We start from the raw sequence: 70,651 nt of genomic DNA on the forward strand, positions 1-70,651 counted from the left end.
TTAGTAATGGCAGTTCTTTAACAGCAGCAGCACCCACTCTATTAAAAATACCCAGTGTACTGCGGTAAACTAGGGACATCTAGAACCACACACACACTGTCTGAAAACGCTCATCCCAAGCAGGGTTATGGTGAACTGGAGCCTAACTTGGCAACACAGGCCGCAAGGCTGGAGGAAGAGGGGACACACCCAGGATGGGACGCCAGTCCATCACAAGGCACCCCAAGCAGGACTTGAACCCCAGACCTGCCAGGTGAGCAGGCCTCAGCCAAACTTGCTGCACCACCGCCCCCCCCCCATCTAGAACCAAGAAAGCATTAATTTGTGTAACTATAACATATTACCTCTTAAAAAAATTCAAATTTCAAAATGCATCTAAAAATGAAACATAGGACAAAGTATTTTACTGCACATATTCTGATTCATTGTTGCAAGAGGTCTTATTATTTATGGGTAAGACAAATGGAAATGTGAAAGAGCACAATGGCCATCTTTGGTCAGTGTCCATCTTTTGTCGCGTTGTACATCAGTGCTCAGTCATGCAGTCATGCACAATTCAATCAGTCAGTCTGTTAGTCAATCGAAGTCAGTCAGCCAATCAAAGTTAGTCAGTCAAAGTCAGCCAATCAAAATTAATCAGTCAGTCAAAGTCAGTGAGGCAGGCAATCTGTCAGTCAATCAGTTAGTCACAGTGTCTGTAAGTTTATAGCACAATTATGCTTCACTAACCTTATTCTTTACTACAATCAATATCATATCCATCAAGTCTTTCTTCTGTTCTCCAGGAAGGAGAAGCTACCGTCCTCTTCTGTTAACACAAAGCGATGGCCATAGAAGGCGCTTGGCCATCGGCCAAGTCTCTCTCTCTTTCTCACACACACACACACACTTGAGCTCTAGTCCATTCAATGCCTGGACCATTGAGTCAGTATAGTTAAACTCACAGTGTCTGTCTGCAGTTACACAGCTGTGAACAATGTGGTTCTCGTAACGTTTTTTCAGAATGCGATTTTAACCTATGTTCGGCCGGAGGACCAATCCGCGGTAAGATGATCACGACACTTTCACGTGAATACATGATTAATTTCGTGGAACATAGGCGGCGAGAGGGAGTGTGTCGCTTTTTTTTTTTTTTTTCCTCTGTCCAGCATTCGCCGCTAAACTGGGACGTGTGTATCGTGTAAGTGTGCGATAATGTGGAACTACCTCTTCGTTACTATTGTTTCAGAACGTTCGGCTAAATTTGCTCACGTGAGGAATCGGCTTCTGTCAGTTCAGGACTAAGGCGACACATGACATGGCTCGGCTGCACGCGCACATGTTCGGCACAAACTTCTCGCTTGTCTTGTGTCTCTAATGTCGTCGCAGGTCATGTCCTCGACTTTTGGGAAGCCTCGGACCTGGGCCGCTGTCTCGGACCGGGGGCCAACAGAGTGTAATGTCGTACTGTTAGGAGTGCGTGGTTCGGGGAAGTCAGGTGAGCTGCGGTCTGGCTGAGTGGCACCGATCCGAACCGACCTCAAGTCCGTCTTTCTCTAATTTCTAATGTCAGTAAGTAAGTAAATAAACAAACGAAAAATCCTCTTACTGCGCCGTTTGGACATCAGTTTTGTTCGAGCCTCTTAGACTTAGTCTTATGTGTAATAAAATCTTTGGTCAGAGCGGATCGTTCTGTCACTGCAGAGGTCCCGCCTCATGTCTCACATACACAACACCGCAGAAGACTTGCACAAAAGGGGTTCGCACACACAGAAAATGACAAAGTCTCACACACAGAGCACTGAAAAATTGTACAAACTGACACACACAAATCACACAGAACCCTGAGAAAGACTTGCACAAACTTGGGCGCACACACGCAAAACCCCACACAAAGTCTCTCTTGCAGACAGAGGAAATCGCGCACACAGTCTCACAGACACACACAACACCGAGAAAGACATGCACAAAGACACACACCTGCTGTGACCTCAGAGTGACTACACTCGGTATAAACAGGATGTATGTATGTCTTTCCCTCCAGCTCTCACTGTCAAGTTCCTCACAAAGAGATTCATCAGTGAATATGATCCCACCATGGGTAAGCCGCCAGCCGCTGAAACCTTCGAGACCTTCATCTCAGGGATAAAACCTTCACAGCTTGTAGCCTGAACTCAAAAAACAGGTTCTTGTTAAAAGTATGCGAAGCCCTTATGTCCCTTAGTTTTACCACAAAATGGTTATTTAATGAAAATGAGTGTTTCTCATGTGACGACATAGGTGTGTAATGACCAATTCCATATGTTTCTTTAGAAGAAATTGTGTGTAGTAGAAAAACTGAAGTAGTGCAGGTGTAAAAAAATTAGTGAATCCCTAGTTGCATTGGTTAAAACAAGTAGGTAAGTATTTACACGCTTGATTCTAATCATTTATTCATATTATAAGTGTTGGATTTATTTTATGCAAGAATGACCATCCCTGTCATTTTCATATACTTTCAGGCAGCACTGCAATTTCCTCAGTTATTAAAACACTTTTAATTCTATCTGATGTTTCCTCTTCTCCTTTTTCAACCTTTGTAATTTTCATCTTCTTTAAGCAATAAAACACCAATCTAAGGTGTTAGTTAACTTCCTAAATGACCTCAAATCTTTTTTTTTAATGGAGAAACTTTATCTCTGTTAAGCGGTGCCACTTTGTATTCCTGTTGACATGCCAATCTGACATTACGATCCCCATCCGAACGACCCTCTCTGGGGGAGGCAAGAGCCCACAGAAATCTTTGATTTTTCAATAAGGGTGCAGCGGCCCAGGAACCACTTCCTGGGACCCGCGTCGGTCGGACGGGGCGCCCACAGAGATGAGGAGCAGATGTCTCACTTACATCCCAGCACTTCCTCAGGCACACAAAGGCTATTCACTGACTTGGCTCACCTCGGGTCTAAATGATTAGGATCATTTTTACATGTTGGAAAGTGTAACGGAAACCTGAAAGGCAGCCTTTTTGTGGAAGAGATTACGATGGAAAGAAAGGGAATGAAACAATGCAGAGAATGACCTTATCAAGCTGCAGTTCTCTAAGGTCTTAATTCAGGTGTACAAATGATGCTCTGACTGAATAGATTAAATCCTGTTAACTATGCTTTGTTACTAAAACAAGACCAGCTAATAGCGTTAATGTTTTTAAAGACGCTGTTAATGCTTCGTTTTTATATTTAGAGGATACGTATTCTTCTGAAGAGACTGTGGATCAGCAACCTGTTCTTTTAAAAGTTATGGACACTGCCGACCAGGTATGGAAAGCAGACACCTGTCAGCAAAGTGATGTCTCTTCTGCATGTGCTTGTTGATTGTCCATCAAGTCCGTTTTGACTTTTACAGTTTTTGACACGACTACAGACGCTGCATTCATGTCATGTATTGTGTCCCAGTGCCAGTACAGCTGAGGAAGCAACAAAATGACATTAAAAGGTTTCTTCCTAGTTACTGAGCAAAGAAAACTCAACCTACATTGTTGAGTTATCTAGTCTCACACTATGAGGCCTATATTATGTGTGGACTTCTGCTGTGTCAGCCTTCATGTGATTAATTAAGGTGTTCTTTGGCATACAGAAAAAAATGGTTGTTGCCTGCATTTCTTTAAACATACCCTAAGATTCCTGTTTCTGCAAAAAATAATACAACTCTTGCAGGTTGCATGTTTTAAAACCCAGTTTGCAAAGCAGCTCAAAACACTACTATTTTGGACTCACTCCTCCCTCATCTCCCATGTGCTCCATAAACATGTACTATATTATCTTGTTAAAAATAATTTAAAAAAAAAAAAGTATATGCAACTACTCATGTAATATATACACTTGTCCAAAATGTAAATCTCAGTGCTTCACTGACACAAACACTTGCTACTTGTTCCAGTATGTTAAATTTATGCATAATGAATGATTTGTGCACACAGATGTGGCTTCAGTGAAGGACTTTGAGCATAACCACCTCAGCAGCACTTTTTCATCTATGGTGCAGGAGGGACCTGTGAACTGCGAGCGCTACCTGACGTGGGCCAATGCCTTCCTCGTGGTCTACAGCATCGATGACCGGCGCAGCTTCGAGGGCTGCCAACAGTACCTGGAAGTTGTGACTGCGCACACTAAATCTCTTCAGCTGGAGACTCCCATCATTGTGCTGGGAAACAAGGTCGACATGGAGCGATACAGGTCTGCCTGGAGCCTATGACACCTAGAAACACTAAATCACTGACCTTCATACATACTGCACAAATAGGATTTACAATGACATACATAGCATACGGACATAGCGCACATATTTTAATAAGGCAGGACTGGCAAAGAATTTGATGAATGTAAGAACGCTAATAAAAGATGTAGAAAGATCTGGACTTCTCCTATGGGTTATTTGAACTAGTTTATGCCTTTTAAGGGTTCTAGAATGCACAGTTCTTGATGCAGCATAGCACACCTGTTTGACCTTGTTTTATGAGCATTTGCAGACCTTTGGAACCCTCATAAATCAGCATTAACAGATAAACTGATTTGTATATCATCTCTGGGCAAGATAAATATTTCACGTGCACAGCTGGAATTTCTTTAAACAAACCTTAAGCTTTTTGTTGGCAAAGAATTTAATTCTTGCATGTCGCATATTTTAAGATGCAGTTTGCAGTTTTATAAAGTGGTTCTGTTCTGACGACGTGCCTGAATGCAACGCTATATAATGGGGCTTTGTTTTTTCACTATTTTCACACATTATTCATGTTAAAATAAGACTAATTCTAGAATAATAATATACAGTACAGTATTTTCATACTGCTGTTATTTTCATTTTAAAATCAGTTTTATTTCTAAATCTCTTTCCTGCACCACCAAAACAGTTACTTTAAACAAACACTGAAAACAGTTGCTAGTCATTGCAAAAAAAGTAACATAAATAGAATCACAAAGTGTTCTGCAATTAAAAATGTTTTTGTAGATAAAACAGTCTCTGAAATACACTTTGAGTCAATAAAAAATATGGTGCGTTGCAGCAGCATGACAAGCCATTGTACTGCAGATTTAGCGGTTGTCATTAGATGCTTTGACCAAATGTCGTTTACTCGAAAATAAAGATGATAGAATGTTGTCGGTCGAGAAGGATCTTTACTTGAGCTAAGAAATTTGATCTACCCAAGTTTCAACATAAATGGCCAATGATGCAACTCCACATGGGTGCTATTGTAGCAAACAGGTCTATCGCTGACTCCATGTGGGTGCTGCCGCAGTTAATGGGCCAATAAATAAGGGCATGTGGGTGTCAAGATTGTTTGTTTATTTTAAGCATAGATGTGTGTGTGTGTGTGTGTGTGTGTGTGTGTGTGTGTGATTTGTGTAGCTTGCAGAGAAGCTTTCAGCAGTTTAAAAAGGAACATTTCTTCCTTGTTTCTTCCCGAACAGGCAGGTTAGCAAGTCCGATGGGGTTACGCTGGCGTCCCGCTATGGCGGCTTATTCTTCGAAGTGTCTGCCTGCCGGGATTTTGTGTCAGTGCAGCAGGTATTCCACGAGGCTGTGCGGGAGGTGCGGAGGGTGGCAGAGAGGAGTCTGGCAGCACATACCCTCTTCATCAGTGAAGACAGACCCCCAGCCAGTCTGGCTACTGGCCTCAGAGAGCTGCCCTCACCTACCACCGCCAAAGTAGTCTCAGTCAAGTCCTCACGGGCACAGAGCAAGCGCCGGGCACCGACCCTGACCTTATTGAAGGGCTTCAGAATCTTCTGACCCAAGGACCCACCATGGGTTCAGGGCTGTAATATTAGCCCATGCATTCATTGAGCAATGGACTGTCTGTGAGGAACTGGGCAAGAGGATCTCGGGATATAGACACCAAAATAGAGCATGATCTGTGCACTTCGGAATATTACAGTGAATGAAATATCCTGGATTTATAGCTGCTTTGGAAATAGATTGTACAGCATTTATTAGAGTAATCCTTGAACTGGCCAATACAATGAGCAGCATGTCAATGCATGTAGTATATATCTCAAAAGGAACACTTGTGTCCTCCTGAATCAAAAGGGATCTGCATTGCAGACCGTGCTGTGCGACAGCTTTCACATTGCATATGCTGAAGGTTGTCACTATTTGGTCAGCAACTACAGTAGTGGACATTTGTGCTCTGAAGGCCAGCAGGACCTTGTGAGCTATGTAATGCTGACTCATTGCAGTCAGGCCTCTGAATTAGTTTATGCAGACAAAAACTGCTTCTAAAGATGATTAGCAACACAGTAGGTGTTGTGCACATCCCCTGCAGTTTGAAGATGCTTCCGCTGCGTGACCCTTATGGCCTGGGCTCGAACATTCTGGGGGATTTTACCCTGAGCGTGCCTTTTACCTGGCAGTCCTCATCCTGTTTCTTTGCGAAGACTGACGACCTGTACAGCCTGTGGAGGAACACTTCATTCTGTCAGATTCTGTTTTTCTGTCCTTATGAGCTGTGGACTAATGCTCACCTGTTGGTCATAGTGCCCAAGAACAGCCTTCTAGCATTTTCAAAGACAGCAGCAGGAGCATGGCAGAGGTCCAGAAGGAAATAAGCAACATGGAGGACAAAGGTCTCTGCTGATCTAAATGTGCTTTGGTACCTTGTTTCAGCTCAAATGTGAAAATTTCAAAGGTGATGTATAATGAGCAGAGAATCTATTCTATGCATTGTAAACCTTTTTTTTTAGTAGTTGGAGACTTTTGCCACGTCAACAGCAAGAAACGGCTACAAAAGGTTTTACTGTGTTATCCCTACAGTGAGTTTCAAAGGTGATGACTTTACAGCAGTTATTTATTAATTTGGCTTATTATTTCCTCAACTTGCAATTATTTGCTCATTTAAAGAGGTGGGTGATCTTTACTAGAGCCGTTCAAGGGAACTCACTTGCTCAAACCTGGACCCTTAGAGTCTAAAGATTGCAACTCCAACCGCTATACTAGATGTTGGTGAAGGTCTGAATCAAGCCCCTCACAGTAGTGTTGGCCAGGCAGAGGCTGAAAACTGATGGTGGAGCAGGAAGACTGTTACCCCAATCTGCCCTAGCACTTTTAATTAGTGTTACAGCCACCAAATTAATAATTACCTCTGTTACATTCTCACAGATAAGTCAAGGTGTACAATTCTAAGTTGCTATATTTTTTCTTTATAGCACAATGAGGTTATCCAGTGCTGCTGTACCTTCAAGAACTGCTCATTTCAGTATTAATGGACACACAGGAAAATGGGCAGGTGCATCAGCTTGGAGATTGATAATGGACTTGTCACAGCACAGTGCTGCTGCAGGTAGCTTGAAGGCCTCACCATGCCTTGGCTCCAAGACTCGATGTAGGTTTTTACACCTACTCGGCTTGTGTTGGTTTCCTCGTAATCCAAAAGCAAGAGCATCATGGTATGCATTTCATTGCTCTGTAGAGTGAATGGGTAGACACTTGTAGGTAGCTTACTGTTGTGTATCTTGCACTGTAAAGTCACCTTCAACAAAGGTGTCAGCTGAACAAAATTAATATTGGCCTCTAATTTAAAAAGCTGACAAATGTTGACATTGTACTGCCGCATCTTGTAAGATAATTCAGTCCACACTTGTCACTATGCAGAATGTGTAACAGGAGGAAATTATTTTTCCAAAACCAGCAGCTGGGCCTATAAATATGAACAGTGCTGTTAAGTCTTTTAATGTTCACAGGACTTTATTTGTGGCGACAAAGACAAATTACTGTCCAATTCTTTGTGGGTGGACTGCACTCAACATAACTTATTAGTTTTCTATTATTCATGCACATATTTTACCTTTAATGTTAGCTCAAATATCAGTCTGTAGTCCATTTGTTGAATAAAGAAGGAATACATTGGTCTTGCAAATTATAAGTACCATCCCCATACTTATTTCTGTGCATCTGTCTGAAGCCAAACCTCTTGTTTGTTTTCTTCCAAAATATTTATTCAGATCAGACAATTTAGCCTTTGATTAGGAGAGCTCCTGGCCTTTGGCAGCTGAGGGGAATTGCTTTATTGGAAGCATATTTTGTTTACGTGAGGCCCACTTATGTTAACAAAAAAAAAAAAAAAAAACCCACTCTGAAACAGTCCATTAATTCAACAAACCCTGTAGCTCCTTAATTTGACCATACAAATCAAAAATACTTAGCTACACATCACCTCTAATTTACAAGCACATTCAAACTAGCTTTTCAGGTGCTTATGTTTCAAATTGTACAGCACTAAAATAGTCTGTATGGACACTGATCATATCTAAAACAAAAAGTGAGGTTGCCAGCACCACAGCTACCATTAATGCAGTTTCCTCCCAACAGTGCTGAGTTGGACTCAGTTGTAATACCTTCCTGAGACCAAGACATAGAGGACTTCATTTGTACATATATCAGTACATGGGTGATTAATAGAAAAGAATTCAAATTTACTCATAACTAATTCTTGCATAACTCAAAGCTTGGGGGGGGGGGGCTTATACTTATATGAAAAAGCACAGTCTGTTCAACTAGTCCTTTCTCCTTATTCCAAAGACCTCCACCTGTTAAGAAAACAGTCCTGACACACGGGGAAATATTAACAACAAAGTTTAGATTTGGTTTGTACAGTTTTGGTTTTATACATTTGATAATACAATACTTTATAGTACATTACCCCTCTCAGACTAACAGGAACATTTTGGAACAGAACTGATAGACTGATTAGCAGTAGAACTGACCAATTTCAGGTGAACCGAAATCAAACATTTATTTACAATTCATTCAAACACCAAAACAGTACCAACTCCACTATATTCTACAAGTGCAAACTGCTCTAAATTAAAGAGAAGCTTAGAAAGCACAGTGAAATTACAAATTAGTAAATGTATATTTAGTCAATACTATCCTTAAGCAAAATTTTCAAATACAGTATAACATCAGCAATAAATAAGAATGCAGAAAGGTACAAATGTAGTGTGCAAAACTTTCATGATTAAAAATAGCGGTAAAATGGTAATACAAATGGAGATACTCAGGGCACAAAAACTACCATACAGTTCATTCTTGTTTTGAAGCTCAGCTAAACTCTGCTTTAAAAACAGAAAAATGATAGTGTCACATAGTATTTTAAAAAGCATAGGCTTTTTTTTTTTTTAATGAAACTAGAAGGTACACTGATTTAACTAAACAGACCTACATGGTCTGTCACAATCAGAATACTTTAATATAGTGTAATTTAAACTACATTGCATTTTATCATCTAGGAATGTCTCCCTTGTTTTTCCAATTCAGCTTCATGTAAATTTAAAAAGATAGCGGGGGGGGGGGGAAGTAGTAGGAATAGGATCCCATTGAGAGAGCATTGCTGTCTCCCTCCTTGTGTCAGAGATGAGTGATTGTTGAGTTCAACACTCCTGTCCTGAAGTTAGATTTGGAGGCCTTTGTGAGTTCTTGCTGTAGAAAAATGAGATGAGGAATGTTAACAGATGTTAATTACCAAAATCTAGTCAGTCACTGCAGTTAAAAGCCACTTTCAGAATTGCAGGAGTTCAGGACACAGCATGTGAAGCAAGAGATTAAACAACAAGCTTTAATACCGTACTGGGTACCAAGTACAGGTGGTCCCCGATTTACGATGGGGTTACATTCCGCAAAACCCATCATAAGTCAAAAATGCATTTAATACACACCTCTGCATGACAGACTGGGAGATGCAGATCGCTGCAGCTGCCCAGCATATCACTTGCCCAGGGCAGCAAAAAAAAAAAAGTATGCTTTCTACTGAATGCCTATCACCAGCTCACCATCACAAAGTAAAAATGTAAGTTGAACCATCGTAGATTAGGGACCACTTGTACTTTAACTGGTTAGTGTCAGTCCAATAATATAGGCAGCAGCACAAAGGCTAAGTTGTTTTGAATAGAGCAATGTTTTAAACAAACGCAACTACATCTTCTTACTCTGAAGATTTGATTTTATATTTACAGGGTAAAATAAACATACCTCCAGTCATTATTAACCGGTTGTTATTGCAGATGATTCTAAATATGATTCTTAGGTTACACCATTCATGTGTGCTCATAGCTGGTATTTATTCATTCAGTATCTTTACATTATACAATTTTTTAGGATTGGTTTTCCCAAAACAACTTTGCAGAAAATTCTGCAAACAGCAGCATACATTCTGGGTAGTGTGCCAGTTCTTATATCACTCATCTTGACTAATGAAATACAAGTATAGCATTATTGCTTATTGTAAAATAAATATATACAATTATATGCTTTACATGCTGTATAAACAATTATATGTGATAGACTGAAAAATATAACACACATTGGTAGAAAAAGGCACTACAGATACCCAGCTGGAAATGTTTAAAGAACACTTTTTAGTATATTTGCTTAATATCATGAAATTCAAAGAAGCAGCAACACACAGCCTGGTCTGATGCTGCCATATATTACTATCAGTGTCAGTACTACAGCTCCCTGTTCTCTTGTAATAACACTTGTCAAAGTTAAGATTTTAGTGTTAGGCATTTACAAAGGTGTGGTTAATTGGTCATGCACTGTACAAATGAATCCTGAGATATTCAAATACCTGTGATGGATAGATGATTCAATGCTGACCAGTTCTTTCTATAACAAAATGCACAATTAGAAATTTACCTGATCAATCCCACAGTTTATACCAGTCAATGAGCTGCAGGTGGAAACTGATTCAGTGACAGTCATGTAAAGCCATTTGTTAACATGCACAAACAGCTTTACTTTAATGCCATATTGAATGTTTTACACAGATTTAATCATTAACACACACCAGTTAAATGCCCTGAATAATCTGACTAGACTGTGTGTTGTGGAAATGAAGTCAATGTTTTTAGAAAACTGGAATTACCGCAAATTCAGAATAGGTGCTGGCGACAGAGTTTATGCTGAAGTTACACTGTGGACTAGCCTTGGTCCTCAACGCACCACTCGGGATGGTTCTGGGGGTCTGTGCAATGTTCTCCTTGTTGCGCTCTAGAAGGCCACCATGGAGAGGCTTGGTGCGCTGTGGTGTCCGCAGAGAGAACCCAGGCTAGAAGACGACAAAGAAATGCCATCATCCACTCTAAGTGCTTTTCAATTTATATTTTTAAAAAAAGTCAAATAAGCCACTAGATCAGCTGTCATTTCTTCACCAACCTTTGCTGAAAGAGGTGGGCGGGACATTGGCGAGTGACAGACAGTTCCTCCAAAAGCAGAGCGCATAGTGCTGTTAGGGGTAGCACCAGAGATACTGGAGGTGAAGTTGAGCTAGGGAAGATGCAGGGACAGTTAGTAGCATGGCAGGCCAAGCTTTCCTGTTAACATCTCCATGAACGAATACAGCGCAAAGTTCTTGAAGTCTGTTGTCAGGAGGTCTAACCATGCTTGTCAAGCATTCACTGTGAAAGGAAATCATGAAAAATATCCATGTGATTTGTGCTAGTATGGTAGTCCCACTGCCATGACAGGTTACTTTATCACCATGGTTAATAAAATTGTTACCTTTCGTGTTTTTCCAGGTGTATTGTTTCCCCCAAGCCTCCGTTTAGATGGGGTTCGGACAGCCGTGCCATACATCATGTCCTCCTCAATCTGCTTGCTTTTCTTCATTTGCTGTTTGAAAAACAAGCACCAAACCATTTCCTATCTCAGCAAGAATGTTACTATACTTGGAAAAAAGTGAAAAAACTTCCTGTTTGTGAAACACAGATGTTTCCTGACCCGCTCCATTCGTTCTCTCTCCTTCTCGGTCCGGTGGAGCTCCCACTGCTCCTCCACAAAGCGCAAGAACTTCTGTCCATTGACAAGGAACTCCCGGCCCTGCTCCTGCTCCCATACATCGATCTGGGCCTTCAGAATCTTTTCCAGCTTCACAGGGTAAGGCAGTAACATCAGCACAGAAAACGCACAAACTAAGGCAAATTATACTACAGAAACAAAATGGAAATATGTGCAAAACCGATGGTCACCTTTGGCAAGTTTTTCTGCAAGTCAGCTCTTTGCTTCTCCTCTTTCAGAAGATTTCCCCCTCTATTGTTGAATCTCGAGGGATCTGTTGCCCTTTTCTGTTTAAAAAAATTTATGCAGTAAAAATAATTAAAAACTGAAAATTTATAGAGTAATTATTCCAGTTCTAAACAGGAGGATTTGCTCATAGCCTTCAAAGAACATACAGAGAAGAACTACATCCATCCATAGCTTCCTTTTTGGAAATGTACACTCACCTCTAGTTCCAGGAAGAGTTGCCAGCTCTCTTCCCATCTATGAACCCCCTCAAAGAGCTCCTTGTGGTCCTCAAAGTGCTGCTTAAGACGCATGACCTCAGCATCATGTAACTTCAAGAGGTCCTCAGTGAAGTTCTCTGTGTAAACAAACAGCTTGTGTCCAACTCATTGCTGCAGAGATCCTGTATGGAACTCCCTTTGCATTCCATTTTTAAGATATATCAAACTACATGTAGAACATCCAATTTACCATCATAGTATGGGGTGAAAGCCTGCCGCTCCATTTTACTCAAGAAACACTTGTCCCACAAGGAGGCCAGCTCAGCTCGGATGGCCTCTATGACACTGCGGAGGTTCTCAAGCTTCAGCTGCTCAAGGCGCTGGACTTCAGCTTCCAGCTGCCAAGAAGAAAAATACCAAAACTATGCAACACTCAGGGATTCAAGATGCCATTTACCAACATTATAATTACTTGTTAAACAGTGGCTTCCAAATTGTTATTTTCTAGAATGCCCAGGAGGGGTGGGCTACCACTGGCCCGTGGACCCCCAGAGGTTTTTCTTTTCTCCCTCAACTTTCAGTTGGGAGTTTTTGTTCCTTTCCCCGGTGGCCAGTAGGTATACTTATAGCTCTATAAGTTCTTCATTATGGTAGCCATTAATCGACTGCCTTCCTTGTTTGTATCTGTTTTTCTTGCCTTATGTCTGTGTTAAAGCGCTCTGTGTCACTGCGTGAGAAGAGCGCTCTATAAAAAAATAATAATAATAATAATAATAATAATAACACTGAGAAAGCTGTGCACACTCATGTAAGAGGGGTAAATACATTAAATCAACTAATTTTTACAACAGTATTTTAGGATTGAAATTCTCTTACCGCTTCCATGTTCTTCTTCTTGGAACTGATCATATGCTCAGAGAGGGCATCTCTTTGTTCCTCGGGAATTTGCAGCCTGTCCCACAGCTCCTGGATTTGCCTGCGGTAAGCATTACAGACCGCCTCGTTCTCTGCCTTGCGGTCTTCCAGCTGAGAGAGGACACAACATGCAGTCCATCAGGTCCAACAACTTGGGGTAATGAAAGTCAGGCAAAAGGTTCTCTGACAGACACTGACCTGGTTAAGGAGCAGTTTCAGCGCTTTGATGTTCTCCTTGGATAGACAGAAAGCGTCCTCGTCCTCACACACCACATCCCTCTCGAAACTAGTGTCAGGCAGCTGTTCTAGCTCCTCCATGCACAGTATGATCTGCTTTTTAATTCCAACAAACTCCTTATGCCTCCGTTCCTACAAGTTTTTTTAAAAAATTCAAAACTTAATCACTGAACTTAAAACACAAAGACCAAAAAAAAGAAAAAAAAAAAGAAAAAAAGATCATGTCCTTGTCAACGGACAAGTTTCAAAATAACCCTTAAAAAAAAAAAAAAATCTGTTTGACTAGTTTCCACTGAAATTTAAAAGACAATGGGACACTTAAAGCTTGATTTATGCAAATGCTAAGGTCCTTTTTTAAGTATTTTCAGGGGTGGAAATACTTCGAACACATGGAATACAGATAAGATAAAAAAAGATGAGAGTTGAGGATGACCTTCTCTGCAGTAAGGCCAGCGATGTGTTTGCGGAAAGTCTCCAGCTCCTCCAGGGTGGGGACAACATTGTAGTCGATGCTGTAGGAACTTGTACACAAAATATCACACAGCTCCTGGTCCTGCTCCTGAAGGGTCTTCAGCTCCTGCATGCGTTGGCTCTTCTGTTTCATCATAACTTCCAGCCGTGTGCGAATGTCCTTCTCCAGCTGCAGCATAGTACTGCCCTCTTCCTCCTGTCAACGCCAGATACACAGATTGAACAAGATCAGCTGAGACGAGGCAAAGGCTGCAACCTTAGAGACATGCATATACACAAGATAAGTGTCTGCTTAGCATTTAAATAATGTAATGGCATCAATACTTCTGCTTTATGTAGTGCTTCCAAACAACTAGCTCTGCTTATCTATAGAGGTATCACAAACTTCTTGAACTGCCAACATTTTAATCAGCGAGTAGTTCTTTCACCATTATTCAGATATTTCAGACTTTGGACATAAAAGCATTCTACAATGTAGCAGCAATTCCTCTAGGCAAACCAACTACCTCAAATGGGGGCAGATGAAGTTCCCCACACAAGCTGTCCAGCTCTTTGCGACACATCTCAATGCTGCTCATTAGTCGCTTCCTGAGGTTCTCCTCCTCAGCAATCATCATGTCCAGCAAACCCTGTGGGCAGAGCGGGAGTCTCTTAAGCACTGCAGATGAGTCTTCCACCAACCACCGAGAACAGATCTATAAACATCAGCACAATACTCACTTTTATGTGTTTCTTAACCACTTCTGTCCTCTGTAACCGCTGATCCTCTGGGATTCCAATTTCCTCCCAAATGTCCTTTAAGCGACCCAGTGCCTTATTGAGGCATGCCACAGACTCTGAAGCTAGGACTTCACTGCAATGAGACACAAAGTGTTCAACCAACCAATCATTTAGTCCTAAAACTGAACATCATACACAAGGTTAAAACACATCTGTAATCATTACTTTACAAACATATTAAAAGATGGGAAGAATCACTACTAAATATGTAAAAACTAAATATGCCAATTTTTTCCAGTCAAATCTGTCACAAAAGATCTCCCCATTTTTATATTTAAGGTTGTTTAGTCTCTGAAATAAAGAGACAAAGCAGGTCTTTTGTACTGGATCAAACACCCTATTCTTCACCTTTTTTGGAATGCCAGTTATTGACACACACCCAGAAAACAAAAACCGCACCCAGATACACCCAGGCTGAACACAGCAGATAACAGGACATAAATGAAATTTTTAAATATAGTAATATGGGAAGAACAGGAATAAAAGCACGACCCCTCTCTTTCAAAAAAAAAAAATTAAAATGAAATAAATCCCCATGTTATTTATGTTTTTTTGTCTACAACCATGAATCATGATGGGAACCGAAGCAGAATTCTTGCGTGAGCATGGCCAAATCTGATTCTGAAATTATTCTGTTCCTTACAAACAAGCTGACTTTGAACAAAAAGTCATAACCCCAGATCTGATCACCTGTTACTAAAGAGTGTAACTGATTCTCCTGAGGTAACTGAACAGCAATCGGACGCTCACTGCACACGTGTCACGTCGTTCTTCTGAATCAATAATAGACGTTAGAGATGCAGGGTATAATGTCCACTTCATCATCATATGACAATACCAAAACCTACCAAAATATTCTGGATAATTACTATTTAAAGTTATTTACTGTTTTTCAGCCTGTCTATCCGAATCAAATCATGCGAATGAAATTGAATCACGAAACAGGCAGTAAGTAAGTTACTCGATACGATAGGATACGCTAACGCTTCGAAATTTTCTCCATACAAACCTCCTCCTCATGGTGACAGTCCTGGAAATATGTATATGTCAACTTGTTGTTTTATTTTTTCCTGAAAAGAATAAAATAAAAAGACTAACAAGTGAAATACACCCTCGCTTCTCTCCTGTCCTCTGGCAGTTTCTATCGAATTCAAATTGTGCATCTGAACGACGCGCTGTGTGTCATTGGCTGAGGATCATGTGACGTCAGAATTGCGCATGCGTCTGAGCTTTACATGAGGGTAGTTTCCCATGAAAACTTTCGTTCAGAAAGTAAAGGTATTCAGCCGTGGCAGGTGCCAGCATCTTGAAAAATCACCGTTTTGCTTTGGGTGTTCGAAATTATACACATACTATACTCGCTGCATAACACAAATAATTGAATTATGAAAGACGTACACCAAAATCAAAATGCCTTTTCCAACCAGATTAGCAAAGACGTACAATAATGATCATTACGGCAGAGTACTGTGTAAATTTACATTCAAGAAGTATTCCTCTACCAATGAGCTCTAATTTAAGAAGAACTTCGTAAAGAAACGTAACATTCCAATGTAAAACTGAAATATGACTTTGGGGAAGCAAAATGCGATGTTAAAATGTTTACATTTATTCATTTAGCAGACGCTTGATACACAGTCCACACAAATCTATTGTTCTACTACAGCAGCCTCGGAAGTAGGAATTACATTCGACAATGACCATTTTTCAGTTAAAACTGCAAGCACTGTTACCTTCCTTAACAACATATATTTGCTTAGAAGTAAATATTTTCGCTTAGATGTACGTCGCTTTGGATAGTTAATTCTTTTGGTCATATATATTTTAATGGAAACATGCAGCTACAGTCAAACTAGAAACAGAACCCATATGATTCCTTAAACGCATGCTTCACATCAAAACACTTTTAAGTTTTTTTAAATACCAAAACAAACCTTCATACATAATTAAAACAATAAAGAACAAAACTGTAAACAAACATGTATACAGCTCTAATTCCTTATTTGTCAGGGTTTACAAGCATATTACACACAAGTTTTGTAACTCAACAGTGCATCTTGCTTTCTTATTCTCATTACGTTGTAAAGTCTGAACATATTTTTCCAGTAAGTAAAGGGGCAATATTAGGTTTAACATTTGACAATTTTCCTTTGTGAATATGATATTTTCTGAAAATTATACATAGATTTAAAAACTCATATTTTGTTTCGCTTAAACACATCTTAATAATGACAACTCACTATGATGTTTATCTACAACTAGAGCAACGTTCGACTACTCTACGATAAAAATAAATAAATAAATAAAAAAAATAAACCGGAAGTTGAATCGAGGAACCTTCAAGTCAATGCTCAGTTGCTTGTCGGACAGTTGCAGTTTCCGGTTTGTTACGTTTACTTCCTTTCACCGTTAGGTTAAGCGACACTAAAGGAGTTGTTAAAAAGAAGGAATAATAACTTTTTTAACTTTCTCTAAAATCTTGCAAGGACCAGCCATGTCGACACCAAATGCACTCAGCGTCAAGCAGCCGCCGATTCAGTCGACGGCTGGGGCCGTTCCGGTGCGGAACGAAAAGGGTAAGTTAGAGAGTCTTCGGAATCGGATGGCCACGAATATGATGTGGATTGAAGGCCTAGGCACTGCAGCGCTGTCAATCACCATGTTAATTCCAAAAGATATAAGACACAGAATTTGGTTTCCGATCCAGTTTAATCGCCTTTGATTTCTTGCTAAATAACAATGTGACAGTTTAAATAAATGATCTAATTTAATTATTGATTGTTTACTTGTCTCAGGTTTTTGTTACCGTCACGCGTGTTCCTTCTCTGTATAGTTACAACAAGATTATCTGCCGGAGTGGTAGAATTAATGTCTGTGTAACTGTGATTTTACAGAGCTGTTAGTACTACTGGTGAGGAACTACAGCAGCAAAGCTCTTAACATGGCCTTTCTTCTGCAGGTGAGATCTCCATGGAGAAGGTTAAGGTAAAACGATATGTGTCCGGAAAGCGCCCTGACTACGCCCCCATGGAATCGTCAGATGAAGAAGAGGATGACTTCCAGTTTGTAAAGAAGGGCAAGGATGTGGAGCCTGAGGTGGAGCTGGAGGAGGAGGAAGTTTCTGATCCTCGACTGAAACGTCTGATGAATCGAGTCACAGAGGATGTGGAGGAGAGGTACTGCCCCTCTCGGCATCTCTGTTTAGCTCACTATGAAATGCGGAATAGTTTCATCATGTCTTACTGTGCATCGCTCCTTTCCTTAGGCTGGCAAGACACAGACAGATTGCAGAGCCAGAACTTATGGCAGAGAGCAGTGAGGAGTCTGATGAAGGAACCTGGCACCCAGAACATGAAGAGAGCAGTGAGGAAGAGGAGGATGAAGAGGAAGAAGAAGTTGATGATGAGGTAAGCAATGCAAAGATTTTCTCTTTGAGTGCACCATGGTGTATGACCTATGTTTTCACCTTAGTTCATCTTTTTTGTTGTTACAATGCAGGAAATTGAGAGACGCAGAGCGATGATGCGCCAGCGTGCGCAGGAGCGCAAGAATGAGGAGATGGAGATCATGGAGGTGGAGGAGGAGGGGAAGTCGGCCGGGGAATCGGAGTCCGAGTCTGAGTATGAAGAGTACACAGACAGTGAGGATGAGACAGAGCCCCGACTAAAGCCAGTCTTTATCCGCAAGTAAGAAGGACTATCACACAACTAACTCCATTTCATATATTCATTTAGCTTCTCCAAGTGGGTTACAGTGTTAGGTTGGTATGCTAAGCCAATTTAGAATGGTTTAAATATTTGTGGATCTATGTAATATTTTTCCACTGGAGCAGAGTAAATATGTTGTTCACGGGTACTACTGTGGGAGCAAGGATTCGAACAATGCTTATTCGAAGGCAAGGCAGCAGTTGTAACCATTACGTTGTCTCCTACCTCATGTAAGGCTTTAGTGAATTTTTGATGGTGTGAAAGTGGAACTTACGGTACTCAACCATCTCCCAGGAAGGACCGGGTGACTGTGGCGGAACGTGAGGCTGAAGAACAGAAGCAGAAGGAGCTGGAGATAGAGGCAAAGAAGCAGGCAGAGGAGCGCAGGCGTTACACTCTTAAGATTGTGGAGGAGGAAGCCAAGAAGGAATTTGAGGAGAACCGGCGCACACTGGCTGCCTTGGATGCACTAGATACGGATGGAGAAAATGAAGAGGAGGAGTATGAGGCCTGGAAGGTTCGAGAGCTAAAGCGCATTAAGCGGGACCGTGAGGCACGAGAAGCGTAAGTATTAAAATAGTCGTCCCCCACCTTATGAAGGTAATGGATTCCCCAAAAAACCTTTGTAAGGTGAATTCTTATGTCAGACATTACCATTAGTTTCAATGGTAAACATTTTTGTAGGTTTTGTTTTTCTGGATTAAACCACCTATGGGACATTTGTTCCAATGTTTCGCTTCTCTTGCTGGAAACATCGTCAAGACGCCAGCAAGAGAAGTGAAATGTTGGAACCAATGTCCCATACGCGGTTTAATCCAGAAGAACAAAACCTCCAGTCAGTTGACTCTAACCGCGGAAACCTATGGTTTTTGATTTGGTAAACATTTTTATGCATTCCCAAGCCCCAGAATTGACACTTGTTTATCCTAAAATATCAGAATTGCAGTTAAAATCGAGAAAAACACTTCAATAGTTGACATATCACATAACGAGGAAGTTTCTCTTAATTTATTACTCTTAATGCTGTTTTTCTGTCTACCTGTGCTCATTCCGCTTTTTAGTATCTCTTACATATACTTAACATTCAGTGTTTATTGCCAAAAAACAAACAGACTAAAATCAATGAAAACTGCAAATGAATTCAAATACCAAAATAAGCTGACATGTTGTCTCACAGTATCTGGGCTGCATGATGGTGTGTGTGTGTGTGTGTGTGTGTGTGTGTGTGTGTTTATATTGCCCTGCTGTATAAATGGGTGAATCAGTATAAGGAGTTCTGTGTACTGTGTCTATCGCTGTAAATCACCTTGGATAAAAGTGTCAACTAAATACTAATGTCTGTGCATTGCTTTGGAGAAAGTGTCTGCTAAATGTCTCTTGCAGTTCATCTGTCAAGAGGTGCACAAAATCCAAATGTGGTCCTCGTAAATGCAAAGAGATACCTTGTAAGAGGAAGTGGCATATGAAATGAAATACCTTAGTTGAATTCATGTAATTAATTCTTTTATATATCTAAGGGTGTAACTACTTTCTCTGGGAGAGCTGGACAAACATTGGTTTTGTACTTACCCAGGCAATACTGTAGTAATTTAACGTGCAGCTCGCTTCTAGATTTAGTTTGAGGTACTGTGTTATGCCAGGGAAGGCTAAACAGACTTTCAGCTCAAATTATGCCTGACCTACTGTGGTTTTCCTCCAGCATGGAGAAAGAGAAGTCAGAGATCGAGAGATTCCACAATCTCACAGAGGAGGAGCGCAGAGCTGAGCTTCGCAACAATGGCAGGCAGGTCACCAACAAAGCCATCAAGGGCAAATACAAGTTCCTCCAGAAGTACTACCACAGAGGAGCCTTCTTCATGGTGAGCAACTGACCACCTTTGACAGAAATTGTTCTACTGATTGACTTCTGTTTGTCTGATTAATGTACTGTCATTATTTCCCCCCCCCCAATTTAGGATGAAGAGGAGGATGTGTTTAAGAGAGATTTCAGTGCTCCCACCCTGGAGGACCATTTCAACAAGACAATCCTTCCCAAAGTTATGCAGGTCAGCAAGAGCTTGTCTTGCTCAAACACATCTGTGCATAAATGGCATATTTATGTCCACAGTGAACTAAGTAATGGACATAAATATCCAAGAAAGCAAAGCTATAATGGTGTTACCCTGTTGTAGAAACTAACCGGAAATTTACTGTCTTGGTTTTGATTTACAGGTCAAAAACTTTGGTCGTTCCGGGCGAACTAAGTACACACACTTGGTGGACCAGGATACTACGTCCTTTGACTCTGCATGGGCTCAGGAGAGTGCCCAAAACAGCAAGTTCTTTAAACAGAAGGCCGGGGGTGTGAGGGACGTTTTTGAACGTCCCTCTGTCCGCAAGAGGAAAACCTAATGCACTGAAGTGCAGTTGAACTGAAGCTCACTTGCTACCAGCTACCACCCTGGCCTTTGTCCATAACAGACTGGGAGTTCTGTGTATCAGGGAAGGTCATTTGGCCTCCTATGTTGTGACACATTACTTAAAAGTGAGTGACGCCTCAGTTATTTGCTTTTAAGAAAGTTGTTGGTCAAAATCTGGATTTTGTGTACAGTTTAATAAGTTTCTGGTTGGCGTTTCAATGAAAATTTAAAAAATGTTTGGTTTTTCCACATTCACATACTTTTCCTTCAATTTAACATTCTTATTTTTCTTGTTCTGTGGAGCATTTGTAAATAACTTCTTGTATCACCCATGTGTATAGAGAACTCGATAGATTTGATTAAATGAACTACTGGCAATTCCTGTATCAATTGTCAGTCTGTGTTTATGCTTATCGTAGCGGTTTTTGTAGAAATCTTGTTGGTACTCTTTACGGTTGAAATTAAGGGAAAACATGCTATCGTCCATCATGAGATTTTGTTTAGTTTCCAATGAAAAAGCAGGAACGATATTCATGCTATTTTATTTGCAGTAATAAGCATGATTCTTATCAGCTATTTTTCTGTTGGTCCAATTCCCCATCTGCTTATACAGCTCTTCTTTGCAGCTGTTCTTTTACAAAAAAAATGATATAACAGAGGGGTGGAAGGAAACGACTAAAAACCAGTTTCCCTTTTTTCTCACAATTATCTTTGAGCCACACATAAAGAAGAAAGACGAATATACACAAAGTGAGAATGACTAATGGCTAACTTCCAGGTGAATAATATCACAACAGCACTGGCTTTCAACATAAAATTCTGCATTGATTAAACAGCAAAATTCTCAGTTTTTAAAGTTACTGCAAAGCTTACCCATTTAACCTGCACTCTACTTTTTTGCCTTTATTTGTTTAGTTCATGCTTTTCTTCAGTGTAACTTACCTTAAGTTACTTAAGATGTACCCTTTTTATACAGCAGTAATTTTTTTTTTTTTTAGTGATGCAACTCAGAGTAAGCAATTGGCACTAGTGGAAGGTGGGATTCAAACCTGCTATCTCTGAGTCTAAATGCAGCTGCTTTAACTACTACACCTTGCAGCAAGCATATATTGGCTCAGTGATACATGTATGTTCTACTGAACTGATGTAATATTGCCCATGGCTGACCTGCTTTATTCTGCTACCTGGTTTATTCTTGGTAACAAGATACTGTCTCATGAAGTGAGTTTGTCTTGGTTGGATCATTAATTAGGCCCATCTTACTTCCTGTTATAGCAACTTTACTTATGAGATTTTTTTTGCTCATGGTCATTGTTTCTTCTTTCATACCATCAGACTGAAGTACCCTAACTACCTTTTTTTACCATGTGTGATCTGAGAACACATTACTGCTGAAACTCCATACACAGTCTTTCAGCTTGCGCTCAAGAAAGAGGAGCTTGTCTCATTCTGGGTGCCCTTGACTGCGCATGATCTTGAAAACAGGTTAGGGGTGGCTTCATCGGCAGCCTATTAAGAGCACTGCGCAGCATATCTTTCATCGACAGGCTAATATGTGTGCACTCTGACTCCAAATGGATTAAATTTCACTTTCCTTCCGTTCTTACTTACTGTGTATGATACCAGATTAGATTCACACTGAATGAGAGTCTCACACACAGGTTTCTAGGACTATTGCTTAGGTGTTTGCTCACTACTGCTCATTACTGGATTTTGTTGCACTCCTTCGTACTTTGTAATTTGCTGAAAACCTTTGTAAACACCGAAGGGCTGACAATACTGCGACAGATTTCCGGTGAAGAGGCACTAGTCTTTCTTGGATGACTGTGTACATGCTCTCTCTCATAAGTTCTTTACCTGGCAGTCAGCATGTTTACAGCATATTGATCATTTAATACCAGTAATCACTGGGAGATCATGTAAACTCGAAAGTTCAGCATGACTGATTTGTTCTTTAAATAGAGAGAACGAGACTTTGTAAAAGCCTTTGTGTGTGATTTTGTCATTTTCATGCGTTAGACTCTGAGACGCACATCGCTTTGGAGAAAAGCGTCTGCTAAATGAATGAATGTAAATGTAAACTTAAATGTTTGTACAGAAACAAGTGTGTGAGTGTATCTGTGTGTGGGACTAGTCCATTATGGAAAGAAGACTTGGGACCCCAGAGAGTGCTTAGCACGTGAGCCTGGAGCAGAGGTCACCCTGGTCAAGACACAATAAAGGAATACAGGATTATCCTACTGTACTCTCCATACGCTGACCCACATCTAACCTCTACTCCAAATTCCATGGTCAGAGCAGCTCTGGCCAAGTCTCCTGTTTACATGGTCCCATTTGTGGTTTTGAATCAAGATGTTCCATGCTGAGCTGGGGATCCAAGATACCATTTAGCAACAATATCATTATTATTTGTTAACTGGCTTACAATTGTTACTTATCTAGAATGCCCAGGAGGGGTGGGCAACCACTGGTCCTTGGACCCCCAGAGGTTTTCTTCTCCCTCAACTTTCAGTTGGGAGTTTTTGTTCCTTTCCCCGGTGGCCAGTCGGCATACTTATAGCTCTATAAAAGTACTTTATTCTGCTAGCCATTAGTCAACTGTCTTCTGTGTTTATATCTATTTTTTTGTCTTATGCCTGTGTTAAAGCACTCTGTGTCACTGTGTGAGGAGAGCGCTCTATAAAAATAAACTGAATTGAATTGAATTGAGTTTTTGTTCAGTCCCAGAAAACTCATGTTACCTGGACTCAGTTTTGTCATTTTGTTCAAATTAAGGTGATGTGCCACATAATGAACATGTACAAAATGTCTTACGTGTTCTGGGTGTTCTAGTAGTTTAGAAGAAGGTCTGAATGATGGCATTTATGATTGTGAAAATGTGCAGGAATGTAAGCGCAGTATACGTGTTATATATGTATGTTCATGGCTGACTGCATTGGGGCCTTTTTTAACCCCATCTCTCTTTTTTATCGCATCCTCTGAGCTACTTTTTGCACAGAGTATATTTTATACATTTCATGTTCTGAACTTTCATTCTAGAAGCAAATCCCTCTAATCACTGTGGAGCCTGTGTCTTGCATGCAGCGCATGACATAGTTATTGGTACTGATTTCCCCTGACAGTACGAGGCAGTTGCTGGTGACAGTTGATGCGAGTGGCTTCCTGAGCATCAACATCCAGAATCACTGAGTTGCTGGTGATGCCATTATTTCACTTAAGCTGATCAAGAGCTAGGCTCAGTCTTGTTGTCTTCCCCTGTTTGTTGTTAATGTAAAGTTGTCATGTTGTTCAGCTGGGGGAGGGGAGGACCTATAGAGTGACAGATGGGCCAACCCACTAGAACACTAATCCACTAGAAAACTAATCTCCCTGGGGGAGGAGAAACGCTGAAGGAAGGAGGCCAGTCCCTATCTACTGATCTTCCATTTTCTTAGTTGAAGTCACCGTGGGCACACGAAGCCAGTACAAACTTGAAATTCCATCAGTTTACAACTGTCTCAGTCTTTGAAAGGAGAGAGGAGCAATGTTTTCGGCCTCCAGCTCATGTGCATTGGTCAAGGACCTGATGCTTTGGATGGATGTCTGCACCATGCCAGCTAACTGATATTTGCTCAATCCGGTCTGCTCACAGTGCACTTCTGTGACCAAGGTGCGAACACAGTGGAACAAAGATGTCTTCGTCCCAGGTACTCCAGCGCAGTGGAGTATACAACTACTTACTCAACATGGTGGCCTATCAGGTGAGAGAAATAGAGATCGCCGTATTCCTAGTCATCTCATCAGGTGGTCATTCTTAAACTCTAAAACTGACTTAGGAAACATATAAATTGAATGTGGCAGAAATTTAAACTCTTAAAATTTAAACATTTAAGAGAACTTCTCAGTAGAAAGGTAGACCATGTGTAGATTTGTCAGTGCACCATAATAACCAGTGCAAGCAGTCTCCAAAGGTCTTATTAGAATAAATGAATGAGTATCACCGAGGTCAGTGTTGATTAGTATACTACAGTCAGGTTTAGCACGGGGATTTTATACGCAAGTGCTCGTATACAAAGACAGATCATGTAAATAACGTATCTTTCAACATACATACGCTACCAATTGATATAACTAACAAAAGGGCCCTGCTGTGTTGAGTATATTTCAGTTAAGTACTTATTCAACACCTTTCTTTATTAAAAGCCAACAAACATAATTCATTGCTTCTAAACTTTTTATTTTTAAAATACTTCATATATATTTAAATTATATGTAAATAAAATATATAAAATTATATAAAATTATTTTTAAAATATAAAATGAATATTTAAATACATATATATTAAATACATGTATATAAATTATATATAATACCTTGTTTTAAGGTACAGCATTCATTGCCCAACAGTCAGGAGCCTTTTTGTTCACAAGCTCTGTCTTCACTCACCAAACCACTAGGCCTCACATCTGCAGCCCCTTTTTGGTATTACTGTTGATTTAACTTAAATTTCTTGTGTCCCAGGAGTTGACAATGCTGGCATTTTCACTGGGGAGTTATAATGGTCTAATGGTTTAACACTGCAATCCTTTTGTTAGAGTTCACTTCAGTGTAAGCAATCAAATTAGTCCTAAAGTATTTATATGTTAAATGTCTCTAGGGTCTTAAGCGTTCTAGAAGAGTCAAAGAAAGTCTTAGAAACAGTTAAGTAAGTGACATTTTGTAACACAGAGTCAAGTAAGTTCACCCACACTAGGAGGCCATAAGTCTAATGATGAAAGCAAATTAGGTCCCATTGAGACTTGGTTATGAAAAAACTGTGGCCCAAAAAATTTCTGCAGGACAAAGTTGTGACGGACCGCATGTCAACAGCCATTTTTAGATGGAAACAGCGGAATGAGACCTTAGCATATGTCGAATTTCAATGTACATCTCATAGACAACTTTTCTGATCAAATTTTAAATTTCAGTTTTGTAACCCCTGATACTGACAAATGCCTAGTGAATAAAATCATTCACTTTCACCTGTTCGTGTAAATGTATATTTTCTTTTATCTGATGAAAAAAACTGACACTTACTGTATTTACACTATGTCAGCATTTAATATTTAGTACATTATGCTAGAAATTTTGTCATAGAAAATTTTTTGGCAATAGCAATTTGATAGCTTGGTCAAAATCCCATTTTTGAAAAATCAATTCAAATGTTTGGACACTGCTGGTGTTAAAAAAAAATCAAGTGTTTGGGATCTTTTTTTATTACTGTAACAAAGTACAGTAACTGTGGAAACATACTGTATAAAATATATTCATTAATATGATGTCATGAGCAAAGACAAGCATGCCCTTTAACCTCTGACAGTATTATAGTTACCCTTGTCATATCGGGTGGGATTAAGAATAAAAGGATACAGGTTACATCAACTTACTCAAAGTTCTACAACCTACAACCTTTTGGTCAAAAGGCCAACAGATACAGATACTGGTTGCACAACATCTTGAAATGTTCAAAGAAGTATAACCTACGAAAAACTGAAACGTATAACACTTTTACACTCTTACTACGGTGTGAATTGAAAGGCCTCCAAACAGAGGACTAAGCTGTCTGATTGTCCTCATTAACTAATTCTACTAAATTCTTGATCCCACTAGCCCTCATTTATTAACTGCAGAATGTCTATGTGTGCACCGCTGTGGCATTTTATGACAATTGTCTATTGACCTGGCCTATGTTTGGTCCTCAGATGTGCTGTTGTTGTGGTCCAGCTCCCTGCTCTTTCTGCTGTTCCTGTTGCCCGTCCGTCAAGTCGTCTACAACCACACGGCTCATGTACACACTCTTCCACATCCTGGCGTGTACTGTTTCCTGCCTCATGTTATCCAAGACTGTGTCTGACACAGTTAAAGAAAATGTGAGTTTTTCTGCACACTTTAATGGGAATTCTGGCCATTTTTATTGGGATCTAGTTGAAAGTTTTACTAGGGACCATTATGGTTCAATAGCTTGTCCTTGAATATGCTGGATTGGGGTCTTTCCAGAATAACCATAGGGCTATGGAACCCAGCAACAGTTCATCCTTCATTGTGGAAATCTCTGGAACAACACAAACATGCCCATGGCCGATTATGTGTGAGTCACTCTTAATGATCCAGATAATCCGTCTCTGGGACATATGCACTTTTTCAGGCAGGGACAGGTGGCACTAGGGCCTTGGGGAGAACAACTGTGACTGCGTCCTTGGATCCACTGTATACTTCACCCATCCTTGTTGATCAGCAGATGAGATCAGCAGTAACCAAGTAGTATGTGTTTCAGGTGCCTTTTTTTAACCTGTTGTGTGACCGCACCCATGATGGGGACTGTGACGTACTCGTGGGGTACTCCGCAGTCTACAGAGTGTGCTTTGGAACTGCTGGCTTCTACCTGATGATGGCAGTCTTCCTCATCGATGTCAGGTCCAGCCAAGACTTCCGAGCCCTCATCCACAATGGGTCAGTACCCAAAGGCACACTCCTAGCAAGGTTTAACCATCAGCATGTAGCCTTTTCCTCATGGCCAATTTATTCCTGAGAGGGCCCACATTTCATTGCACCCGTTTCAGCTCTCTAGCTGTGAAGGTTGAAGGCACAGGGATTAAGTTCTTAAGAGCTGTTACTGTGATGCAGCACAATATCTTCCCTAAGACTCTTATCTGGGCCTGGTATGGCAGTGTTGGAGGAAGCTGTCAAGGTCCTCTTTAGGGGTTTGTTTCCCTCACCCCAGAGGTAACAGGGAACCCACACACCTTTCTAGCCTCTGTTCCATAAAAATACTCTCATCCACGTGCATACTTGGTCAAATACTCACAAAAAAATACTCCAAAAAAAAAAAAAATTGTAGGAAGGGGATCAGGATTCGTTTATCCATAGTTTTATGCACCTACTTGTGCGATGAACATCGTTGCATAAACTGGAAAGAAAAAAACTAGGTTTACTTCAGAATCACACATCTGCAGTTATGCCTCTCTTTCTCCTAATGTAATGCACAAATTGTATTTTCTCTGAGCTGTACATCTGCTAAATTAATAAATGTAAATGTAAACATAAAATAAATCTGATTTTGATATTCTTGAAATTCAGTTTACTCTCCTCTATACCCATTATTTTGTCCCCTTACCCCAACTACAGGTTTTGGCTTCTGAAGTTTATTGTCCTGGTGGCAATGTGTACTGCTGCCTTCTTCATTCCAACTGATTCATTCTTACATGGTAAGTAATTTACATAGTTATAACATCTTCATGAATATAATATATTACATATTATTATTATGTATTCATTATATCTTATAATATGCAATGTGCAATAACAGACACACAGGTAACGGAATGAAAAACGGCACATTGATATGGTATTCCCATCAAAGGGGCAACTAGCCCTCAAACTCCCAAGCCTTCAGTTTTAGATAAGCCCATCTTAGGGTGTAGTGGTACATGATAACAGTATGATGTTTTGTATAGGGATGAAAGCACCAAGTCTCAGTGTCAAGAACTTGACAACACTTTGAATGGATAATTTTTCACATTCTGTGGATATTGATAGAACTGCAGGAAAACCTGTCTTCAGCAATAATTTGCTTAGATTTGCTCCCTTATAGAAATACTTTGTTATATTCTGATTTTTTTTAAATGGCCGACTTGGTATGATCATATTGGTACAGATGCAGTGCTAAGATACTTCAGATCCAGAGAAGAGAGCTGGTAACAGTGTTTTAGGAAACATCCACCTCTCTGGTTTCTTGTTTCCCCTCCTAGCCTGGCACTACATTGGCGTGGTTGGGGGTTTCGCCTTCATCTTGATTCAGCTTTTCCTTATCACGGCATTCGCTCACACCTGGAATAAGAACTGGTGAGAGGAGGATGGTGTGTGTGTGTGTGTGGTTCTTCAGGATAGGGACTTTGGGGGTGTGTAAGGATATAAGTGTTTCGAAAGTGGGTGAAGCAGTTGGGACTTACGGGTACTGGACAGGGATGGGTATTTGAAGTATTCATCACTACTGTTTAGCTGTTCTAGGTCATTGACAATGTCAGGCTTGTAAAATATGTTAAAGTACTTAATTTTTCCAGCTTTATCAATTAAATACTGATTTTCAAGGAACCATTTGTAAAACACTGGCACCTCTAGACTCTGATAAAAAAGACAGCAATGAAGGCATCCTTAATGTTCTGATCTGAAACGAGATATGTATTTTTGCCACACGATCAGTTCTGTTGGGACGCTAATAAAATAAAACAAAATTATCAAACAATAATTTGTATGTATAATACAAGGGGTTTCAAGGGTCACATTACAGTATTATTGGCTTTATGTTGAGAAGGGTGCTTGAGTCTATGACATGGTTTGGTCCTCAGGTTGACAGGTGCAGCAGAAAACAGGTGCTGGTACCTGGCCATCCTACTGGCTACCCTTTTTTTCTACGGCATCACCACCTCTGCCTTCAGCTTCATGTACAAGTACTACACACACCCTGCCGGCTGCAAGCTCAACAAAGTCCTGCTGTTGATCAACCTCGGCTTGTGTGTTGTCATGTCGTTCATCGCTATCACACCCTGCGTTCAGAGGAGTGAGTGTCTCTGTTTGCACACACACATACATACCCACACACACTGAAACATACTCCCTTATGATCAGACCCAATCACTAACCTCACATAGTAAAGAAAATGTTAAGTTTTGTGCAAGGAAAAAATAGCATACGGTAGCAGTCATTTACAGGCCAGCAGGAAAGAGTTCAATTTCTCAGTCCAAACAAAAGGCTTTTCCTCATTTCTTACCAGTTTAGCTAAATGAAACTGTTAAATCGCACGACCAAATACAAACAAAGAGAAAAAACTGAAAATCAAAGTTACAGTCATAAATTCAAATAGATTAAAGATTTTAAGTCCACATCTACAATTCTATGTGTAAAATGAAAACGTAAACCTGATGAGGTGTTATGTGACATATTTCCTTTTGGTATTCAAGGTGTTTGATACTGAAAACAGCTACTGGTTCAGGTTCAGGTTCGCCCATAGTGTGTGAGTGACACAGAGAAAGTGTGTTTCACTGATGTATGGATGAATGACCCATTGTAAGTAGTGTATCTAGCAGTGTAAGTCACCACAGTGAATAAGGTGTGTGAGCTGATAACACTACATAGAGTTCACTGGAAGTCACTTTGGAGAAAAGCATCTGCTAAGTGAATAAATGTAAATACTGGTGCCATCCATTCAAAAAATGCTCCAGAACCTCCTGCTCTCCGAACCTACAATGTCCTTCCTGGCCTGCTGTCCTTGTGTCTCCAGGGCAGCCGCGCTCTGGTCTCCTCCAGGCATCCATCATCAGCTGCTACGTTATGTACCTCACCTTCTCTGCCCTCTCCAGCAGACCCCCAGACATTGGTGAGCCCATCACCCAGACCCTTTAAATATGTTCAGGGACTGGAGAGAAAAATTCATATTCCTTCTGCAGATAATGATCATCCAGTTAATGTAAAACAGTACATTAATACTGCATGTCTTTTTTAGAGCTTCTGGTGTCAGTATAGCTTTTTACTCACCTACTCTACCTTAACTCATGCTGTTCCACTCAATAAAAATTTCTTCTGTAATATTCACACACAGTTCCAAGGCCAGAGAGGACATGCAGTGCTTCATGCTTGTTTGCCATTTGTGTTTGCAGTGGAGTATCAGGGCATGAACATGACCGTGTGTCACCCCAACATTGGCCAAGATGGAATCCAGAAGGAGGGCAATGCAGTAGCTGTCATCGGGGCTGCCATCATGTACTGCTGCGTGCTGTTTGCCTGGTAGGTGTGACTGATTCAGAGGGTTTTGTATCCAGGTTGGATGTGACCACTGAGACCCACATTTTTTACTTCCTTCATTCAGTAATGAAGCCTCCTACCTGGCAGAAATGTTTGGTCCCTTCTGGATGATCAAAGTTTATCGCTATGAGTTCAAGGTAAATACTGTGTGTGGTTGTATTTGATGACTGTAGGACATCTGCACTTCCTCCTTGGCCACCCAGCTGTGAAAACTAACTTCATTTTGGGATGTATTCTCATAAAGTCATCCCTCCTCCTTCCTCTACAGAAAGCCACCTGCTGTTTCTGCTACCTGGAACAACCGGTAGTTGAGGAACACGGTAAATCCAGTAAAAATGTTTATTAATCAATTTCCAGAGTTATGCTGCATCCTGTAGTCTCAGCCTCCACTGATTGTCTCTTCACTCCTCAGTTGAGGTTTTTCAGGTGGATGAAGCCAATAAAGGGAGCCAGAGGGTCATTCACAATGAGATCCAACGTGTCGCCTACAGCTACTTCTTCTTCCACTTTGTCTACTTCCTGGCCTCTCTCTATGTGATGATGACGCTCACCAACTGGTTTAGGTCAGTGTGCGGAAGGCAGGAAGCATGTTCAGCAGTGTGTATTTGAAACAGCACATAGTTATCCATTCATTAATCCATTGTCAATAACTGCTTAATCAATACCAACCAGGTCACAGTGGTTAATAACGTGGAAATACAAGGTGCAACATTACAGGCCATTTATAGCCACCCTTTCATCCTAAAAACATGTTTCATGTCTTTGAAGGAAATCCATGGGAACCTTTGCACAGAATCAGTTAGAGATGAACTCAGATCCAGGCTCACAGCCCAGAGCTGTGAGGCACTAGTGCTACCTGCTGTGCCACTCCTGTAGATATTTATGCAAGCAGTAAAAACCAGCTGAATCATTACAAACATATGAGCACAATGTCTATATGCATGAATAGTTTTTTTTGTGCCCACTGTTGTGTCTCCCTACAGCTACGAGTCAGCAGTGCTGGAAACCACCTTTACCCAGGGCAACTGGTCCACCTTCTGCGTTAAGCTGATCTCCTGCTGGGCCTGTGTCCTGCTCTACCTGGGTCTGTTGTTGGGACCCACGTGTTGCTGCCAATCGGGGCCACCAACACGGCCGCGCCGCACCCGTATCCGCGGGCGCTCTCGTCCCATCACCGTCAACGTGTGACGAGCCAATGGATTGTACCTGAGGGCACTGCATAAGGCTGTGTATAGGGGTCTGCGGTGACATCAGTTCATCATGTTAAATATGTGATGACACACAGGGATTGTGTGGAAAAGACAGAAGACCAATATACACAATATGGACTGCTGTGCAGATGAATGACCTGTGCAGGGGAATGACTGCTGTGGCAAAAAATGAAAGCGGAGCACCACGCATAGAAGTCACGGCAGTATATAAAAATAGCTGCACTACAAAGCATGGACAGCTGTGCAGAGAACTTTCTGGTACACAGGGAAATGTATGATGCACAGACAGGTCTGCTAAACAAAGGGATGTCAAATACACAGAGAAACGCCTGCTGTGCGAACTGCTGAGCCTGGACAGCTCTGCAGCGCGATGAAAGAAAAAAGGATCTTGCAGTTTTCTGGTTTCCAACCATGTGGACCAGGAGGCAGGTGCAGCGGAGGATCGGTCTCCACTAATGAAGCTTTCTTCTAGGGCAAAGTCTGGGCACCGAGTGCCGAGAACACCACTGTACTCTACTGCAGATTGCACAGTTAAAGTGTACAATGCAGTAGAGCATTGCAACTCTCATATATTATGGGATATCGCTGTTATTCTTTTATATGAATAGTTTTATTGTAACAGTAAAATTGCATTGTCCATTTAAAAAATAAACATAGAAAAGTCACTGGTAAATTATGGAAAGAATGTATGCAGTGTTGTGTTTTAATGATGTCAAACCTATATGAAAACTTAAGTGAGAGAAAGGTGCAGTATGGAAAGAAAGAGGAGAAACAGATTTTAAGACATTTCTTCAAACGAACACGAACTGTGAACTGATTGACTGGAGAATTTGTTCAATCCGTAGTACTTTTTGGCACCCTAACCCACCTAAAGAGCTCTTTTTGGTGTCAGATCGAGGATTCTCACTTTCTTCTCCAGAACAGGTTGTACACTATTTATACACTCTAGATGGGAGCTCCATCAAACATCTGCATAGCAGGCACTTTCACCTCCTCACAGCAACATTTTCACATTCTGATGCTGACTTACATTGGGTTTGAAAATGATAACTGAACTGGTCAGTTTTACATTCTAATCCCAAAAAAAGTTGCTTTATTGATTCTGTGCTTAAGGGTGGAACAAAAGGCCTGTAGACCTACAGGATGAGGCATGGTGAAAGATCATCGGGTGTGGCTTAATTGAGCACTCTCAGTGCCAAGTGCTAGAAAACTGCTGCATATACTGGTTTTGACTGATATATCTGATCTTACAGTTAATAGCATCCAGTTAACTGAGCTGCTTCGAAATAAATGGCATGATCCCAAAACAAATTCCAGTAGACGGGTTAGTTAAGGTTTGCTCTATCCTTTTGTGCAAGTTAAACATGCTGTCTTTACGTTAAACTTTTATGCAGTGGAATAAATGTTGTTAACAACAAATTATTCAGCTTAAAACTTTAAAAGATTAAAAGCAAGAATGATGGAGTATGTGTCACTGATAACATCATAAACACAATTTTTTTCCCCCTAAAAAGACATAAATGTACTTGCCTTTTAACCACTGGAGGTGTTACTATAATTATAGCTGCTGTTCATCTAATACATTCAGTCTAAAGTGGTGAGAATTTTAAATATATTTATAATAAACAGTGTAATCTATGGTAATTATTTACAAGTTCAGTCCAATAAAAGCGGGGCACAAGGACTGGGCCTGACAACTGCTGTCCCAATCCCTCAGTTTTGGCCACTGCTACAATCTGCTGTTACGGCAGTGCACCTCTAGGAGGCGTAACAACCTGTCCTCGCGGTGGTGGTATGGCTGGGCGTAGCTGTCCGGGTCCAGGAGAATGCGGTTGACGGCGTGCTCGTGATTGACGTGGCGCCGTGCCATTATGAGATACTGGCGGCCCTCTTCCAGCAGGGGGCAGTCACACACATTGGGCACCCACAGGAACTCCCTGCGCTCCAGACGGAACTGGCTGCGGTAAGTGTGCATGACCTGCACGTCGTAACGTGTCTCCTTCCCGAGGTACGCCTTTCCCAGGACCTTGCCCCGGAAAACTGACCCCAACAGAAACAAGCACACACACGCCCATAGATGTAAAATCGCACAAACATGGACAAACACAAATTCAAACTTTAAATCAAAGTAAAGACAGTGTATTAACAAATTACAGCAGGCAGGAAATTTAAAAAGAATTTCAGGCATCACACACACACACACACACACACACACACACACCATATGTCTGTTCACAAACACAGTGAGACTTACCAAAGTGTTTGACGCAGTACTGTTTACGTCGGTTGCGCTGAGCTCGCACCCTTCTGCACTGGTCACAGTGACCTTCAGGACAGAGCAAAGTGCAGAAGTCAAAATTCCCCTCATATTATGGGAACCACAAGGATATACAGTATAAACTGGTGACAGGCATGAATGGTCTGTTGTGTATTAGCACTTAATAACTGATGAAGCAGCTTTCACTGACAAGTCACACACAGCATTTACTCATTTATACAGCTGGACAGTTTTTACTACAGCAATCTAACCTTGCTCAAAGGAACTATAACAGGTGGAAGGATTTGAACCTGCAACCTTCAGGCCAGAGGTAACGGCTCCACCCCCTACTCCTCCCCATGTAGGCTTTGTCATTTTTTTTCACTAATTTCACACATTATTCGTGATAAAATAATACCAGTATAGAATATAAATGCAGTACAGAATAATATTTTTCATGCTACAATATTATTTTCACTTTCATTTTTGAATCTATTGCCTCCTTCTTTTCAGCACCACCAGGAAACTAATTTTTCACTTGCTACCCATTGTAAATAAAAAGTAAACTGAAGGGAATCACAAATAAAACACAGACTGAGACCCAACATTAAGATATACGGGTGCTCTGCGACAGCGCGACCAAATGATGTCCTCGTACAGCAGTTGAAGAGGTTGTCGTTACACATCACAGCCCAATGTTTGCATATGAAAATGATAACTTACAAAATGATAAAATACACAAAACAACCCAAAAAGCATGCCATTCTAAACACAGGCACAAGAAGCAGAGATTGCGTGTGCTTACCTGGGCGTATTGAGAGAGGGAGCTCATTCCGCTGGATCTCCACCTTCTTCAGGTATGACTGCTGGACAGGTCTGGAAGACCAGCTGCCAGGAACTACTAAAAGGGAGAAAGAACTATTGTTTCAGTAGTTCAGCCACCCATAAAGAGCCAAGGGAGGTCCAGTTAGAGTCATCCGTTGCACTGCTGAAGGAAGATACCGGTTGGCATATCTGAGCGGGGCTTAGCAGTGGCAAATCCAAGGTTCTTGGCTGCAGGAGGAGTGCTCGTGGAGGTCACACTGGTGGTGGCTGGTGAAGGCCATGGTGAGAAGTGGGTTGCAGTATGTGGCTGATGGAGTTGGCTCTTTCTCCCATGATAAAGAGCATAGAGCTCAAGAGGAAGCCAGTACTCATATTCTATCCCCAAGTCTTTGTCGATGGACAGCACCTGCACAAACATCACAGACCAGTGCTCAGAGTCTGTACTAACCCCTAGTCTAAGATCCAGCGCAGGTTGTGTGAGTGATCCTCACCATTACGCGTAGGTTCTCCTGGGTTGGACCCAAAACCTCAAAATTCTCAAAAGTGTCGGCCGAACGCCGGTAGAGCAGCTTGGTTCCAGCCACACTGTATTCTCCAGGTCTGCTGATCCTCCAGTGCCCGTTGATGACAAACTGTGAGTATCTGTTCTGCAGAGCTAGGGGTGAGTGCAGATCTTGCAGTGTTCATCTGATAATACTGCCCCAGCACCCCTGACTACAGTACACAGAAGCTCACCCATCGCTTCGACCTCATATTTCATTGAAAGTATTGTACTGACGAAAAGTGTTATCTCCCAGTATAAATTCAGGCATTAGAATTAGAAAGCAGATTTACAATTAGATTGTATTCATCTTATTTGCATGCCCCTTTGAGGTATGCTATCTGATAGACATAATCATGTTTAAATGAGCCACTTAGCATACTTTGATGTGTCAGTGGAAAAATATTGGATAAACGGCATAACCGAACCCTCCCAGTACCATTACAGAATGCTCCTGCGTACACATCAACCACCACTGCAGCACAGGGCGCAGTGTTGGGTGTGGGTTCAGTTCCCCACACACACACAGCTACCTCCTGGCAGCTGTACGGAAAGAGCCCAGAACGACGGCATTCCATTGGACCTCCACCCCTGCATCTCACAGCTTTGTGGGTCCCACGCTGCCTTGATCTCATTAACATTAAAGAGAGGCCTGCCAGCTTCATTGTTAAGCAACTAACAGTTTCAGCTAGAAACCAAGAGAGGACAGTAAAATAAGTAGCCTTTTGGAATGCTGACTTTTACTTTTTACACCTCTCACCCAGAAAGTTCCTGCTGTTGTCTATCACTTGGATGTGGGTGGCCCCGGCAGGAATTACGGTGACCTCGCTGTATTCAAACAGGCCAGCTGCACCGCAGGGACAGAGCGTAATGAAGAGTAACTGGGACAGTTTCAGGAGTACAAATGTGCAGTATAAACAAAGTGACATCAAATTCCATCAACTGCAGGCTGGATGTGTTACAGTGACTGTGCTACAATCTGACTGCGGTAGGTTGTGCCGCACTGGGAGCCAAAGGGCCCTTAACCTTGCGAACTCTGAAGCACATGGTTGTTGCAGTACTGACCAACGATCAGACTGCTGTGTGTTCCAGGTATAGAACCATTGATCAGACTGCTGTGTGGAATGTACAAGGCAGGTGAAATATTTCTACATTCGTTCCCTTAGCTGACACTTTTCTCCAGAGCAGTTTACACTGTTAGACTTCCCACAATAATTTACCCGTTCATACAGTAAAATAGTTTTTACTGCAATGATTTAAGGATGTACACTTTGCTCAGAGGTACTACAGCAGTAGGTGGCATCCAAACCGGCAACCTTAGGATCCAAAAGCAGGAGCTGAATCCATTACACCACAGGGAGGGCAGATAAAGTACTGACCACTGATCAGACTACTGTGTGGATTGTGCATGGCAGATGCAGTACTAACCAATGATCAGACTACTGTGTGGCGTGTGCATGGCAGATACAGTGCCTACCGGTGCCTTGATTGCTATTGTGATACATGCTGTGATGGCGCAGACAAGTGGTATTCTGTCCACCACACACCATGCAGATATCATTCTGCTTCTCCGAACCCAGGATCGAGTCACAGCCTGGCTTCTGAACACAGGGAAGCATGAGTAGCCCAGAGAGAAGGGGAGAGGAAGGAGGGTCATGGAAGTAAGAAAGCAGGTAAGAGAGTTTATGACCATCATGAAACTCCAAGGTTTGACTCAGGAGAAACACAGCCTTCAACATGATGGACAAAGAGCTAAGAGCTCGATGAGAGCTGGATGGAACCTTCTCCACTTACCAGGCAACGACCATTGACACACATGGAGCCTGGTTCCTGGCATGGGGTGCCATCCAACACATGCCCAAAGTTATAGTAGAAATTTTGTCCCAAGGCGAGGCAGCTTAGTTCACATGGGGAGGAGCCTGAGGGCAGAGGGGAGGGGTAACAACAGGGCGTGGAAAAATAACTGATATCAGAAGTACAGAGGGCAAAGGTATACTAATAAACACAAGTTATTCATTCACAAGCAACATCATCATTACAGCCTCTTGCCACAAACTACTGGCAGTACTTGACTTATGACACATGCGCCGTACGATAACCTGGACTTACGAAGGTCGTTTCATCATCCTTATTACATTATTTTTTTGAGTCGCAATGTTTGATCGTAATGTCTAACAACGATTGCTCTATCAGCCCCCCACGCTGCTGCAAGGCACCACTGACTCAGGCAGTCAGTCTGTCAGTAACTGCAGTTTATTTATAAAAACATTTTATTTGGATATGTATGTAATGTAGGGGGTGCGGTGGTGCAGTGGGTTGGACCACAGTCCTGCTCTCCGGTGGGTCTGGGGTTCGAGTCCCGCTTGGGGTGCCTTGCGACGGACTGGCGTCCCGTCCTGGGTGTGTCCCCTCCCCCTCCGGCCTTGTGCCCTGTGTTACCGGGTAGGCTCCGGTTCCCCGTGACCCTGTGTGGGACAAGCGGTTCTGAAAATGTGTGTGTGTGTGTGTGTGTGTGTGTGTGTGTGTGTGTGTGTGTGTGTGTGTGTGTGTGTGTGTGTGTGTGTGTGTGTGTGTGTGTGTGTATGTATGTAATGTTATCAGCCCACACACCTTATTCACCAAGGTGACTTACACCGCTAGATACACTACTTAGAATGGGTCACTCATCCATATATCAGTGGAACACACTCTGCCTGTCACTCACACACTATGGGTGAACCTGAACAGCATGTCTTTGGACTGTGGGAGGAAACCAGAGCACCCAGGGGAAACCCATGCAGATACGGGGAGAACAAGCAAACTCCACACAGACTGAGCGAGGATCAAACCCATGTCCTCTCGCACCACCCAGGTGCTGTGAAACAGCACTGCCATTCACTATAATTATAATTGCCTGTGGGGGGCGTAGTGGCATTTGGCCAGTGCCCGCTGCGTGGCGGGTCTGGGGTTCGAGTCCTGCTTGGGATGCCTTGTGGTGGACTGGCGTCCCATCCTGGGTGTGTCCCGTCGCCCTGTGATGCCGGGTTAGACTCTGGTTTGCCGCGACCTCGCTCGGGACAAATGGTTGTAGACATTGTGCATGTATAATTTCATAAAAGTAATTTCACACAGTATTCATGTGAAAATAATGCTAGTATAATATATTTGTGTTATTTTACCATGAATAGCTTGTGAAATTAGTAAAAAAATGTAACAAAGGCCTGTTTAAAGAAAATAGTATTCATCATATTAATTGTTTATATATCCTTATGGGTTATAGGGCTATTTGCGACTTATGTCAAAGTCGAGTTACAACGAGACCGTCAAAACAAAACCCCAGTGTTAGTAGAAGACTACATGTATACACATTAACACCATTACATGCATAGCATTCCATGGAGACACACACAGAGCTGGCTGATCCACTTCCCATATGCCTCAAACACTCTCACCCAAGTAGGAAGATGTCCACCTTCTCACCTCCATGGAAAGTGCTCCACCTGTAGCGAACACCAGCAACCAATGGGCGATCATTGAAGGCAGCACACTGCAGTTCCCGGAACACTACAGACCCAGGGGGGCATTCCTGCACACAGATGTCGGAAACCTGAGTTCTTCCTGGTCCACTTTGCCTCCCCCTACCCCCACAGTACTGGGAGCCAGCGCTCCAGCCTGAAGCCCCTGTGCTTTCTGTCTTGCATTTTCGTTCTTTGATTGGTAGAAGACAAGAAAACCAACTGGTGTCTGAGGGAGTCCAATGCATTGATCAGCTTATAGAAAGAAATAAATGTGGAATTTACTTAATACGACAGCAAAATGATGCTGTGATGTGCTCTTAGATGATAATAGTGAAGCTGCTGTCTTTGAAAACTGGAAGTGCACTGGTGCCTCATGTTTCGGACATATGAGCTATGAATTTTTCAAGATACAAACATTTTCCAGATTATTAATTTATTTATGTTTAATAGCATTTTCTTTTCTTACCCACATTGTTTAGAACTTGTGTCTGGTGTTTGTGAGTGTAACAACATAAGGAATGCTGCACATGATCATTCAGTAAACAATCGCCAGTAAATTTTGTCAACACTACATATTTCTATTATCAATCATTTTAAAATTATTTCAGATTGAAGTACTTTTTTTGTCTTTCATTCATTTTAAATTTAAGTATTTTGAATTTTTTAAAATATTTTAGCTTTCTCTGATGCTTTTATAGAACCCAACCTATAAATAACTCATGCTCTTGTCTGTATTAAGTCTAATTCTGTATTATTCATCTTTTTTTTGTAAACATTAGACAGAAAGTTGAACGTGGCCAGAAGTAGATGAAAACTACATGCGTTTATGCAATAAGCAGGTTAACTGTTGGGACTGATTAGGAGGCTGGGGAAAGATCAGTTTTTTATTTTTAGTCATTTTCAATTATTGTTTCAGTTGAGCTTTTTTCTCTTCAACCTGTTTACATATAATTACGCTGGGTGAACAAAGTCTGTTCCACTTAATTAATAAAGGAATTAAATAAGTCCTTATATTTCTGTATTCTTTACCATACCATAGTATTACAGGCCTTATACTGCCGTGGTTCTCCAATGCATGGTGTCACCACTGAGCTCCTGGAACACATGGAAGGGTCATGTTTTCATTCATCATAATATATTTATGAAGAACACCTGCAGAATGATCAAAACGCAAAATCTATTGATAACAAAAAAAATCAATGCAAGAGAAACATTTTACCAAATTAAAAACTACATTAAAAAGGCTTGCACTGATTCACTTGGGACCCCTACCTGGTGATACAAGTGCGGCTTCGCACAGAAGCTCCACCCCCACAGGTTCGTGAGCACACAGACCAGCCACCCCAGGTGCCCCACACAGTCTCCAGGTTCAGCATTCGACGAATTCGGGTGGGACAGTTGGCCAGAGGAGAAGAGGGAAAGGGTGAAAAGAAAGGCCTTCCTCTCTGTCAACAAAAACACAGAAGGCTAGTAAAAAAATGAAGGAAAAGGATGCAGAGGACTGAGAATGATAAAGAAGAAGCCCACATTTTATCTGTTGCTATTACCCATCCAGTCACATGAATGACAGCATAGTGGTGGCATGGTGGTATAGCGAGTAATGCTGCTGTGTCATAGCACCTGTGTGGTACAAGAGAACATGGGTTCAATCCCTGCTCTGTCTGTGTGGAATATGCATGTTTTCCTTGTGTGTGCATAGGTTTCCTCCCACAGTCCAAAGACATGCTGTTCAGGTTCCCCTATAGTGGGTGAGTGGGAGAGAGTGTGTGTTCCACTAATGTATGGATGAGTGACCCTTTGTAAGTAGTGTACCTAACAGTGTAAGTCACCATGGTGAATAAGGTGTATGGACTGATAATAGAGTTTGTTGGAAGCTTCTTTGGATAAAAGTGTCTGATAAATAAATAAATTTAAATAATCCTTCTTGTCCATAATGTAACATTTCAAGGAACCTTCGCAGCATGTTTTGCCTTAGGTTCAAGGCAAGTGGGGCAGCAGGTTATAGAGTAGTTATGGCTGCTGTTCCTAATCTGAAGGTCCCTGGTTCAAACCCCTGCTCCTGTTGTAGCAAGCTTCCTACCTTGAGTTGCTCCAGTAAGAATACACTTGCACAAATAAAATCAGAAGGTGTCACTTTCTAAAAGACGAATAAGTCTTGATTGCTTATAATATTCTCTTACGGATAAAATATTAAATTTGTGTAATTTGTGACAATACCATTGTCCAGAGTGTCAAAGCATTGTCTCTGCTATGGCAGTGCAATGGAGAAAACATTCAATTAATGTAGTGGGTCAGCTTAGAAAGCCTTCCCCTGCTAGACTGAGACATGATGTGACTGAAAGGCATGAGTGAGCACACGCATGTTCATTTTCTTTTGCTTTGTAGGGATTTAATGTTAACTCAAAGTTTAATATAATAAATGCTTCATTACTCCATCACTGGAAAACTGAAAGGTAAGAAAGCTGACACCAAACAAAAATTTTTTGCATCTTATTTTCCTAAAACCTGAGTAAATTTTTACATTTATTTAGCAGATGCTTTTCTCCAAAGCAGCTTAGAAGGAACTGTATGTAGTGTTATCAGCCCACACACCTTATTCACCAAGGTGACTTACACCTCTAGATACACTACTTAGAATGGGTCACTCATCCATACATCAGTGGAACACACTCTCTCTCTATCACTCACACACTGTGGATGAACCTGAAGAACATGTCTTTGGACTGTGGGAGGAAACCAGAAGACCCGGAGGAAACCCATGCAGGCACAAGGAGAAGATGCAAACTCCTCATAGACTGAGCAGAGATCAAATCCACATCCTTTTGCACCACCCAGGTGCTGTGAGACAGCAGCGCTACTTGCTGTGCCATCGTGCCGCTCAAAAGGCATTTTTGGAAAGTAAATAATAATTTACATGTAAGTCATATCAAAGTTGCAATCCATACAAATCTTTACATGTGTGTAAGCAAAGTATAAAATTGGAGCTTAAATATACTCAGTGTGTGGATCTTCTTGTCCCGCACCGTCGTAGGTGACTATTTTGGATGTATGCTTGTTTTGTCCTGTTACTGTGGCTGCAAAATTAACATGACGATCAGGCCTGTACAGGCATTCAAGATACGCAGGACAAGATGTTATACCCCATGCGTATATCACAATGGCTGTACACAAAGGCCCAGTCCAACCAATAGTATGAAGCCACAGAGAACACCATCCCGTGTAGCCAACATACACCTCCATGACCTGAGACCAAGAAGCTTAACTTAAAAATTAAGCCTCTCCAACCCACCAAACAAACCAACAAACTAAACCTAACTCATCAACCAAACCCACCAACCAACCAAACCAAACCAAACCCACCAAACAACCCAACAAACCAAATGAAACCAAGCCAAACCCACCAGCCAAACCAACAACATATTGAATGAGATGCAATTGTTTGTGGATTTTGTTACCTGAGCATCAAACTGCCCTTCTTCGTTCTGGATGGCAAGGTGAGATGCTTGAGTCCCTGAATGCAGCCATCTTTTGTGTTGAGGTGATGGACAAACTGAAGATGCCAACAAACTCACAAAGATCAGAACCAGCCAGTGCGGAAGCCTTCAAGACAAAGAAAGGAAATAAAAACAGATCTCATCTCAGAAATGGCAAAGAACCACTTAGCATTAATCAAAGGTCCAGAAAGAACACTGGAAAACTATATTTTGGGTCCAACTTAAGCTAACTGATGTGATATTTCATCTACAGTGTGACCTTTAATAAAAGTAGCAGTTTACAATACATGAGTAATAATGGCTTGTTTACAGTGACAATACTAGACTGAGGACCATTTTACCCCAATGTACTAAATTGTGTAGAAAATCCCATGATACATTTCTCCTCAACTGAGATTCCCATCAATATCTGCTGCTTGACTGCTTTCATATCATTTGATATTCCAGGGAAAATCGTATTACAATCTCATATCAATAAAATTATAGGCTTAGTAAAAACTATAAAGAGATGACTTCTCTCATTCCTTGTAAGGCCATATTTTAAAAATCTTCAAAAAGAACTATATTTTAAATGCTGAATTTTGTGTCTTGAGACCCTTTTACACCATGCCCAAAACAGCAAGAAAACAAATCAAGAATTCTTTTGACAGGTCTAAGACCGATGCTCTAAGAATGTCCAACACATGATGAGCAAATCCAGCCCCTAAAACAGAAATTCTGAATGAATATATATATGAATATGCCCCTGGATATTTTTGATTAATTGATAAGTCACTAAAAGATATCTGGGATACTAGGTCCTACTTATGACTTCAGGAGACTAGTTTTCTTTGATCATTTCCCACATGCAGAGATTTTTCAAACTGCCATCCCTACAACACTTGTATAAAAAAATCCTCTGAATAAATCTCAAGTCGTGCTTTTTAAACTGTTCAACCTGATATCTGAAGGTCACACTGTCTGATGCAGTAAAACAACCGTTTTCACTCATCCCTACAAGTGTAAAAGTACAGTACGTCATGATGGAAACAACCCTTAGTCTATATACACTATGTAACGCAGTCTCTTACTTCACTAATGAATTATCTGTATTATCAGTCATATTTTGATATAAAGAAAAAAGTTAAGGGAAACTGAATAGGCTTCAGAGGGTCAAAATAAAATGCTGTGACATCTGGCACGAGGACACGGGCTGTTCTGATGCCTATTTCCATCAAGTATCATCTTTAGTAACTAATAAGGGGATAAATTTAAACCGGAGAATGGACTAAATAAAGAGTGGCATTTGGACATATAACGGAGTTAAAGGCAGCACCAGCAGGCTGAATCACGTCAGCCTGGAAATACAGTGGAGTACACTTGTGTATACACCACAAACCTGACAGCACTGCTGGTCTGCAAAAAAGAGCTGCTTTTTAATACTTAAATATGCGATATTTGGCAGTACGTGCAACAACTCACACTGTGTCATTGTGCGCACTGATTTATTATTGATGATTGCGAGTAAATGAAACATCACAGACAGACCAGGTTAGGACGAGGAATAATTTATAACAACTGCTATTCATATCTTTCACTGACACCTCTCGTCTCGCGCCAGGAATTTCAGAAATTTCATACATTCGCACAGCAATGAATGAATTACATTAATTTTTGACACAGTGGAAAATAAATTACACTTGACCCCCTGAACAACACGGGTTGAACTGCGCGGGTCCACTTATATATATAGTATACGCGGAGTTTTTTTCAATAAATATACTGCAAAATTTTTTTGAGATTTGCTACAATTTGAAAAAACTCTCAGACGGACACTGGACAGCGTAGCTATCGAAAAAATTAAGAAAAAGTAAGATATATCACGAATGCATAAAAATATATGTAGATACTAGTCTATCATTTACTACCATAAAATATACACGTAATACGTATAACATTTACAGTGTTTTCTATCATATGAGACAATATGTTCTGACAGACAGACAGAAGATTCATCTTGTAAACAGACAACGTAAACAGTACAGTAAATGTATTTTCTCTTCCGTATCAATTTCTTAACATTTATTTCTTTTCTCTAGCTTACTTTATTGTAAGAATACAGTAAATAATATATATAACATACAAAATGTGTGTCAATCGACTGTTTATGTTATGTTATCGGTAAGACTTCCACTCAACAGGCTATAGTTTTTGAGGAGTCAAAAGTTAATATACGCGGATTTTCAACTGCGCGCGGGGGGGGGTCGGCGCCCCTATCCCTTGTTGTTCAAGGGCCAACTAATTCTTTAGCGACTAAAGTATGGGTGGCACAACGAGTAGCACTGTCTCACAGCGCCTGGGTGCTGCGAGAGAACATGGATTCGATCCCCGCTCGGTCTGTGTGGAGTTTGCATGTTTTCCCTGTGTCTGCGTGGGTTTCTTCCGGGTGCTCTGGTTTCTTCCTACAGTCCAAAGATATGCTGTTCAGGATTAGCCATTAGTGTGTGAGTGACACAGAGAGAGTGTGTTCCACTATGTATGGATGAGTGACCCATGGCATTATAAGTAGTGTGTCTAGCAGTATAGTCACCTTTGGTGAATTATAAGGTGTGTGGGGTGATAACACTACACAGAGTTCATTGGAAATCGCTTTAAAGAAAGGCGTCTGCTAAATAAGGAAATGTAAATGTATGCGGTGAGAAATCGAGCACGACTGGGGTGAAAAAGGGGCGGGCAGTAGAACTAGCAGCAGTAACTCTCGATGTACCTCTGGGACGCGTGCGACATGGCAGCTCCAGGTGCGGTGCGGCGACCCTTGTCTGGAACCCGTGCTCATCGATAACTGTCAGGTTCTATAGGAGTACGGGGTGCGTCCCCGGGATCCCAATCCGTGTGCTCGTGTGCGGCATTTCACTCACTGCTCATCCTTGTCCAGAAAGACCAAACTGTCCATCATCTGGCATTTGACATCCAACAAGCTGATCGCGCGCGTGTTGAATTCAATACGATATCGCCTCTTGAAAAGAGAGAGAAGGAAATGTTTTCACACAACATGATCATGATGTAGGTACCGTTATTATGGGACCATTCAGTGATGCGGGCACCTTTTCAAAACTTTCTGACCGAACCGGATTCGTGGTCCGGAAACAGACCGCCGATCTCTACCTTCTGGACGGAAAGGCGCGCGGTTTCCCTCAACCCAGGAGCATGACGATCCCGGGTTCGATCCGCACTGAGAAGGAAGGCGGTCACCCAACACTCCTCCTCTCTGGGCACTCTGAGCCCGGTCTTCTTCACCGCTGGAACGCTGGGAATGTTGTACTACTTAGTAATGATGTGTTCGGTGCCCCACGCAGAGAGAACTTTGTAGGAAAAAGTTTACTGATCCAAAGAGTGTTTAGCGAGGCTTCCTGTCAGGAGCGTGTGGCGAGGTCCACCTGTCTTCAGCGCTGCCCTGTCTGCGACATGATGAAGCTCCCTCCCCAGGCTATCTGTTTTACACCAGCTTGTGAGGTTTCCAGCACTTTCTCTATCTCATCCACACCTGGAATGACCATGGATTAAGGTTAAGGTTAGAGTTAAGGTTAGTCTAGGGTTAGAGTTAGGGTTTAGGTTAGGGTTAGAGTTATTGTTAGGGTTAAGGTTAGATTCAGGGTTAGGGTTAGGGTTAGAGCACCTGAAGTATGGAGACAGTATTAGAGTTATATTTCAATAATTCTTATAATGAGCAGTAAAGGGATTCATCCAGTGTCTCAAAGTCGGTACTAGAATCCATGTACCACTGACTTGGGGTTTCACACACTGAAGTCCCTCCCTGAAGATCACATTGGACAGCCTCTCACCCTGTTTCCTGACTGGTCTGAAGAACTTTCCTTCAACAAAAGGACTTAATGTTCTTAAATCAGCTTCAAATTAAATATTTCTGTACAGTAGCATTTATATGATTGCAAGCTGAAGCGAAGTGATATGAAAGGCAAGAATGTAGCCTTTCCGAATAGGATGTAGATTTGGATGCTGTTGCTAGCTGCACTGTGGATGTCTGTAATTTAGGGAAAAAAATAAACCAGTCTTTGTATCTTGGAATAAATTTGTTAGGCATCCGTTTCTATATTGTTATTATTTTCTGCTTATCTGATGATTTTATCCGGCAGAACTGACAGTATTTTATTCATTTATACAGCTGGTTATTTTTACTGGAGCTATTTTGGGTAGGTACCTTCATCAAGGGTGTGGTGTTAGTGTTAAATATAAAAGATATGAGACTGTACGCAGTCTTTTAGTCTTACATTAATAGTAAGAGTAGCAGAAGTGACATTGGCCAAGTGGATTACAGAGTGCAAGAGGTAGTGTTACCTCTTAGTTGTAGAAATAAATGATAAATACATATAAATATAATACACAATAAAGAAACTCATAGTAGTTTAAGAGTTTCTTCCAACACAAAGAGGAAAACAAAATAAATAACGATGGTTTTCTATGAAATTTCATGTTCTTGACACAATATAACATCTGCAACACTACCCCACTGTCTGATAGCACATTTATTACTTTATTTCTGGTTCAAGTTCTGATTCACTTGGGATATTGATGAATAAATAATAATGCAAAAGAAAACAGGAAAATTGTGGGGTCTAGATGCCAGAATGGAGGGATTCCTTCCTTCTCTGTGGTCTTCACAGTATAGTGCACAGTATCATAACTAAAACATTATTTCCCTTAATGGTTCAATAGCCATCCTCTGTTTGGTTCTTATACTATTCTGGAATCTTGCAACCATGAAAAACAAGTGTTTAACATGGCTATATGCTAAATATAATTCTGTATAATATATATTATTAAATACACACACACACACACACACACTTTCAGAACCGCTTGTCCCATACGGGGTCACGGGGGAACCGGAGCCTACCCGGTAACACAGGGTGTAAGGCCGGAGGGGCAGGGGACACACCCAGGACGGGACGCCAGTCCGTCGCAAGGCACCCCAAGCGGGACTCGAACCCCAGACCCCCCGGAGAGCAGGACTGCGGTCCAACCTACTGCGCCACCGCACCCCTATATTATTAAATATTTTAATTTAAATTTCAAATATAGTTACTTTGGCCTTAAACTTGAAGTTAGCAGGTAGAAATCATTTGTCTTTATGATTAGTTTAGTAATATTAATACTTCTGTCTTTATTCCAAGGAGGCTTTGCATGAGCAGTCAAGAATGTTGCAAAATTTTTAGTGCACAATAGACAAGGTCAGAGTCTGGCTATCAGTTTGTTCTAATGACTGCTTCAGCCTTGAGAGTTGTTGTCAAAACCACCCAAATATGTGCAATCAGGCGCAGAAGCAATGGAATTTTATCACACCCAAAAGCCCAGGCTCATTATATGTAAACCTGTTTTAAAATAGTGAAGGAGGGAATTTGGGGGGGGCGGGGAAGGGGGGCATGGTGGATTGGACCAAGTCCTGCTCTCCGGTGGGTCTGGGGTTTGAATCCCACTTGGGGTGCCTTGCGACAGACTGGCGTCCCATCCTGGGTGTGTCCCCTCCCCCTCCTACCTTACTCCCTGTGTTGCCAGGTTAGGCTCCGGTTCCCCGCGACCCTGTATGGGACAAGCGGTTCAGACAGTGTGTATGTGTGTGTGTGTGTGTGTGTGTGTGTGGAATTTGTAGAAAGTGTATAATGGAGTCTGGAAGGTGGAGAGGAGAGGCAGACATGGGACTGTAGGTGTCAACAGCCTCTATTGCTGGTCTCATGAAAAAGGGAGGGACAGCCAGCCTGAATCCCGCTGTCCTGCAGACATCTTGTAAAAGCTTGTGTTTGTTTAGCTCATGCCATGCTAAGAATTTTTCCTGGAAGATTGGCCTCGACACAAGTGTTCTATATTTTCGGGAGAGATGCTATTTTGGGTAATGGGTTGCAAGGGGTCTAGGGGGTGGAGAAGGGATATGATAGTTTAGGCTGGGGCACGGGTAAACATTGAAAGGGGTCCCAGTGGTGTCCCAGTCCCATGTCCAAGTGGTGAGGGAGTGTTCTGTTACACCCTCAGATCCCTATCTGAGTCCCAATAAAAAGGTCACACCACAGTTCAAGGGCAGGACTTTGGGCTGGCTGCTAAGTTTAACATCAAATCGCTTCATTGCGGTGAGTAATTACGTCCTAATTTCAGTTTTAGCCTGACCACATATTCCCATCAGATGTAAGAAACTGGATGCCAAAAAGATATGAAAATGGGTGTCACTGCTGCAGGCGTTTTGGAGTTGAATCTCTACAACTGACCCTGACTACCACGTATCAGTACTGCTCTCTAATGTAGTCCTTCTAAAGCAGTTTACTCTGCTCCGCTAGGTGCACAACCAGTGTGTGATGTTTTTTGTTCAGCTTCATCTTTTAATTGCTTCACCAATTCAATAGTGTGTGCCATTTGTTCCCACATGGAGTGAGTGCACAGTTAATCTGTCAGTAACTGAAATGTATTCTGTAAAAACTAGATTCAAAAACCTGGGCTGCGTTCCCAGTTATAACTGCTTTTAACACCCCAGCCAAAACCCAAGTGAAGTTTTAACATTCTGTAAACATCATTAAATGGAAACTGCCTGTAGCTCCAGATTTCGTGCCTCCTTTAATAACAGGCCACTTTGACACATGTCCAAAGCAACTATGCCTGAGCAGCCTTCATTTGTGGGGCTCTGTGTGCGTCACATTTACAGGACAACTGGTTTTATCCTCTGCTTTATTAGCAGCTCCTCACTCAGACCCATAAAGGCACACCTCCTGTACATCCTTCATTGATAATCTTAGAACGGATGTGAAAAAAAACATCACACCCATGATCTGATGTCTCTGTTTTTTACAACCATCCAACCAGTATGTAAAGTTTAAAAAATAAAATGCATCATGGGGTATTGTAGTCCAGGAGAAATGAATATAACTGCTAGAAGCAGTGTTAGAAGAAGCACAAAGTAGAGCTTCACTTAGAGTGCTGACACAACCTAGGGGACTCCATAAACAAAGCTTAGAGCTGTATAAATTTGCAAAGCTCTGTAATATATATTTATTATTTTGTTGTTGTTTATCTGACACCTTTGTCTACACACACTGTCCAAAACTGATTGTCCCAAGTGGGGTTGCAGCAAACCAGAGCCTAACCTGGCAACGCAGGACACAAGACTGGGGGGGAGACACAGGACAGGACACCAGTTCGTTGCAAGGTACACCAAACAGGACTCGAACCCCACACCCACCAGAGAGCAGGACCCAGCCAAGCCCGCTGCGCCACCGCACCCTCCACCTTTGTCTTGAGCAAACCCAAAACTAAAAACCTAAAATTTCTTCACACAGCAAATGATTTTGAGAGGGGCAATGCACTGATCAAGGATACTACAGCAATGGTGGGAGGAGGATTTGAGCCGACCTTCGCCTTGTAAGGTTGCATTCTTCACAGTTGCTCTTAACCATAGTCAAGCCAGACAGAAAGCAAAACTAAAGTCCTCTGGTCTGTAGTGGGACATACAGTTCATCGCACCACAAGCCCAGCATATTTTCAACTTCATGCTTACATTTTAAATTTATTCAGTTAGCAGACACCTTTCTCCAAAGTGACGTACATCTCATAGAAAATACAATGTGTTCATCGCATTAGGAGAAAGAGAGACATAGTTGCAGATGCGTGATATTTAAGTACAGTTAGTTTGTTTCTTTCCACCATAGGAATCAATGTTCACCACACGAGTAGCTGCATAAAACTCAGAATATCGAATATTCCTATTCACCTTCCTACAAATTATTATTTTTTTTTGAGATACATAAATATTTCCGTACAATACAGGAGTAGTGGCTGTGTAAAGGGTTACCCAGGCATGATCATAAAGTTATGGTACATGAACATTTAGACCCTACATGAACTTGAGAGATGAAGGGTGAAGTGAGTCTGAAAGAGGTGAGTTTTCAGAGCCTTTTTAAATGTGGACAGAGTTTCAGCGGTTCTAAGTGAGAGGGGTTGGTTATTCTAGTTTCTCACTAAATGTGAGGAGCTATAAGCATTCGTCAGCTGGGGCTTCTGAACACCTGCGACCACAGAGAGACTCAAATCTTAACCTTTTGAACTAAAGCCAGATACCTTAATCCATAAGGCCACACAGTTCTCTCACTGAACTCTGCAGTTTTTAAAGTGTTCAGGCACCCTTCTACTCACGTTGCTGGTTAGATTTGTATTCCCCCTATTTACTGTATCTATTATTTAAACAGTAAATATTTTAAGGAAATGTGAAGAAATATCCAGAATGCCAGCTTGTTTTTGAGAAATTATCTGAAACGCATGTAATGACTCCTAACAGGCAGTAGGGGACGCTCTCTGACAATGAACCCAAAGCAGCTCTGTGCAGGTTGGCTGCTGATTGACCATGGACATGAGGCCATTTTGTACTGTGGTAGAGGTTAATGCTACCTGATCTGTAAGCAGAGGCTTTTGTCATCACCCACACAACATGAAATATGGTACTTTACACACATATAGCCTTGCTGTATATTGTATACAGGTACTGTACACTCACAGATATGATCCTACATAGGTAGCGATCACACACACACAGATCCAGACCTAGAGGTGTCTCAAGGAGAGTCTTTCTGAGCCCTGCGATCTACGTGCTGTGGGCCGTCTGCATTTCTAAGGTAGAATTCTCAATGAAGCCATGTAATCGGATCGAATAGAGCGTTATGGGTACAGCTACTGGCATGTTGTCATACTGGTGGGATACCATCGATTAGGCCACTGATTGTTATGAGAATACAGTCATTTATTGGGGGTAAGTGGGTATTAAGTGCAGAGCAACAGAGTCAAGCCTCTTGCAAGCTTTGGTGTCCTGTTCAATAAAGAGATGAATACCATGCTCACACACAGGAACAAGTACATGTGATGGCAAAGCATTGCTAAGCTGAAAACAGGGAACCATGACTGACCGCGATCAAGTGGAGCGCACTGCGAGTGGGGATCAGTTGCTATAGTCACACTTCTATAGGAGCTTTCATGTCTGACTTCTCCATTTCATAACCAGCTAATGTAAAAACAGATTTCATGGTGAATTTACATCAAAGTGAGAATATTTTTTCAGGGATCCTGGTTTTCCGTGCTTGGCGTGTATGGTGTCTGTTGGCAAGATACAATGCCACTGGACTCTCTCCCATCTCAGTCCCTCTGGACTGACTGTCCAGCACTGCAGGGCCAGGGCTCTGTTTCAAACAAACATAATTGATTAAATTGCCACTCATATCTTGGGTCTGTTTGAGCGACCAGTGATCACATGTTCTCTTTGAGAGACTCATTTAGGTGAGTGATCGAGCAGATGGTTTGTGTTGCTGTTTTTGGATTTTGCAACCATATGCTGTGGCCAGTCTTGGCCAGACTGAGATGATTTAGGAGGCTTCGCCCAATGTGCACCACACACGATGAGACCTGCCGATGAGTGAACTCAGTGTCAGCCACAGGAGTTGAAATGTTGCGTTAAACTCATGACGTTTGAACTGAAAATAACCAGAGCAAGAACCACAAGCAAGGTCTCAGTTTAAACAAGTGTCATTCTGGATTAGCGTGCTTTTCAGATTTTTGTAGTGCTTGAAATGTAGGCATTAACATTTAAGAGGAGAAAATGTTTCAACTTTGGAGAAGTTCTAGAATAAATTGGTACACTCAAAGCCAGTTTGTATCTTCTGTTTTCCGCACTGAAAGTGCTGATGGATGACACGATGGAAATGAAAGTCTTAAACAGTTGTGTTTTTCCCTCTGCAAGTGTTCTCAGAAATTATATGGACACATCTCTTCAAAGCCACTTGTACCACTTGGATGACCTGAAGGTACCAACTAACAAGGGAGAATTCTGAGAAACAGGAAAGGCACCATGAGCTACATGCCTCAGGAGGGTTCACCCGCAAGTCGTATTCAATTAAGAAGGCCAGAAGAGAATTTATTCCTGTGTTGTGTGAAAATAATAAATGGTGAAAAATAGTCACTTAGGCTCTAGCTCCCAAAAATTTCTTAGAAAAAAAGACTGGAAAATATTTGAATGACAAAGGGTCAGTACTCACTGACCTCAGCTGTGGCAAAAAACTGTGGAAAATATAAATAACTGGTTCAGTTAACATCAGAACTGCCACTAAAAAAAAAAAGTCAAGACCTGCAAACTACAACTGAACAACTCATTATGGTGCATACTTATGTAAAATAGTATATGTCTTATGGATCATATTAATCTTGGAAACATCTATCACAAACAAGGAGGCATCATTAAATACATGCTAAACCCTACATGTGACAAATGAACTGTACTCAAGAATCATGTGTCTGCTTCCAAATCTCTCCCTCTGTTGATGTAATGCACTTCAGCATTTTTCTGAGATGTGTGTCGCATTGAAGAAAACCATCTGCTAAATGAATAAATGTGAACGTAAACATTGGAGTAAAATATGATGGATGTCTATTTATACATATGACTTCTTATAATATGCGTTATTTCAATTGTAAAACCAGCGGTAGCATCCAGATGTGAAAGATTATGATATTCCCTCCTTATGGAAGAGGTCTTTCTTTGAGTGAATGTGAAGACATTATTTTTAAGTATTTTAGTATCCTTAGTGCTAGTGATTGTACATAAAGTTGTCTGCATCATTTCTGTTTATAGCCCTGGGGGGATACCTCTTCCCACATCCCCCTATTTCTGTGTAATCCCTGCTTATTTCTGCTTTCAATGTTTTTCACTGGAGTTCAATCTGAATCTTCTGGCCAATAATTCCTTTCAATCCTGTTGACAAGAGATTATTAATGAGTCACTTATGATGTGTTGTAGCTAAACCCTTCTGAAAATCCAAATATATCATTGTCAACTTTTAGTAGTTTTTCTGAAAAAATTCACAAGGCTTATTATTCCTTCTCCCTGAAAATTTGTCATGAAAGACTTTTTTCTTGTAACATAACACACACACACACACATTTTCAGAACCGCTTGTCCCATACAGGGTCACGGGGAACCGGAGCCTATCCGGTAACACAGGGCGTAAGGCTGGAGGGGGAGGGGACACACCCAGGACAGGACGCCAGTCTGTCGCAAGGCACCCCAAGCGGGACTCAAACCCCAGACCCACCGGAGAGCGAGACTGTGGTCCAACCCACTGCGCCACCGCACCCCCTGTAACATAACATAACATAACATAACATAGCATAACATAACTGTGATGAAATTCATGGTAAACTGAAAAAAGTTTTTGGGAAAAGCATTTGCTAAATAAATAGATGTAAACTAAAAGGACTAAAGATTGCAATGCAATCTGTGTTTATGTTGGAATTATAGTGCTTTGATTCTGGTCTTCAAAAATGTCATTAGTCTCTATAGACCACTTAAATGACAAGTTATTTAAAAAATGATATCCCCTGGTTTTTGAGAATTCATGAGATGTTGTACCATCTCTTGGTCCTTAGTGGGTTTTATGACTTACCAATAACAATATGCAAGATACATATTTAATAATGTTTTTAGGTATGATGGTATTTCATTGGGAATTATTTTTTGTGAGTTTTTAGAAACTAAGCTGAAATACAGCGATTCTTCTGATCTGGACATGCATATGAAAGTGGTGGTGGGTGGAAGAATCACATACCAATTTCCTATAAAACACACACACACACACACACACACACACACTTTCAGAACCGCTTGTCCCATATGGGGTCGTGGGGAACCGGAGCCTACCCAGCAACACAGGGCATAAGGCCGGAGGGGGAAGGGGACACACCCAGGACAGGATGCCAGTCCATCACAAGGCACCCCAAACAGGGATCGAACCCCAGACCCACTGGAGAGCAGGACCCGGGCCAACCCATTGCGCCACCGCACCCCCCTCCTATAAAACATGAGCAATTAAAACAATTTCAAGGATCATTTAAGAGTGAGTGTGCATAATTGTAAGTATTTTATAACTTAAAAATCCACTAAGCACCTGGAAGACATTACACACACACACTGGCTGAAACCTCTTGTCCCGAGCTGGGTCGCTGTGAGCCAGAGCCGAACCCAGCAACACAGGGTGTCAGGCTGGAGGGGGAGGGGACTGAAAGACATTAATGCATCTCAAAATTTCAACCCTTTCCTTCACTCTCTTTTTTTCTATATTATAGTTTTCCAAGACATTTTTATCAGTCACGAACCCTTTTCCGTTATTTTTTTTTAAATTTCAAAGTTTAACACGGGAGTACAGTAGACTTGTATATTTCTTTCCATGAGGACTGAAGGGCTGTTTTTGAGGAAGATAAAACATCTGTGAAGCACACGGGGAATCGCTGGAAGTCAGTAGGAGTGAGTAAAATATTTTCAGCTCATGGGACATTGAACCAACACTGCCATTTGTCATCATTTAGGGAGAAAGCTGTAAAATATTGTGCACTCTAATGGCATCAGCAATAGGTGTGAAATATCCTGTCTTCAGCTCTTTGTATTGTTCCAAACTAACATGTAGTTGCTAATGGGACATTTACTGCTTAAAATAAAACTGTGAATTGTGATTGACTTTAATGTTTTTCTGACAGGGGGTGCAGTGGTGCAGTGGCGCAGTGGGTTGGACCACAGTCCTGCTCTCCGGTGGGTCTGGGGTTCGAGTCCTGTTTGGGGTGCCTTGCGATGGACTGGTGTCCCATCCTGGGTGTGTCCCCTCTCCCTCTGGCCTTATGCCCTGTGTTACCGGGTAGGCTCCGGTTCCCCGTGACCCTGTATGAGACAAGCGGTTCTGAAAGTGTGTGTGTTTTTCTGACATTTTGATGGGCCATGTCATCCAAGAGTTAAAAGAGACCTTACAGTAACACAGAGAGCTGAGACCCTGAATTAAGACTTTATGTCATAGGTTTTTAATTGTTACATGTCAGTCATGTGTCCATAATTTACATTTACGTTTACATTGATTCATGTAGCACATGCTTTTCTCTTTTCAGAGAACAGTACAAAGAGTAAATTACATCAACAGAAGGAACATGTCCTTTATTTACAACAGTCAGTACTGTACAGCAGTCAGTTCTGACGATAAATGTTTGAGTTAGATCTGAGAGATCTTTTCTGCACAAAAATAGAATAATGCTCTGCAAGTGACTGATGCCTTTGCTTTGACATTGACATAGCTTCTTGGACAGAAACAAATCTGCATCCGAAATACAGCAGACCCCTGGGCAAATACATGTTTTAACTTCAGTTATTTTTATTTTATTCTGCATCTATGTTTTATTACAATTGCACGAGATGAAACATGATAAGTTAAAAACAGAACTGCCAGGATGATAAAAACAATCAGAAGACAATCCAAAATACAGATAATCCATTTAAGATTTCCAATGCACATTTGTTGTTTTACTTTTCCACTAGAGCATTTAGAATCATGGGTCCGTGTCTAATCTCTGTTTGCACATTGGGGATGGTGTGTGCACACAACAGGCTTGCAATTATGGAAATGTCCCAGCAGTTTGTGCCAGAAATCCCTTAGATACAGATGTAGCTCCACTGCTGGCTTTTGCCTGACCAATACTGACAACTTCATGGTCCATGGATGGACAAAGAGGCTGCAGGCCGAAAGCCCCAGTGTGAAACCTTAATTGTTGAACACTGGACATACACTAAAAATAATTTCCACAGATACACAGTACAGAAGTTTAAAAGAAATTTGGAGAACACTGATTTCAAAAGCTGTTCATGTACTAAAAGTTTCTGCTGGCCATATTTCTATAAGCAGCACCAGCTTACTTTAAATAGACCAATTAATTTTTTCACAAAACTCTTCAGCTTGAAACAGCATCAGAATTCTTTTGATGAGTTCTGGGCTCATTCCAGGGAATGATGAAGGGGACAGGAAGAATATAAAAAACTTTCAGAGGGAAGAAAAGATCAACAACAACATATGTACGGGAAATATGGAGCCCTTTGAGATAAACGGTCAGTGCTGTGTTAAATGGTACAGGGTGGGAAGTTCAGCTTCAATAACTTGAGATAAACATGCAAAGGGCATTGGGACCAGGACATCTTCACAGTGCTGAGACAAACACATGCAGGCCATGCATCCATCCATGGTTGGATTGTGCAGAAGTGCTTTATTTTATGTCATTGAGGCACACTACTGAAAGGCATGTGGCTAGAACCCAAACCCCAAAAAGCTGGATGTTTCCCCAACTGTCAGTCTGTGCTCCCGACATCATCACCGCTCCTCAGTACCATAATTTTATAAACATGACATCATTCATGAAGAAGTACATAAACAAAGATCAGTTTAAGAACATTACACAACAATAAGGACTTGCATCTTCACTATCAGGTTCCAGAATATCAGTAAAACAACCAGACCATTCATGAGAAAAACTACATAGAAGAACCAGCGTTTCATAAACTGAATGTAGCACCCCTGTTTACTAGCAATACCTTTGTAATGGAAGTCTAATATGACCTCAGCAAACTTATTCAGCCTCAGGGACCAAAGGATTGTGAGAATTTGCCTCCATCCCAAGATTAATCTGTATCATTCTTTCATACTATAAACAGATTATTGCCTTCATCCTCCCAGCTTTGCTCAGACATCTTTCCGACTCTAAGATGTATATGAGGGCTATATGAGGACTGCAGGGTTTACTGTGTTGCCTCCTTTTTTCTTTCTCCATGACTAGCAATAACATCAAGGCTTGCTGGTGGTATCACTATGACCCTGTCTCTCTAGCCCATTGGTACTGGGCCTTCTTAAACTTCCCACATCCACTTGTTCTTTTTACAAAGAAATTTATAGCTTTATTTGTAAACAGCCTGGATGCATCTGTTGAAGACTGGTTTGTTTTCTTTTTTCTCTTCTCATAGCCATGTACTGAATTTTGTTAATGTAAATTGTTCTATTAAGTTCTGATTTCATAACGGTCCCTGTATGATCATGTGTCTTCTTCCTTGCGCAGTGTCTTTCCCAAGCAAGTAATGTGATTGGGGATACAAAAGCACAAGATTCTTGCTATAATCTTTGGTGGGCCGTGCGCACTGATATATTTACCAGCTGTATGGTTTTTCTGGACGTAAACTGCGGGTCTGATGGATTTATCTCAGCTGGCTTTGCCACTGATCCACAGGACCACATCCTGAAGGTGAATGCGCCAAGCCGCTCCTCCCTCGTCCCCAGCCCACTGCCACTCCTGAGGATGAGCAGACTAAATAAAAGTTACGTCGCCACTCCACATCTAAGCCTTTTAGCTCTTGTTGGAAAGCTGCTTCTTGAGCATTTTTTTGCTTTTCGGTTGCATAGTTGGTGTGTGTACTGGGTGGGGGGTTGGCAAAGAGCAAGGATTTTGGGTCTCACTGATTGAGAACGAGTGTTAGAACAAATTTTGTATCACTTGGCTTGATTCGGCCGCCACCCACCCACTGCTTATAACAATTTATTGGCTCAGTGCCTCTTTGCCATTCACGTATTGCATTCACACCGAGAATTTTGCAAACAATGTGCGGGGGGGGATGTGTAAGGGGCCTCTCTGACTGAGAATGTGTGGTATATACCAATTTCTGGTCCAGTTATTATGAAGCATTATGTAATTGAACAACAGTTTCTATGGAATCATATAAAATCATGTTTAAGTTCCTGGTAAGTATGACCATGGGCAGTTCTAGGGGTCCTGGAACAAAAACAAAAAAATCTAATTTACATAAAATACGTGATGATATATAATTTCACTTGTTGTATAACATAAAGTCAACTCATTTTAGGCAGAAGATTCATCCATCGGAACTATTTTGAGCTGTAATTGCAAGTCCACTGCCATTCTTAAAGGATGAATTCTGCCCTGGTTATTAGGCTGTGCATGATGCTGGCCAGAGGGGGAAACAATTGTCTTGAGACCATGGGCGTTGTCCTGTGCCACTCCATCAAGTCACAGCATATGCGCTTCTCTTCAGGGAATTTTACTGTGATTTGCCCAGAAGGACTGAACTAATGGTTCTTCACGTTGATTTGGGTGGTCAGAAATCCACAGAACAGTCAGCTCCAGCTCAGAACTTTGTCAGGTTGGACTGGCTTTTTTCTTGGCCCTTGATTTTTAAAATGAATAAATTAATTTTATTCAAAATTCTTTTTACCACTCAAATTTTGGGCAAAAAAAGTTATTTCAATCTACGAAATGGTTAAACATTATATTAAGAAGATAACAGGACAGAATTTACGAATACATTCATCAGCTCATGGGAGCATATGAAAACAACTTTCTAATTCTAATAGAGAACATACTTGTAGCTCACACTCCTATATAGCTGTTAGCTGCAGCTTATCAGAACAGATGCTTCTAGCCCACTTTGATGACAAGCCAAAGCACAAAAGAACTCCCACACATCATCTCTTTACTGGATGCAAAGTAAAAAAACTATGTAAAAGGAAAAAGAGCTCCACATGTTACTTTGATATAGTCACAGTCTACCAAGGTCATTAAGATTTTACCCCTGTGGATTCTTGGCAGGGCAGAAGCCAACTCTCATAAATGATTGCTCATATTTTATTATGCTGCATTTATGCAGAAATTGCTGTCACTCGATGGATGAAAGTTAAAGTCTCTAGTTTCCTAATTAATTTTTAACGAGAATTCTCTGGGACTTAAATGAATAGCATCATCAGGCAATCCACAGATTAGTTTGAAGAATTAAAAATGTTTGCTCACAAGTTGAACAATTACCTGATAAACTTATATCTTTGTTTTAACTGCACTGTCATCTGTCCCAGCTTTTAAAAATGTGTTGTCCAACCAGAAATTCATTAATGTGACAAAAATAGAAATACAAACCCCAGTAAACAGGCTACAAGCAATACCTGCTATTGATCCTCCTTTTGCTGTATCAATCATGCCTAAAGTGCATAGTGACCAGAAATCACGTTGGAGGTGCAATGTAGCATTTTGGTTGCATGGCCGCATGTCACAGCTGGGCAGCCATGTTTACCATCTGAGAGAAACTGTTTGCATCTAACAGCCGTGCTAACAAGCTCCTTTCAGCCCTAATTATCTGCTTAACAGCTTGCACAAACAAAGACTTGGCACAGGCCACAATGAAAATGTCATTGTGAGCGTTCCTGTTAATGAAGAGTGGACAGCCATGACCTCTGCACAAATGATCATGAGGCTCAGATCCTCTCCCAGAGGTTAACAGCACACAGGGTGTCTTGGGGGAGGGGAGGCTGCCAGCAGATGTATTCAGATTACAGGTGCAGGTCCCAGAGGTGAAGGACCCTAGAGACCCCTGTCTTCACTCGTGATGCTTGCTGAGCAAAGAGACAGGAGGCAGGAGATTGGACCAGGGTTGCTGGGAAACCACACCATAGGAGCCAATCAGTGCCCAATCACGAGGAACTAGAACTCTATGTAGTGTAATCAGCCCACACACCTTATTCACCAAGGTAGCTTACACTGCTAGATACACTATTTACAATGGTCACTCATCCATACATCAACAGAACACACTCTCTCTGTCACTCACACACTATGGAAACACATTTGTTTCTCATGTTCATACTTTGACTACATCACACTTGTCTGTTGAGAAATATGGCTAAATTAAAGTGATTTTCATGTGGGCAGTATACTCAGAAACTGGATCACATCTTTGGTTTGTGCAGGATGAATTATTGTAATACTCTGTCCATACCAGACTATATCAAGGCTATAGTTAATACAGAATGCTGGTTCCAGAATTTTTACAAGAAATATATGTACACTGCTCAAAAAAATTAAAGGAACACGTTGAAAACACATGCGATCTCAATGGGGAAAAAAATCATGCTGGATATCTATACTGATATGGACTGGGTAATGTGTTAGGAACGAAAGGATGCCACATCGTTTGATGGAAATGAAACTTATCAACCTACAGAGGGCTGAATTCAAGGACACCCCGAAAATCAAAGTGAAAAAATGATGCAGCAGGCTAGTCCATTTTGCTGAAATTTCATTGCAGCGACTGAAAATGGTACTCAGTAGTTTGTATGGCCCCCATGTGCTTGTATGCATGCCTGACAATGTCGGGGCATGCTCCTAATGAGATGATGGATGGTGTCCTGGGGTATTCCTTCCCAGATCTGGACCAGGGCATCACTGAGCTCCTGGACAGTCTGAGGTGCAACCTGGCGGCATCGGATGGACCGAAACATAATGTCCCAGAGGTGTTCTATTGGATTTAGGTCAGGCGAGCGTGGGGGCCATTCAATGGTATCAATTCCTTCATCCTCCAGGAACTGCCTGCATACTCTCGCCACATGAGGCCGGGCATTGTCATGCACCAGGAGGAACCCAGGACCCACTGCACCAGCGTAGGGTCTGACAATGGGTCCAAGGATTTCATCCCGATACCTAATGGCAGTCAGGGTGCCACTGTCTAGCCTGTAGAGGTTTGTGTGTCCCTCCATGGATATGCCTCCCCAGACCATCACTGACCCACCACCAAACCGGTCATGCTGAACGATGTTACAGGCAGCATAACATTCTCCACGGCTTCTCCAGACCCCTTCACGTCTGTCACATGTGCTCAGGGTGAACTGCTCTCATCTGTGAAAAGCACAGGGCGCCAGTGGCGGACCTGCCAATTCTGGTGTTCTATGGCAAATGCCAATCGAGCTCTACGGTGCCAGGCAGTGAGCACAGGGCCCACTAGAGGACATCAGGCCCTCAGGCCACCCTCATGAAGTCTGTTTCTGATTGTTTGGTCAGAGACATTCACACCAGTGACCTGCTGGAGGTCATTTTGTAGGGCTCTGGCAGTGCTCATCCTGTTCCTCCTTGCACAAAGGAGCAGATACCGGTGGGTTAAGGACCTTCTACGGCCCTGTCCAGCTCTCCTAGAGTAACTACCTGTCTCCTGGAATCTCCTCCATGCTCTTGAGACTGTGCTGGGAGACACAGCAAACCTTCTGGCAATGGCATGTATTGATGTGTCATCCTGGAGGAGTTGGACTGCCTGTGCAACCTCTGCCTACCCGGCAACACAGGGCATAAGGCCGGAGGGGGAAGGGGACACACCCAGGACAGGACGCCAGTCTGCCGCAAGGCACCCCAAGCGGGACTTGAATCCCAGACCCACCGGAGAGCAGGACTGCGGTCCAACCCACTGCGCCACTGCGCCACCGCACCCCCTCCGGAGAGTGACAATCCTTCCTAATTTGCTTTTGAGAACAGCCCATACCTGAGACCTGTGAGAATGGATCTGTGTCACCTGGTGGGAAAATTTAACATTGAATCTTGATTTCTCACCTGTTCTTCCTCTCTCCAACATCCAAATAATCGTTCAATAGTGTGTGCCTGTTAACTGCAAACCAATGTGATGCAGGTTAATCTTGATATATATTTTTCTGCTCTGCAGAATGTTATCTCTTCTCCATCACTGTAATTGCATCATAAAGCCTAGAAACTCTTTTGAACCAACAGGGCCAATTTACTGCTGTGTCATTCCTTTGATTTATTTTGATGTAAATCTGAGTAATTTGTTGGTGCTGAGAGAATTCTGAGAACTTAGATAATAAACCAAGAAAGTATTCATATCGAAGTAATCAAATTCTGTAATGATGTTACAGTGTTTCGGAGGGCAGAAAAAGGGAAGAAATAATTGGAATTTTAAAAATTGGCATTCAAAAGCGGCATCTCGCACTACTGGGATTGTGAGTCCTAATGTCAAAAAATAGCCCAAATGATAAAAACATTGAGTAGCTCAAGTGGAGAGCCATGTTTTCCTGTGGGAATATGTTACATCATTTTTCTGGCCCTCACGTTTATCTATAGCAACGTGAATTTTCATGTCATCCTGTTTGGGGATTAGTGCAACTTGGTTTGTACCAAAGCAATTTAAACTGAGCACTTTGCTCAAAGGTAAAACAAATGGCAAAATTATAGTCAAAAGCCTTGTTATATTTACTCTTCAATAAATAGCAAAGAAGTGTGGCAGGTGGCCGAACAAGTCCCCTGCCCTACCCATCGTATCCTTGGGGATGCTTTCCAGCTCCGGCAACCCCACAAAGCCCTCTCTCACTTTAAGGATCTTGAGTAAGAAGATGCAAGAGGGCGCAGTGGCGCAGTGACACAGTGGGTTGGACTGGGTCCTGCTCTTCGGTAAGTCTGGGGTTCAAGTCCCCCTTGGGGTGCCTTGCGATGGACTGGTATCCTGTCCTGGGTGTGTCCCCTCCCCTTACGCCCTGTGTTGCCGGGTAGGCTCCGGTTCCCTGCGACCCTGTATAGGACAAGCGGTTCTGAAAATGTGTGTGTGAGTAAGAAGATCTGGAATTTGTGGGCAAACTCTGGAAGAAAGTAGTCCACTGTGCTCCACTGGAGCTGAGTCAAGTCTCTTCTTTCTAGAGGAATAACTACCTGGCCTCAACATCTACACTGAGAAAACATCATTTCTTCCTCATCTGAAAATGATCACTCCTGTCTGTTACTGCAGTGGTGTATGTTTTTCCACGGTCATTTAATCACAACCAAACAAAAAGAATTGTTTGCTCAGCTGTTTTGTTCTGTTTAAACAGATGGGTCCATGCTGAAAAATCAAAATGTCAGAATGGAAGATGTCATCTGCTTGTGTCAACTGTGTTCTCATCAAAAGTTTCATTCCAGTGTACCTTCTGTGTTACACGTCATAGCTGCTGACCCTGAGAGCAGGCCTTCTGTCTTGCCTTCTTTTCTTTTGACCTAGGGGCTCATTTTTGCATCTTGTCTTCTTACCTCCTTATTGCCACATGTCACTGCCTGACAGTTTCGGAGATATTCTGCATCTGTATCTCATGGACCTGTGTCCTTGTGATGATTTTTGTATCTACCCCAACTTGTTCAGTAAAAACCCCAGCTACATTACCAGTCTGTGTACACCTGAGCAAACAGCGTAATACTTGTATGTGATCAAATGGAGAGACAAGTGAAAGCAAAGCATGCCACAGATGTCCTGTATCTCTGAGATTTGCTGCTGAAGAGCTGAAAAGACATGACACCTCATTTCATGTTCAAAATTATTATCTGAATGCCTCAGAAAAAAACTAGTTTCTGACAAGTGTACTCAAACTTTTGACTGGCACTCAGCATTTGTTGAATGCAGTGAGTCTTTTCAGATAAAATATCAGAAATGCAAAAAAAGTAGAAGATTTCAGATGTAAGACTTCAGATACATAAATGCTGTATGTTGAAACAAAAGTCTAACTTGAGTGTCTAATGACTTGCAACAGTAAGCACTGCACCAAAAAAATGACCTCACTTCTCCCTCAGTAATTACACTCAGAATTTTTGATCTCTCGATGAATCATTAGCATATCAGTTTTCAGGAGGCACACAGCAGTCCTACACCCCTTCAGGACAGGAGAACCTACCTTTGCATGGCACCAGCTGACCAGACCTTTGATATATTGCTTGCATACTTCTGCACTTCTGTGTCACACAGCTCCGTGGGGGAGGCTTGGAATGATACACTCACTCATTTGCATCACAACAAATTTTGGTTGCAGGTTTGAGAGCAGAATTGATGGTTCCAGTGCTGCTCCTATGAGCAACACCAGCATTCCCAAACCAGAGGGGAGAGGTACTTGATCTTACACCCACAAAATCAATAAATACGTTAACTCCAGAGTCCCTTAGAGGGGGGAATTAGATGAGAAAGCAGTGGGAAAGATCAAAATAAGATCAAAATAAACTCCAAACAAATCTACAGCTGCAATACCAGACCATTGGTATTCTAGGCCCTGGGATGGTGGCTTAATTAAGGGAGGAAATAATGAATTCCGGGCTCCCACGCAACATCAGGGGCTCTCCTTTGGGAATGGACTTCAAAAGACCAGGAGCTGCACACAGTCTAGCACACTCACACACACACACACACTGGCACAAACATACATCTACACCTCCAGTCACACACATATGTTTCACATTTGTCACTGCCCTAATATCCCCTCTGATCTGATTGATACACTTCAATAAACTCAGGTCGCAGGACAAAGGCACCACAGCGCACATCTGTAGGATCAGAACACGTGTGTCCTGAAGTCTGGAACCAATACACACATGTGAATAACACTCCAGATCTTTATCCTCCAAGCAACAGTGCCTCTCAGAGGTGCCCAGTTCCATAACGAAAACTCAACTTTCCTGCAACACACTCATACTATGCAGCTGGATTTTTTGAAAAATGTTGCTTCAAGGGTAGGGGGTGCGGTGGCGCAGTGGGTTGGACCACAGTCCTGCTTTCCGGTGGGTCTGGGGTTCGAGTCCCGCTTGGGGTGCCTTGCGACGGACTGGCGTCCCGTCCTGGGTGTGTTCCCTCCCCCTCCGGCCTTACGCCCTGTGTTACCGGGTAGGCTCCGGTTCCCCGTGACCCCGTATGGGACAAGCGGTTCTGAAAATGTGTGTGTGTGTGTGTGTGTGTGTGTGTGCTTCAAGGGTTGAAATAAAATAGTGTTGACTGTTTTTTCAAAGTTTTATATACTACATTAATTCCATTTGCCTGCTTTCACTTTGCTTATGCCAATATAAGACAAATGCAAACATGAATTTCCCCAGTCCACAGAATTCTAGCAACAAACGGAGTCATGGAATTAATGACTAAACGTCTAATGATTCATTAAGAAAACATTTGGAGTATGCATTTCTCTACAAATATTTGGTTTTGACAGCATAATACCTTTGATTGAGAGGTACTATTAAATCAAATACACACAGTTCTTGTGCCCAGGGACTATTTAAGCTGCCTGTCAGAATGAGTCAATGGGAAGACCTTGCAGAGAGCAGAAATAGACAAAGCTCTAAATTTCAGCCCTGGTAACACTGGAGGCCGTTCCACTCTGGTTCTTCTTTGAGGCTTTGGGAGCTCAGACACACGTCTATAAAGTCTGCTTGGTGTGGCACAGGAAGCCCAGCATCAATCACCATGTTTAGTCACAGGTGGCGAATGCAGAACTTTGAAAAACTGAGACAGCTTTGTGAGTGTGACAGCCGCTCCAAGTACAGAAGAGTCTGGGAAACAGTGGAGAAGACACAAATACACGTCTTATTTTATCGGGTGCCTCGATTTCATCTTTTTTTTAAAAAACCTAATGCTGTTGAGTTCAGAAAAAGAGAAAGGAAGGAAAATTAGCAAACATGAGCTCTGGTTTCTTGATGCAGGCATCATTCTTGTAAATTAGAGAATGAGCCCAAGGAATCTGTCATGGCTGAGGGTTTGCATGGTTTGGGAGCAAATGTTAAATCAAGAAGACAGAGGCTTCCTGCATGGCAGCAAGAACCATGAAAACAACAACTTTCAGCCGAGAACACTGCAAGAACATGAGAAAAGCAGAAACCCCTCAAAGAACCCAGCTGGGAAAGGTCCTGCTCGTTCCAGTTCAGTGCTCTTAGTTTAAGATTTTTCCTTTGTGCTGATATGTCCCATACCGCAGACTTAGCCTGGAGTGTGACATACACACGAACACATATTTGACAAACTCACATTGACTGTACTGACATTTAAAAAACAAATAGACAGGATGACTATTTAAATCATTATAGTTGAGCTTGGTAGACAAGAGTGTGATGGTAGGAGTGTATGAGTGAGAGCTGAATGGGGCAACTGGACGGAGCAATCCTTCTTACTTAGGCAGTTGTCACTGGAGTTCAGAAATAATAAGGATCACAGCTCGCGCACATGTTTGACATTTCTGACAAAGGTAAGGACAAAGCAGGGCCAGTGAGAGCTGAGCTATGCATATAGCTGACCACTCCTCCTTATTTTCTCTCATCCTGGCTAAGTTTAGTTCCTTTCATCTGGGAACACAGATCAGAATCTAAAATCAGTTCTTCGTAGCCTCTGGGATAATGCTGCAGTTCCAGTAGTGTCCTGCCCTCCTCTTTCTGATTTAGCATCACTGTTTGAGAATAGTCAGAGTATGCTCACTGTCATAATAAATGTCATATTTTCATGCCACAAGCAAATGGAGGAGCAGATACACAGTTTATTACAAGCAAAGACTAATGTTTTTATTTTAAAAACCTCTAAAATCTACTGAAGAGTAATATCACCTTCAGGCAGAGTGATGAGGAAATTAAATTATATTTGTTATAATTTTTTTTTTCTCCGTCTCACCGAAATGTAATTTGTCCTCCGTGACGTCGGAATTAATACTGACACATAGCTGTCTGAAGAGACACACTGCTGTCTAATAGACACATATCTGTGTGTTGCACTTCTCTGCAGCAGCTCTCAAGGTCATGGCCCAGTCTTTGATACACTTTTCCTTACTGACTGGAGCTCAAAACTTCTGTCCAGAGAAGTGAAGATAATTTATTTTGGAAGGAGAAATTTGCAACCTTGCACTTTTCTTTCAAACAGATGATTGCTCCATGTGTCCCAATTACTTTCAGTATGAAAACTTTACTGGCTTGGAATTGCATGTCCACTTATACAATGAAATCTAAAATTAAAAAGTTGCACCTGCCTCAACTCATTGACATTAGAAATGTTGAATTTTAGTGTCTCAAAAGTGATATTTTTGCCATGCAGAACTTTCCAGCTGTGCAGTCAACGTCCTGTCTAAAAGCACCAAAACGCCTCAAAATAATACTTCCCACATGCCTGTAGGTCTCACAGCTCCCAGTGAAGTATAAAGTCAGGATAGTGACCAGGCAGAAGACACATTGACCTCCACAGAAGATACTGTGGGGCCTAAGCACGCGAGGTTATAGTTCATATTGCCCTTGTGCTGTTGCAATTATGGCCCGGAAAGAAAGAGACAGAATCCTTTGCCTTGGAACAAGTTCGTCCATCACACTTTGTTTGCTTAGCGGCAAACAGGAGATGAAGGACTAGGGCCACAGATGCAGGCATGCCATAAAACAAACACATAAAGCTAAATACATTTCAGCACCTTTCAGTAAGCAGAGGTTTTGTCTGGGGAGTGGTCACTGTGTCTTACATACCAATCTCACTTAATTTAACTGGAAACCATTGAACTTTGTGCTGTGTAACCACCCCCTCATCCCGTCCTTGGGGACATTCCCAGTTGTGGGCTATGAAAGTTGAAAGAAAAAATTATTCTGGTTTTTAAACTATCAAATCTTGTCTGATTAGATCATCACCTACTTACCCGAGCTGTTAACAATTAGGAGGGTCTTTTTCACTGGTTCTGTCCAAACGATTCTCTAAAAGATTCAGACTATTTAGTGTCTGATACAGTCAAGAGTCAAGAGCGGTTTTATTGTTATTTCAGCCATACACAGCTGGTACAGTACACATTGAAACAAAACAACATTCCTTCAGGACCATGGTGCTACATAAAACAACACAGAGTTACCTACACAAGACTACATAAAGTGCACGTGTGCAAGACTTGTGCAAACAGTGCTAGACATTACAACAATTACTAAAAATGGGACAATAGTTCCAGTGTCAGTCCAGTCCCTGGCTTTGGGCCTGATTGCTTGGGGGAAGAAATTGTTGCACAGTCTGGCCGTGAGGCATGAATGCTTCAGTACCTTTTGCCATGCAGCAAGAGGGTGAAAAGTTTGTGTGAGGGGTGTGTGAGGTCATCCGCAATTCTGGTGGCTTTGCGAATGCAGTGTCCGGTGTAAATGTCTGTGATGGAAGGAAGAGAGACCCCGATGACCTTCTTAGCTGTTTTCACCATCCGCTGCAAGTTCTTGCGATCTGATACAGTGTGATTTCTGAACCAGGCAGTGATGCAGCTGCTCAGGATGCTCTCAATAGTCCCTCTGTAGAATGTGGTGAGGATGGGGATTGGGAGATGCGGCTTTCCTCAACCTTTGCAGAAAGGAGAGATGGTACTGGGCTTTCTTAGCTACGGAGCTGGTGTTGAGGGACCAGGTGATGTTCTCCTCCAGGTGAACACCAAGGAATTCGGTGCTCTTGAGGATTTCCGCGAAGGAGCCGTTGATGTTCAGCGGAGACTGGTCACTCCGTGCACTCCTGAAGTTAACAACAATCTCTTTTGTTTTGTTCATGATCAGAGACAGGTTGTTGGCTCTGCACCAGTTAGCTGCTGCAGCTTCTTTCTGTATGCTGACTCATCGTTCTTGCTGATGAGGTTCACCACGGTCATGTTATCGGTGAACCTTATGATGTAGTTCGAGCTGTGCATTGCTACACAGTCCTGAGTCAGCACAGCGAACAGCAAGGACTGAACACACAGCCCTGGGGGATCACAGTGCTCAGTGTGATGGTGTTGGAGGTGCTGCTCCCGATCCGGACTAATTGACGTCTCTCAGTCAGGAAGTCTAGGATCCAGTTGCAGAGGGAGGTATCAGACCTAGCAGGCTTAGCTTTCCAATCAGGTGCTGAGGAATGATTGTACTGAATGCTGAACTGAAGTCTATGAACAGCATTTGAACGTACGTGTCCTTTTTGTCTGGATGTGGGAGGGCCAGATGGAGGGTGATGGCGATGGTATCATCTGTTGAGTGCTTGAGACAATACGTGAACTGCAGGGGGTCCAGTGAGGGGGGAGCAGGGTCTTAATGTGCCTCATGATGAGCCTCTCGAAGCACTTCATGACAATGGGTGTGAGTGTGACAGAACGGTAATCATTGAGGCAGGATGCTGAAGACTTCTTTGGCATGGGGGCAATATTGGTGGTCTTGAAGCACATTGGAATGACGGCGCTGCTCAGGGAGATGTTGAAGATGTTAGTGAGAACATCTGCCAGCTGGTCTGCACATTCTCTGAGCACTCTGCCAGGAATTTTGTCTGGTCCAGCAGCCTTCCATGGGTTGACTCTGCATAGAGTTTTCCTCACATCAGCCATGGTGAGACACCGCACGAGGTTGTTAGGAGGAGAGGTGGTCTTCCTCGCTACCACGTCATTCTGCGCCTCAAACCGAGCATAGAAGTTGTTCAGCCCATCTGGAAGAGAGATATCACTGTCACAGGCAGGTGGTATTGTACTGTAGTTAGTAATGGCCTGAATGCCATCCCACATGCACCGCGTGTCACTGCTGTTCAGGAAATGGTTGTGGATTCTCTGGGAGTGTGTGCATGTTGCCCCTCTGATGGCCCAAGACAGCTTGACCTTCGCTGTTCTTACGGCCACCTTGTCACCTGCTCTGAAAGTGGAGTCTCGAGTCTTCAGCACCTTTGCGGTCATCCACGGTTTCTGGTTGGATGTGTGATGATGGACTTGGAGACAGTGACATCATTGCTCATGTAGCTGGTCACTGATACCGTGTATTCCCCCAAATTGGTGGAGTCACCATCGGTTGCAGCCTCCCTGAACGTGTACCAGTCAATGTGTTCAAAATAAGTGTGATACAACACATCTGTAGCAGATATTCTACTTTTAAAATGCTACTGACTTGGCAATTAGAAAAATATATGAAGGATTTTCAGACTCATTATGTCTAGGCCGATGGGTAGTGTAGTGCTTAGAACTTCCCCTTCCACTGAAAGGAACATGGATTCGTATTTACATTTTACATTTATTCATGTACCAGACGCTTTTCTCCAAAGTGACATACATCTATTAGAAAAAACTATTTGTGCATTACATTAGGAGAAAGAGAGACATAGTTGCAGACATGTGATTCTTAAGTAAACCTAGTTTGTTTCCACTTTATGCACTAATGTTCATCACACAAGAGGGTACAAAAAACTTAGGAAAGAGTAATCCTGACCACCTTCCTACAGTTTTTTTTTTTTATTTTTAAAAAGGTACACAGATATTTACATATAATACAGGAGTAGCGGCTGTGTAAAGGCTTATGTGGGCATGATGAGAAAGTCACGATGCATGAACATGTATACCATGCATGAGCTTGAGAGATCATGGCCGAAGTGAGTCCAAAAAAGGTGAGTTTTCAGCCCCTTCTTGAATGTAGACAGAGTTTCTGCAGTTCTGAGTGAGAAGGGGAGGTCATTCCACCACAACAGAGCCAGAACCGAGAACCTTCGCGCTTTACCTTTGTGTGTGGGAGCACCAAGCGAGCAGAAGTAGACAAACAAAGTGGTCTGGTTGGGGTGTAGCAGTTGATCCAGTCTTGTAAATAGCTAGGAGCAGTTCTATTGATGCATTTGTAGGCAATAACCAGGGTCTTGAATATGATCCGGGCAGCTGTAGGAAGCCAGCGCAGAGAAATGAGTAGATGAGATGCATGGGAGCGTTTTGGCAAGTCGAACACAACTCATGCAGCAGCATTCTGTATCAGCTGCAGTGGTTTGATGGCAGTAGCGGGAAGGCCACACAAGAGAGAGTTGCAGTAGTCCAGACGGTATTTCACCATGGCCTGGACAAGTAGTTGGGCAGAGTCAGTAGTGAGGTAGGGA

General features: G+C 42.0%; 5 protein-coding genes across 13 annotated transcripts; 3 read left to right on the plus strand and 2 right to left on the minus strand.

Annotated features, from left to right (window-relative positions):
- Positions 1-943: 943 nt before the first annotated feature.
- Positions 944-7,143, plus strand: LOC108942022 (ras-like protein family member 12). Of its 2 annotated transcripts, none has more exons than XM_018765029.2 (6): positions 944-1,044; positions 1,369-1,477; positions 2,024-2,080; positions 3,199-3,272; positions 4,000-4,190; positions 5,424-7,143. In XM_018765029.2, the coding sequence occupies exons 2-6, from the start codon at positions 1,372-1,374 to the stop codon at positions 5,743-5,745; spliced, it is 750 nt and encodes a 249-aa protein (XP_018620545.1). In that variant the 5' UTR covers positions 944-1,044; positions 1,369-1,371; the 3' UTR covers positions 5,746-7,143. The 2 variants fall into 2 exon arrangements, with proteins under 2 accessions (XP_018620545.1, XP_018620547.1); XM_018765031.2 differs by lacking the exon at positions 944-1,044 and adding an exon at positions 1,105-1,180.
- A 2,158-nt stretch (positions 7,144-9,301) lies between these two features.
- On the minus strand, positions 9,302-15,738 carry LOC108942016 (protein regulator of cytokinesis 1-like). Of its 2 annotated transcripts, XM_018765023.2 has the most exons (15): positions 15,643-15,738; positions 14,574-14,706; positions 14,360-14,482; positions 13,816-14,049; positions 13,344-13,514; positions 13,107-13,256; positions 12,481-12,628; positions 12,231-12,367; positions 11,976-12,071; positions 11,728-11,874; positions 11,509-11,619; positions 11,164-11,274; positions 10,874-11,056; positions 10,577-10,614; positions 9,302-9,429 (listed from the first exon to the last, which is right to left on the minus strand). In XM_018765023.2, exons 1-15 carry the CDS (start codon positions 15,651-15,653, stop codon positions 9,381-9,383), a joined length of 1,842 nt encoding a protein of 613 aa, XP_018620539.1. In that variant the 5' UTR covers positions 15,654-15,738; the 3' UTR covers positions 9,302-9,380. The 2 variants fall into 2 exon arrangements, with proteins under 2 accessions (XP_018620539.1, XP_018620540.1); XM_018765024.2 differs by lacking the exon at positions 10,577-10,614 and having other exon boundaries at positions 15,643-15,653.
- A 1,262-nt stretch (positions 15,739-17,000) lies between these two features.
- mfap1 (microfibril associated protein 1) lies at positions 17,001-21,117 on the plus strand. Its single transcript, XM_018765008.2, has 8 exons — positions 17,001-17,209; positions 17,593-17,809; positions 17,899-18,040; positions 18,132-18,319; positions 18,635-18,904; positions 20,040-20,199; positions 20,296-20,385; positions 20,552-21,117. Exons 1-8 carry the CDS (start codon positions 17,128-17,130, stop codon positions 20,729-20,731), a joined length of 1,329 nt encoding a protein of 442 aa, XP_018620524.1. The 5' UTR covers positions 17,001-17,127; the 3' UTR covers positions 20,732-21,117.
- A 3,293-nt stretch (positions 21,118-24,410) lies between these two features.
- On the plus strand, positions 24,411-31,744 carry LOC108942024 (serine incorporator 4-like). Its single transcript, XM_018765033.2, has 12 exons — positions 24,411-24,479; positions 26,461-26,628; positions 27,033-27,208; positions 27,884-27,963; positions 28,507-28,600; positions 29,104-29,315; positions 30,036-30,131; positions 30,412-30,538; positions 30,621-30,693; positions 30,825-30,876; positions 30,969-31,119; positions 31,540-31,744. Exons 1-12 carry the CDS (start codon positions 24,411-24,413, stop codon positions 31,742-31,744), a joined length of 1,503 nt encoding a protein of 500 aa, XP_018620549.1.
- Positions 31,745-32,436: 692 nt separating this feature from the next.
- Positions 32,437-46,211, minus strand: LOC108941986 (ADAMTS-like protein 5). Of its 7 annotated transcripts, none has more exons than XM_018764976.2 (13): positions 46,147-46,211; positions 45,279-45,904; positions 42,343-42,487; positions 40,160-40,332; positions 39,922-39,982; positions 38,850-38,955; positions 37,185-37,309; positions 36,868-36,991; positions 35,341-35,504; positions 35,039-35,255; positions 34,830-34,925; positions 34,022-34,093; positions 32,437-33,807 (listed from the first exon to the last, which is right to left on the minus strand). In XM_018764976.2, the coding sequence occupies exons 2-13, from the start codon at positions 45,314-45,316 to the stop codon at positions 33,497-33,499; spliced, it is 1,632 nt and encodes a 543-aa protein (XP_018620492.2). In that variant the 5' UTR covers positions 45,317-45,904; positions 46,147-46,211; the 3' UTR covers positions 32,437-33,496. The 7 variants fall into 7 exon arrangements, with proteins under 7 accessions (XP_018620492.2, XP_018620491.2, XP_018620495.2 ...); XM_018764975.2 differs by having other exon boundaries at positions 46,037-46,161; XM_018764979.2 differs by having other exon boundaries at positions 45,128-45,286; positions 45,526-46,161.
- Positions 46,212-70,651: the final 24,440 nt, after the last annotated feature.

This window comes from Scleropages formosus, chromosome 7, assembly GCF_900964775.1.
Source record: "Scleropages formosus chromosome 7, fSclFor1.1, whole genome shotgun sequence".
Taxonomy (NCBI): Eukaryota; Metazoa; Chordata; class Actinopteri; order Osteoglossiformes; family Osteoglossidae; genus Scleropages; species Scleropages formosus.

Coding starts and splice junctions, on each gene's coding strand:
- LOC108942016 (XM_018765023.2), bottom strand. Junction 13,257..13,343: donor TGAAACTGCTCCTTAACCAG/GTCAGTGTCTGT, acceptor GTCCTCTCTCAG/CTGGAAGACCGCAAGGCAGA. Junction 10,615..10,873: donor GCACCTATTCTGAATTTGCG/GTAATTCCAGTT, acceptor ATTTTGTTATAG/AAAGAACTGGTCAGCATTGA.
- LOC108941986 (XM_018764976.2), bottom strand. CDS start 45,316: ATGATGGACAGTTTGGTCTTTCTGGACAAGGATGAGCA. Junction 40,333..42,342: donor AAGGGCAGTTTGATGCTCAG/GTAACAAAATCC, acceptor TTTTGTTGACAG/AGAGGAAGGCCTTTCTTTTC. Junction 35,505..36,867: donor CAATAGCAATCAAGGCACCG/GTAGGCACTGTA, acceptor ACTCACCCCTAG/CTCTGCAGAACAGATACTCA.
- mfap1 (XM_018765008.2), top strand. CDS start 17,128: ATGTCGACACCAAATGCACTCAGCGTCAAGCAGCCGCCGATTCAGTCG. Junction 17,210..17,592: donor TCCGGTGCGGAACGAAAAGG/GTAAGTTAGAGA, acceptor TTTCTTCTGCAG/GTGAGATCTCCATGGAGAAG. Junction 18,320..18,634: donor AAGCCAGTCTTTATCCGCAA/GTAAGAAGGACT, acceptor ACCATCTCCCAG/GAAGGACCGGGTGACTGTGG.
- LOC108942022 (XM_018765029.2), top strand. CDS start 1,372: ATGTCCTCGACTTTTGGGAAGCCTCGGACCTGGGCCGCTGTCTCGGAC. Junction 1,478..2,023: donor GCGTGGTTCGGGGAAGTCAG/GTGAGCTGCGGT, acceptor CTTTCCCTCCAG/CTCTCACTGTCAAGTTCCTC. Junction 2,081..3,198: donor TGAATATGATCCCACCATGG/GTAAGCCGCCAG, acceptor TTTTATATTTAG/AGGATACGTATTCTTCTGAA.
- LOC108942024 (XM_018765033.2), top strand. CDS start 24,411: ATGTCTTCGTCCCAGGTACTCCAGCGCAGTGGAGTATACAACTACTTA. Junction 24,480..26,460: donor TCAACATGGTGGCCTATCAG/GTGAGAGAAATA, acceptor TTTGGTCCTCAG/ATGTGCTGTTGTTGTGGTCC. Junction 27,964..28,506: donor AACTGATTCATTCTTACATG/GTAAGTAATTTA, acceptor TTCCCCTCCTAG/CCTGGCACTACATTGGCGTG.